The sequence below is a fragment of the Bufo bufo genome, chromosome 2 (genome assembly GCF_905171765.1).
Source record: "Bufo bufo chromosome 2, aBufBuf1.1, whole genome shotgun sequence".
Lineage (NCBI taxonomy): Eukaryota > Metazoa > Chordata > Amphibia > Anura > Bufonidae > Bufo > Bufo bufo.
In genome coordinates this window covers 138997034-139069122 of record NC_053390.1, presented here as the reverse complement: position 1 = coordinate 139069122, position 72089 = coordinate 138997034, and positions in this window count along the sequence as shown.

Genomic DNA, 72089 nt, shown 5'->3' with positions numbered 1-72089 from the left:
GCTGCCTGGAGTGCTGGCAGGCATGGCATGGCAGCACCCCCTGTGTAGCTGTAGCTGACAGCTGCCTTGGGCCCCCCAGGAGCAACTGGGCCCAGGGCAGCTGCCCCTTTTGCCCCTTGTTAAAGACGGCCCTGAGCATAGCAATAACACTGCTGTCTCTCTCAGATCTGCAAAATATGTACTGCATACATGGGCTGCTGGGGAGGTTATTATATAGTAAGGGGTAGGCAACTTTAGTATTGGTTGCTAGGGATGTTGCTAAAGTCAGACAAAGACATTGCAGCCTTCTCATTGGCCCACAAGCAAAAAGGGAGGTTACTGATGAAAAAAAAAAATCTAGAATATTCGAAATTACTTAATTCTAAATATTCGCGAATTCTCAAAGTGCAGATATTCACGATTAATATTCGCTATTCCAATATTCACGCCCAACACTATTAACCATTGCATTCATATCGATACCCGACTCTCTGAATGACAACAAGAGAGATGGGCTACCTTGAATTATGATACTAAGCAGTCCCCTTCTTTCCCTGTCTCCATTTCCAAGGAACACCAAGGAAAAATTTACAGAGAATCAGGAAGTGAGCCTATGCAAGTAGATCCCATACTAAGACGTGAAAGCGTTGATCGAAGGGAGCACAGGCTCCGGGAAAGTCTATGCTTTTACTGTGGAAAGTCTGACCACTTCCTTATCAACTGCCCTAGCCGTCCAAGGAGGTTGGTGGCAGCTATTACAGATCCTGACTTTTCAGATGGAGAATCAATTGCTTCTGAAACAGAATTATCTGAGAAAGCAGTTATCCATTCCATTTCATCGGTGGCCCCTCATATTAAGAAAGAGAATAAAGACTCCAATTGCTTTCCTCCCATTAAGTTCCTGATTAACTCTCAGTGGATATTACCTCTGCTATGGTGGACTTAGGGGCTAGTGGCAATTTCATGGACCTTTCTTTTGCTCAAAGGCAAAATTAAATTAATTCATTAAATTTCTGAAAAAACGCTCACCCGTGGTAATGGGCACCGTAGATGGATCTCCACTGAGCTCAGGGCCAGTGGATAAAGAGACGGAACCACTTGAAATCATTATAACACCCCATCACCGTGAAGTCCTATAGTTTCTATTATTCTCTTCTCCACATTTCCCTGTTATTCTAGGCCTTCCCTAGTTGAAAGCACAGAACCCTGTTATCAACTAGGAAACCAAAGAAATAAGCTTCCCTTTGGCAGGCCCTGAACTAAAAGCTCTCAAGGACTACATGGACGAAAATCGGGCTAAGGGGTTTATCCGCCCATCTTCCTCATCATCCGTGGCTCCCATATTGTTTGTTAAGAAGAAGCTATTATTATTATTATTTATTATTAAAGCACCATTCATTCCATAGCGCTGTACATATGAGAAGAGGTATACTTACATAATACAAACAATTGCACTAATCATAAACAAGACGAGTTACAAACTGGTACAGAAGGAAAGAGGGCCCTGCCCGTGAGGACTTACAATCCACATGGTATGGGAGAAGGAGACAGTAGGTGCGGGTGAAGTTGGTCATGGCGGTATAGAGGCAGCAGGGTCACTGGTTGTAGGCTTGTCTGAAGAGGTGGGTTTTAAGGTTTCTTTTGAAGGATTCCACTGTAGGTGAGAGTCTGATATGTTAGGGTAGCGAGTTCCAGAGTATGGGGGATGCACGGGAGAAATCTTGGAGTCGATTGTGGGAAGAGGCGATGAGAGGAGAGGAGAGAAGGAGGTCTTGTGAGGACAGTTCTCTAAGACCTTACATTGATTACCGAGAACTTAACAAAATTACAATCAAAAAACGTTTTCCTCTACCATTGATCCTTAAGCTTTTGGAAAGAGTGCGACATGCACATTTTTTTTTACCAAGTAATGCCTGCGAGGCGCCTATAACTCGGTTCGTATCAGATCTGGAGATGAATGGAAAACAGCTTTTAGGTCACGTTACGGACATTTCGAATATCTTGTTATACCTTTTGGTCTTTGTAATGCCCCGGCCACCTTTCAACATCTCGTCAATGATATCTTCAGAGACCTTCTGGACCAGTTTGTAGTCATCTATTTGGACAATATTTTGATCTTCTCCAACTCTATGGAAGAACATCAGAGACATGTGAAACTCATTCTGGAACATCTAAGAAAGAATCAACTATACATTAAGATTGAAAAAAGTGAATTTCACCCGACTGAGATCCAATTCCTTGGCTATATAATTTCACCTCGTGGTCTACACATGGACTCTAGCAAGATTAAAGCAATAGTAGACTGGCCTACCCCCAGGAGCATAAAAGAAGTTTAATGTTTCATAGGTTTTGCCAATTTTATACATGCTTCATTAAGAATTTCTCAGACATACTTACTCCTATTACACAGGTGACTAAGAAAAAAAATGTTTTTGCCTGGTCTCCCCAAGCACACTGGTCTCCTAAAGTCCAAGTTCACTACAGCCCCTGTATTAGTTCATCCTGACCCAGAACTCGCCTTCATTATGGAAGTAGATGCTTCAGACTATGCTACAGCGGTTTATTGCATCCTTGTGCTTTTTTCTCCCAAGAAGTATGATGTGGGGAATAAAGAACTGATAGCTATCATTGCAGATTTTAAGGAATGGAGACATCATCTTCAAGGAACCTCACAGAAAATAATAGTTCTGACTGATCACCGTAATTTGGAATTTGTTAGATCTGACAAATGTCTATCTCCTCGCTAAGCTCGTTGGAGTCTCTTCCTCAACCAATTAAACTTTGTAATCTCGTACAGGCCCGGTTCCCATAACGGCAAGGCAGATGCTCTATCTAGAATCTTTTCTAATGATTCCAATTCTACTATTCCGCTCAGGACTATTGTTCCTGAGTCTAATTTTGTGGGAGTAATCCATAATAAGGACTTGATTGAATAAATAAAAAAGGCCTATGACACCGACTCCTTGTTGTCTCGACCACCTGATGATGTGCATTTAATGCTTAAGAACAAGGTGTGGACTCATGGGCAGCAGCTATATATACACAAAACAATAAGACTGAAAATTCTAAAGTTAGTCCATGATTCTCAGATTGCGGGTCACAAAGGAGTGCAGAACACACAGGAATTTTTATTCCATTTCTTTTGGTGGCCCAATTATCAACAATATGTAAGGAAATATGTCATGTCATGTGACGCTTGTGCTAGATGCAAGACTGCACATTCTTTACCCATGGGTTTGTAACAGCCTTTGTCGGTCCCCTCTCGTCCCTGGGGTTCTATTTCCATGGACTTTATCGTAGATCTACCTACCTCTAAGGGAAAAAATACAATTCTGGTAGCAGTTGACTGGCTCACCAAGGCTGTACATTTCATTCCATGTACCTGCCTACCCAGGGCTGGCTCCAGGTTCATGTGGGCCCTTGGGCAATAAATCCCAGTGGGCCCCCTTGAGACATTTATTTACATTTACATGTCCCCCTGTGGCTCCCACACGGTATAGCAACCCCCAGTGGCCCCTATACAGTATAATGACCACTAGTGGCCCTTCACGCAGTATAATGACTCCCCAATGCCCCCCACTGTATAATGACCCCCAGTGGCCCCACACACAGTATAATGACCCCACAGCAGTCCTTTATTCAGAATATTAACCCCCAGTCGCCCCCATTCAGAATAATGACCCCCAGTAGCCCCCACACTGGGGAATACTGTATGGAGATGGGCACTGGGGGTCATTATACTGTATGGTGGTCACTGGGGGTCATTATATTGAATGGGGGCTGTGGGGGTCATTATACTGAATGGAGGGTCATTGGGGATCATTATACTGAATGGAGGGTCAATGGGGATCAATATACTAAATGGGGGGCACTGGGGGTCATTCTATTGTGTAAGGGGCCCTCACAGTGTACTGACCCCCCCAGTGGCCCCCTCACATACCTATCATTGCTGGAGCACAGGGGAGCCGGCGGTCCTGTCATTCACTGACCGCAGCTCCCTGCGCTCCTTCTCTCCTCAGGCCTGCTGCAGCAGTGAGACACACGTCATGACGTCACCCCTGGGCCGGGCCTGGAGGAGAGAAGGAGCTCTGCAGTGATGTAGCTAGAACTGACTGGGCCCCACAGCAAATTTTAGTACTGCCCCCCCCCCGCCCCCCCCCATGGGTTCACATCACGTTTTTCCTATTGGTTTGATGTATACAAATGTGCAGCACTCCACATTTTTTTTTGTATCCTGCAGAGTCCAGTAAAAAATGCATACGTTAACGTATATGTTTTTTTTACAATGGAACTGAATGGTGAACGGATGCCACTGTACGGCATCAGTCTAAAGAATCTGTTAACGCATACATTTTTGGTATACATTAAATGGATGATACAAATGGGATGTGAACCCAGCCCTAGTGTCAGAATAAGCACCAGTACACAGCGGAGAAGCGTGACGGAGAGGAGAGGCCACCATGTACTGACAGAGCGCTACCGGGTCCTGGTGGTCAGGGATGAGGACTGTGCTTCCCAAGGATCATTTATCTATTGGGAAATACAGGGCACAGTATAATACACTAGAATCTATATAATATAAAGATATTAGCCCTACCCCCAGTATAATAATACAATTAGGGGGTCATTTATTATATAGAAATACGTTTATATTAGGCGTATTTCTGACACAGATGTGGTGAAAAGGTCCTTATGCAGTACGCAGCCCTGCAGGGTGAGCGAGTGTGAGGTCACAGGGGTAGCTAAATAACCGAGGGTTGCTCTTGGTACTCACAGTTTTTGTATACCCTGAGCAAGCGTACAGCAGTGATGGAGAGGCTGGCACATGGATCCTCTGGGGCACTCTCTGTATATATGGACCAGTCTAGGTGGTAGGTGAGGTGCCCTGGGTGTTGCATTTTAATGTGCCGGTGACAAGATCCCTTTAAGTTCGTGACGCCAGTGCCGGTAACGGTGGCACACCAATTTTCTTGTAGTAATAATTGAGGAACACAAGTTGCAGTGAACCAAAACTTCCTTTTACTGAACAGTTTAACTATTTACAGACTTTGGTCAGTTCCACATGTAAAAGGTGGTGACAGGCAGGCTTCATACATCAAATGGCAGGAAATGTTCTTGCAAGATACTCAGAGGGTTAAACACTTACAGATCAGGCTGCACTTTTCTTCAGAATCCTGTCTGTATTTTTCCAAGGCCCGTATGCCCTATTGCTGGCTTTATCCTTGGTTAGGGAACTTCCTCAGGTATATGTCTCCTTGCTTTAAATATATCCTTCTACCCTTCAGCTCTCTGTTTGGCTGGAATAAACTTGGCTCTGCACTGCACTTTTGTAGGAACTTAGTTTCTCAGGAGGCAGACTCTTCTCCTGGTAGCAACTTCTGAGCTTCTTTTACTCAGGACCCTCAGGCAGGCTAGACTGTACTCACTAACCTCCTGGAATATACTGCACTGCCCCTTCCCTGTCTGGGCCTAACTATATATACTAGGGGGTGCCCTAGCTCCCTCTACAGCTTGGGAGGAGAAACTACACCCCTAACAGGCCTGGTACACAGGAATTAACATGGCATTAAAATGCAATACAAAACACCATTCTCCCACAGGAGGTGGGAGCAACATAACCCTTAGTAGTGCCCACCTTTATGTAGTGGGACACTACACTTAGCACCGCAATCTGTATCTTTTCCCGCTCATGCCAGGTCTAAAAAAAAGTGTTGTGGGAAGGGAAGGGGATACAGTTATGGCCATACAGTTATTGGATACCACCGCCATATAGTGATAACACCGCCATATAATGATAAAACCACCATACAGTGACTGGATAAAAGGGTATAAGAGGGCACAGTACAGGGAATGACTATGGGCACTGCACAGGGTGTAGTAAGAGGGCACAATGCAGGGTATAAAGGGGCACAGTATGGGGTGAGGGGGACAGTACTGGGTGGGGGGCACAGTACAGGGTGGGGGGCACAGTCACATGACCCTGTGATGCTAGAAGGTCCTTATGGTGAATGCGGTTCAGATGCCACCATAATGAGAGGCAGAGGAGTGAGACAGGGGCCCTGGATGGACAGGAGGGGTGAACACAGCTAGTAGGTGGAAGGGGCTCTGAGAGGGTTTCATACAACAAGTAGTGGCAGGAGGTGAGTGCAGGGCAGCAATAGGAGATAGGAGGGTGGAACAGGAGATCTGGATACACGAGGGAGGAAAGGAGACAGCAGGGGCTCAATGAGGATAAGATAGGACAGAATATGAGGGGGGGGGCAAACTGCTTAATGAAACAGTAAAACAACTAAATAGAATGTAGCAGTATCCAGCAGCAGATTGAAGACCCCCCCCCCCCCCGTTCCACAGAGAAGAGACAGTCAAAGTGCAGACTCACTGACAACCTGTGTTCACACTTCTGCTCCAGCCCTTCACAGTGCAGACTCACTAACAACCTGTGTTCACATTTCTGCTCCAGCCCTTCACAGTGCAGACTCACTGACAACCTGTGTTCACACTTCTGCTCCAGCCCTTCACAGTACAGACTCACTGACAATCTGTGGTCACACTTCTGCTCCAGCACTGCCGGTCTCTCTCCTCAGGCAGCATGTCCTGTGTAGAGGGGGTGTGTCTGAGTCTCTGCAGCAGCCGGCCTCATGTGACTCCCCAGGAGCATTGGGCCCCGGTACGTGCCCGGGTTTGCCGGGTTATGATGCCGGCCCTGTGCCTACCTTCTGCCAAAGACACCGCTGAACTTGTAGTTCAGAATGTGTTTAGTTTTCATGGAGTTCCTGATGAAGTTATCTCAGATCGCAGGGTGCAGTTTACATTAAAATTTGGGCGAAGTTTTTGCATAGCACTTGATATTGATATCACCCACAATCTAATGGACAAACTGAATGCGCAAATCAAAATCAGACTCTGGAACAGTATCTTTGCTGCTATATCTGTAATTTACAAGATGATTAGGTCGATCTGCTTCCTGTAGCTGAGTTCTCTTACAATAACTCCCAAAATGCCTCCACCAAGCAAACTCCTTTCTTTGCAAATTTGAGGTATCATCCAAATATTCTTCCCAAATTCCCCGCTGTTTCACTTATTCCAGCAGTCGCGGAAAAGATCTTTGCATTACAGCAAAATTTAGAACTACTAAAAGGAACATTAGAGAGGGCTCAAGAAAATTACAAGAATGCAGCAGATAAATTTCGTAGACCAGAACCAATCTTTAAAGTGGGGAATAAAGTATGGCTTTCAACCAGAAATTTGAGACTTAAGGTTCCTTCACCAAAACTAGGACAGAAGTTTCTTGGGCCTTATAAGATTATCGGGATAATTAGTTCAGTAGATTGTTCAGCTCAAACAGATTCATACTATTTTTCATGTGTCTCTATTAAAGCCTGCCGTGCCCAACCCTTTTCCGGAACTTGTCCCTCCTCCTCACGATGCAGTGGAGATAGATGGGCAAGAACAGTTTGTTGTAGAGAAAATCTTGGACTCTAGGATTTTCAGGAACCACCTACAATACCTCATTAAGTGGCAGGGTTATGGGTCTGAAGAGAATTATTGGGAACGGTGAATAACATTATTTCTCCCCAACTGATCAAGCAGTTTCATCAAAGACATCCTGGGAGACCGAGTGAGGTCTCGTCCAGAGGCCGCTATTGAGGTGGGAGTAATGTCAGGAACCTTCCTGATATATCTGTTTAGTTCAGACTGTCTTGCCCTTAAGTTTTCCCTCAGTTAAGATGGTGGATTGTGTCTTAGCTGGGTGCCATCTTATTTCCTGTTTCATATATAAATCTCTCAAGCCTGTTACTCATTGCTTGAGTATTGTGTTTTAGCTCCTGCTTGTGCAGTCCTCTTGCCTGGAACTTTCACTCTGGTTTGTTCTGTTAAGGAAATTATCCAGCTTTTCTGAAAGTGGATATAAAATTCATAAGATGTTTTCATTTTCTCTGTATACGTGATACAATGTGGTGACATTTGGAAAAGAACAAGCATAAGCTAAAAAACCTATAAGAGTGAGCTGTGTATGTTAAGATAAGATAAGATTTGTATGTACAACTAAGCAAAAATATGCATCTCTTGTTAAAACATCTAAACTCATTAGTTAACACATTTTTGCTAAAGTGAAACTGGTAAAATACTAACCAATCAATAGATTGATTCAAAAGCCATTATTGAAATGTCTGTAAACCAATCATGTTTTACTTTGAGGGGTTACACCCTTTTGAACTGTGTATAAATAAAGGCTGCAGGAAATCTTATGTTAGGATCCTGACAAGGTTTTGAACTATACTCAGACTTCTGTCAATTTCCTCCGTCGACGTCATTCACCTGAACATGAGGCAACGATCATCACGTGGCTGACCCTTGGCCTGCCACAACATTTTCTGGTGGAGAATTGCGGACACTACAACAACGCTCCTAGCTGCAGATCGCGATACGGAGACCAGGACCCAGGAAGACCGCGGTAAGTAACCCATTGTGTTACTACCTGTCTCCTGAGCTCTGCTCGCTGTTCTGCAGTGTGGTGTGTGAACGTGGTGCCTGTACCGTTTTCTGGTGAATGAATTATTTCCCCTATATGTGCAAAACTGTCTTTAGGCGTATGAATGCACGAATGTGTGAGTGGCTGAGATAAGCTGAATCTTGGAGGGGTCTGGCCCTGCTTTCCCTGAGCCAAGCTGAAAGTCTAGAGCTCGCTGACTGGCTTGTCCGGTCCCTGACTCTGGAGGCCTCTGGTTCTGGTGGAGAAAGGGTTGACAGACCTATCCTGGAGGAGGCTGTGAGAAGTGGCAGTGTATAAAGCTGTCCAGTAAGATTGGATAGGGGCCCTGCAGTTCCTTGTTGGTACCTGAAAAGGCGCCTGAGGTCAGGGGTGGTTTCAATGTTATGTCATACTGTGTGGTTTCACATGTACTGAGTGCCTGCTGATATTGTGTGAGGAAGAATTACTGCATTGTTGCCAATTCCTGTGCTGTACAGTGTATACATGCGTGGGTATTATGATACCAGTTTGGATTGGGTGGTTGCAGTTATAATCATTTGGATTGCAGTATTTGTTTGCTTCCTGTGCCATAGAAAGAACGTAGAGGGGTTTAAGGGGTTTCCAGCGAGTAACCCCAGAGAGGACGTGTGAATTACTCTGTGTGAGGGCAAGACTATATTGTAGTATTGCCAGACCAGTGGATCAGTGCTGCCTCGGAAGTGTGCCCACAGCACCACTGGTAGTAGAAAAAGTGGTGCCGCCTCGGAAGTGTGTCCACGGCACCACTAGTAGTGCCGCCTCGGAAGTGTGTCCACGGCACTACTGATAGTGCTGCCTCGGAAGTGTGTCCACAGCACTGTTGTAATTCACCAGGTGTACGCGTCCCTGGATAGTGAATTACAAGGAGCCACCCACGGGATGGGGGCTACACAGAGTAAGCATTCCTCTGAGAAGGGAGCAGAGAAATGGGTCTCTGCAATTGATATTATGCAATACGCAAAGGGCACTGAAGCAACCAAAGACTGTAGACAAATGCTAAAGAAATTGGGAGCAGGTGTGAATGAAACATTGGATGAACCAGTATGGCAGACATTTCTCACAAATTTTAAGGGGTGGTTAGAAGACCATAACAAATATGACCAGGCCACAATGTAGTATGATGTAGCCCAGGGAATGACTTTGACTGCCCATAAGGCAAAAGACACTGACAAAGGGACTATGTATGAAATATGGGATGAAATTAAATTGCTAACAAAAGAATTAAACATCCCTTCTGAAGTACGGTGTATTATCCCCCATAAACCACAAAAATCTCTCCTTCCAACAGCACCACCTCCATATAAAATCCCGGAGGGGTGGACTTGTCCTAATTGTGGACAACAGAACCCAGACTCAAGAGAGAGATGCTCAGCCTGTGGGAGGCCCAAGCCACACTCTCGTGTGGGCTTATACCCATTAGTCAATAAAACCCTCCCCACAGTAAAAGCTGGGCAACTGGAAACACATGATTATGAGGTTTATAGGCCATGGACTCCTAGTGAGTTGCTGGCTATGTGTAACACTTTGCCAGACCCCCGTACTGTCCCCAGTACTTTCCTTCGTAAATTGGAAAGTATCCAGACCGCATATAAAGCCACTTGGGCGGATCTGGAGAGTCTTCTAGAGACTAAAGGAGGGGAAGTACTTAAGAATCAAATTATGGCAAAGGCCCCTGGTACTGTCCCTGTGGATAAGGCCACAGACCAGTCAGGCCAGGAATTTATCATGGCCCTTAAACCCTGGGTAAAAGAGCAACAGGACAATCAGACTGACACTTTTATGATGCAAACACAAGACGCTAGGCAGACTGTAGCTGACTATGCCACAGCTCTAGAACAGCTCTGGCTTGACTATGGGTATGAGACAGGAGACAGTAAGGACATGAGACTACTAAGACATACATTCATGTCTGGATTAAAAGCACCCATACAGGATGTTGTAAAGAAGGCTCGCCCTGATTGGCGGACCTGCCAGTTCCCTGACCTATTGGCCATAGCAAAGGGAGCTGAGCTAGACTTGCAAAATAAAAAAAGAAGCCAATAATGGCTAACCAACCTTTTAAACCTAAGGGAAGGTTCCAGAAAAGGCAGGTGGGGGTTCAGTCTCCATGTAACTGGGACCAAGTAACATGCTGGAATTGTGGGAAAAAAGGGCATTACTCAGTCAAATGTCCCCGGAGAGGTCAGGCTACTGCCCGGACCTCTCAATGAAGTGACGGCAATCCTGTGAGTTCCCTCAACGTTAACTACCCCCTTGACGCAACCCCAGGTCCACAACTAATCATCACATCTACATGTGAGGACACGGGGAATTCAATAGAATTTTTGGTGGACACAGGAGCAGCCCATACCCTAATACAAGAAAAATATGTGCCTGAGGAACTTATCTCCTCTGATTACATCTACTGTCAAGGGGTTGAGGGAACAACTGTTAAACTCCCACTAACAAAGCCTGTTAAACTTAACATTCATGATGCCTTATCTATTGGTACACATGTGTTGGTAAGCTCAGATATATTTTCTCTACTGCTTTACACTCTGTGTTGCAGTCCTGGCAGCCGGCCTATCCGGACACTGTTCTTTTACAATATATTGATGATCTGTTACTTTGTTGCCACAGTTCTGAACAGTGTAATGAAGAAACTTTATCTTTGCTTATTTTCCTTGCTGAAAATAGTTGTAAAGCCTCCAAGGAGAAGCTGCAACTTTGTAAATCTACTGTGATTTTCCTAGGTCACTGTATTTCTCCAGGTACTAAACACCTCACAACTGAGAGGGTTACTGCTATACAGCAGCACCCCCTGCCAAGTACTCCAAGGGCTCTGCGTGCCTTTATTGGACTTGTCAGTTACTGTCGCCCCTGGATTAAGGATTGCTCTCAGATGATGCAGCTGCTATATGACTGCCTCAAAGGAGAGACCTTTGAACTAACATCAGGAGCTGTGAGTGCATTTCATGCATTAAAACTCACTCTCACCACAACACCAGCATTGGGCATCCCCAATTACAAACAAACTTTCACATTGTATTGTCATGAGCAAGGGGGATTTGCCTCAGGTGTACTGACGCAGAAACACGGGGACCGTATGCGGCCCATTGTATACTATTCTACCAGTTTGGATTGTATTGACACACCACCAAACTGAAACATTTGTCTCAAGCCAGAATCACAAAATATGAGATGACACTACTCAGTCCCCACATTACCTTGCAGCGATGTACTGTTCTAAATCCAGCTACTTTGATGCCAGTGGATTTAGAAGAGGAGGGGGGAGTGGGAGGAGTAGAAATGTCTGATCCAGTTGCAAATCATAACTGTCATGAATTGATGATTGAAGAAACAAAAGGGTTATCAAATGTTACTGAAACACCATTAACTATTCCTGATGCTGAGTATTTTAGTATTTTGTAGATGGCTCCAGATGGTGGAATGACGAACAAGGACACTTTGTCACCGGGTATGCGGTAATCCAGGATGGTAAGGTAATCATACAAAACCCACTCCCATCTTGTGCGTCTGCACAGGAGGCGGAGTTGAAGGCACTCACTGACGCATGTACAATGGGTAAGGGACTGAGAATAAATTGTTACACTGATTCCAGGTATGCTTTCAGGGTAGCACATGACTTTGGTGTTATCTGGAAAACTAGGGGATTTCTGACTTCATCGGGCAAACCAATCAAAAATTCAGAAGCAGTACAGAGCCTCATAGAGGCCCTAGAGCTGCCCACAGAGGTAGCCATTGTTAAAGTGCCAGACCATGTGAAGCAAGATGATCCGCTAGCTGTGGAAAATGCTCAAGCAGACCAAGCAGCCAAACAAGCAGCTGGTCTGCCGCTCCTGACATTATTTGTTCCAACTATGCCAGATTTGTCGCTCTTGCAGGAATTACAGGCCCAGATAACGCCTCAAGACAAAAAGGTATGGATGGAGGCGGGGGCTACGAAGACAGGACAGCTCTGGCAGGTAAATGGCAGAACATGTTTGCCTCTGAGTTTGTATCCGATGATGGCCAATTTAGCACATGGCCCTACTCATTTGTCGAAAGGAGCTATGAGCGCACTAGTGTTAGAACATTGGTTTGCACCTGGAATTCAGACCCTCTTTGAAAAGTTTGTTCAGGGTTGTCTTACATGTGCCAGACATAACCCTGGGAGGTTTATAAAGACCCCCAAGAAATACACTCCCAAACCCTTGTACCTGTTTCAAAGAGTGCAGGTGGATTACATACAGCTACCCAAGGTGAGCAAATATGAGTATGTCCTTGTAGCCATTGATGTATTCTCAGGCTGGTCAGAAGCCTGGCCAGTAACTACGGCTACAGCCAAAAATACTGCTAAGAAAATATTGTCAGAGGTAGTCTGCAGAAATGGGATTCCAGAAGTGATAGAATCAGACAGAGGTACCCACTTCACTGGGGAAATAAATGGGACACATACTGAAGACCCTAGGGATCACACAAGCTCTACATTCTCAACAGTATGGAGTCACTATAGTGGTGGTCCCAGATGGAATCACTCATGTTGTACGGTTACTGCGTTTATTACTTTCTGTTCTGTATTAAGTAGCATTAGGTCCTAAGTGGAAGTTCGGATGGAGACGCATATTTGGCAGGAAGGAAGTGTCCATCCCAGGTTTCCTATCAGTGTCAATAACGTTGACTAGAGGAGGATGGAGGTGGACTTTCAAGGCGGTTCCAGGCCTACTCACCATATTGGTCAAGGGATATGCTATGATTGACAGCACTGTCCAACCAAGGGACAGCAACGCCCAAGATGATGTTCATCTTCCTGATTCTACAACAGAGGACCACAGCTACACAGAAACTTTTAGGCTTACTGCTGATGCTCCTAGCAGGTATAGCTGATCAACCAGCTCCTAGAGATTCCAACACAGGAGCAGAAGAAGGTGTATCCAGAACTATGGACAAAGATGCATGGAACAACAATGCTGCACCTACATCCACTTAGTGTGTTTGTGTGTCGTATGTGGTTTTAATAAAATGTATGTATGCTTAATCAAATGACAACTACTAGACAGACTGGAATCGATGCTTGCATCGCATGGTCTATGCAGCTTATCTGTATACTCTGTGAAGTACGGGCTGTCTAAGGGGTCATTTGTTTGTCCAGGCAGGTTAGCAGTTAACACACACACACACATGATACAATGAAGCCTTCAGAGCAAAACATCTACCACGTGAACAGAAAAATTGAAAAAAAGGAGGGAAATGTTAAGGAAATTATCCAGCTTTTCTGAAAGTGGATATAAAATTCATAAGATGTTTTCATTTTCTCTGTATACGTGATACAATGTGGTGACATTTGGAAAAGAACAAGCATAAGCTAAAAAACCTATAAGAGTGAGCTGTGTATGTTAAGATAAGATAAGATTTGTATGTACTACTAAGCAAAAATATGCATCTCTTGTTAAAACATCTAAACTCATTAGTTAACACATTTTTGCTAAAGTGAAACTGGTAAAATACTAACCAATCAATAGATTGATTCAAAAGCCATTATTGAAATGTCTGTAAACCAATCATGTTTTACTTTGAGGGGTTACACCCTTTTGAACTGTGTATAAATAAAGGCTGCAGGAAATCTTATGTTAGGATCCTGACAAGGTTTTGAACTATACTCAGACTTCTGTCAATTTCCTCCGTCGACGTCATTCACCTGAACATGAGGCAACGATCATCACGTGGCTGACCCTTGGCCTGCCACAACAGTTCCTACTCCTTGCGGTTTACCCTGCAACTCCTGGACACCTGCTGACCACTCACTGGTTTTCCTCCTGACTTCTCGGCTGGATCCTTGATTTCATCTGCATTCCTGCTACCTCCTGTTCAAGAGTTCAAGACTTCAGTGCTTCCTGTGTTTAGGCCTTGTCCCTGCCTTTGGATTCCAGCAGTATTCCACTAGTATCGTGACACCAGTATTCACTCATCCCAAGTCAATATCACCTAAATAGCTTAAAAAATGGGGATTGAGAGGAGGATTGTGTTGGAAATAAAGATGAATGATGAAATTGTGTTTTTGCAGCGATCTTGGTGCTAGAGATGATAATGATAGATGATATGAATCCAAATCAAAGATCTATGGTGCATGCCACAATCATAATGAATCCAGGTTAGGATTCATAATGCATCCATGTGCTGCTGCTCACAGTAATGTCACATGCACGAGATTAAGATGGTCTCACGAGACCAGTTGCCATCTTAATCTGGCCTCATCTGAAAGAATGCTTCCCATGTGCCTATGATGTCACTGGTTCATTGTTTGTCTCATTATCTTTTCCAGTCATCTGCCCACCACAATTTGGCCCTTGTCTTAATTGCCCAAATCCTTACCCTTGCCCATTTTTTCTGGTTCCAATACATTAACTTCAAGAACAGACTCTTTACTTGCTGTCTAATACAATGCATATCTTACCTCTTCAAAGGGGTCTTTGTAACAAGATAGTCAGTGTTATTCACTTCTGTCAATGGGTTAATGTTATGGCTGATGAGTGTATGTTTCCATGTTTTCTTCTTTAGTTTTATCCTTTAATGCAGTTACTTACTTGGTGGACTTTGTCATGTTCATGCAGGAACTAGAATCCACAGTTCATTTGTGATACAAAGAATGTGTAGTGGATTAGAGAGGAGAGATGATCAGTTTACAATGATTAAACTGGAATGTATCTTGTCAAGTCCATATTTAGTGGATTGTTTTCAGCAGTGTAAAGGATCCAGTGTGTGGTGGCACCCAGAAATGAAGAGGACATGGGGTTGGGTTTGAATTCATTTTGGGGTCTGGCCTAAGGATTGACTTTATTTTGGATTCTGCTATGGGCCAGACTGGCTACCACAGTAAGGGCTCGTGCACATGACTGCAAAACACGGATCTGCAAAAAATACGGATGACATCCGTGTGCATTCCGTTAAATTTTTTTGCGAAACTGACAAACCGACATACGGAAACGGAATGCACATGGAGTACCTTCCATTTTTTTGCGGATCCATTGTAAAAAACACTTTTCAAGCAGTCACTTGCCATTAGGGCCTATTTCTTTGATTCTAAACCTATTAAACTTTATAGATCAAATAAGGTTTGAGAATAATTTCCTCTGGTGGGCCCCAGTCCGCCACTGATTATAGAATATAAATTTATTTTGGAATCTTGTCTCCACGGTCGAGTATTTCAGAAAATGTCGAGAAGCTAAAAAGTGACAAATTATGGTGCAAATATAACGTGTGCCATAATTTGCGACTTTTTTATACCACAATAGTGGCGTGAAATCTTTAATAAATGTTCTTAACCACTTCCAGACCGGACCATTTACCCCCTTCCTGACCAGGCCTAATTTAGCAAATCTGACATGTGTCATTTTATGTGGTAATAACTTTGGAATGCTTTTACTTATCCAAGCCATTCAGAGATTGTTTTCTCGTGATACATTGTACTTCATGTTAATGGTAAATTTCAGTCAATATGTTCTACCTTTATTTATTTTTTTATCCAAAAGTTAACAAACATAAAAAAAATTCACTGTTTTCTAAATTTGAATCTCTCTGCTTTTAAGGCCTCATGCACACGACCGTTTCGTTTTTTGCGGTCCGCAAACCGCGGATCCGCAAAAAACGGAAGCCACCCATGTGCCTTCCGCAATTTGCAGAACGGAACGGGCGGCCCATTGTAGAAATGTCTATTCTTGTCCGCAAGACGGACAAGAATAGGACATGTTCTATTTTTTTTGCGGGGCCACGGAACGGAGCAACGGATACGGACAGCACACGGAGTGCTGTCCGCATCTTTTGCAGCCCCATTGAAGTGAATGGGTCCGTATCCGAGCCGCAAAAATGGCGGTTCGGATGCAGACCCAAACAACGGCCGTGTGCAAGAGGCCTAAGACAGATAGTGATGCCTCATAAAATATTCATTAATTAACATTCCTCATATATCTACTTTATGTGGGCATAATTTTGGTAATGTAATTTTATTTTTTTAGGATGTTTTTTAAGAAAATTTCCAATGTCAACTTTTTTAAGGACCAGTTCAGTTCTGAAGTCACTTTGTGGGGCTTACATAGTGGAAACCCCCCATAAATGACTCCATTGTAGAAACTACACCCCTCAAATTACTCCAAACTGATTTTGCTAACTTTGCTAACCCTTTAGGTGTTCCAAAAGAATTAAAAGAAAATGGAGATAACATTTCTAAATTTCACTTTTTTGGCAGATTTTCCATTTGAATCCATTTTTTTCATTAACACATCGAGGGTTAACAGCCATATAAAACTTAATATTTATTACCCTGATTCTGTGGTTTACATAAACACCCCACATGTGGTCGTAAACTGATGTAAGGGCACAGGGCTGGGCGCAGAAGAAAAGGAGTGCCATATGGTTTTTGGGAGGCAGATTTTGCTGAACTGGCTTTTGGATGCCATATCCCATTTGAAGCCCGCTGATGCACCCTTAGGCCTCCTGCACACAGCCTTTTTTTTTTTCGTTTACTGGCCGTTTTTTGCGTTCCGTATACGGTCCGTATACGGAACCATTCATTTCAATGGTTCCACAAAAAAACTGAATGTACTCCCTATGCATTCCGTTTCCGTATTTCCGTTTGTCTGTTCCGTTGAAAGATAGAACATGTCCTATTATTGCCTGCAAATCACGTTCCGTGGCTCCATTCAAGTGAATGGGTCCGCAAAAAAACGGAACACATACGGAAATGCATCCGTATGTCCTCGATATCCGTTCAGTTTTTTGGGGAACCATCTATTGAAAATGTTACGCCCAGCCCAATTTTTTCTATGTAATTACTGTATACTGTATATGCCATACGGAAAAACGAAACGGAAACGGAAACACAACAAAAACAATAAACAGAACAACGGATCAGTAAAAAACGGACCGCAAAACACTGAAAAAGCCATACGGTCGTGTGCAGGAGGCCTTACAGTAGAAATTCCCAAAAAGTGACCCAATTTTGGAAACTAGAGGATAAGGTGTCAGTTCTATTGGTACTATTTTGGCGTACATATGATTTATAATTGCTCTATATTACGTTTTTTTTGAGGCAAGGTAATAAAAAAAATTGCTTTTTCGGCACTGTTTTTACTTTTATTTTTTTACAGCATTCATCTGATAGAGTAGATCATGTGCTATTTTTATAGAGCAGGTTGTTACGGATGCAATGATATCAAATATGTATACTTTGTTTGTTTCAGTTTTACATAATAAAGCATTTTTGAAAAAAAAAGTTTTGTGTCTCAATTTTTTGAATGCCATATTTTTTTATTTTTCTGCTTGTTTTTTGCAGGAAGAGTTGACCTTTTTATATGTACCATTTTTGGGTACATATGATTTTTTAATCAATCATTATTAGACTTTATGGGGTAAATTGTTTGATTTGGAACAGTTTTTATTTTTTTATTTTTACAGAGTTCACCTGAGGGGTTAGATCATGTGACATTTTTATAGAGCAGATCGTTACAGATGTGGAAATACCTAATAAGTATATTTTTTCTTATTTATTTAAGCTTTACACAATAATAGCATTTTTGAAACAAAAAAAATTATGTTTTAGTGTCTCCATAGGTTAAAAAAATTTCTATTTTGGCAATGTTTTTATTTTCATTTTTTTGCGGTGTTCACCTAAGGGATGAGGTCATGTGATATTTTTATAGAGCAGGTTGTTACGGATGACCTAAAATGTCATTTTTTTTATTTATATCACTTTAAAACAATGATAGCAGTTTTGAAGCAAAAAAAAAAATCATATTTTAGTGTCTCCATTGTCTGAGAGCCATAGTTTTTAAAAATGTTTGACCGATTGTCTTAGGTAGGGCCTTATTTTTTGCAGGATGAGATTACGGTCTGATTGGTACTACTTTGGGGGGCATATGACTTTATGATCGACTGGTGTTGCAATTTTTGTGATGTAAGGTGACAAAAAAATTGCTTTTTTTTGTAGTTGTTATTTTTTTATTTTTTTTATGGTGTTCACCTGATGTGGTTAGGTCATGTGATATTTTTATAGAGTTGGTTGTTACGGACACGGAGATACCTAATATGTATTTTTTTTTAATTTATTTCATTTTAACACAATAATAGCTGTTTTAATGTCTCCATGTTCTGAGAGCTATAGTTTTAGTTGTTTTTTTTGAGCGATTTTATTATGTAGGGGCTTATTTTTGGCAGGATGAGGTGACGGTTTTATTAGTATCATTTTGTGGGACATACGCCTTTCTGATCACTTGGTGTTGCACTTTTTGTGATGTAAGGTGACAAAAATTGCTTTTTTTAACACAGTTTTTTTTTATGGTGTTTATTGGATCGGGTGGCTCATGTGATATATTTATAGAGCCAGTGTCACGGACGTGGCAATATCAAATATGTCTATTTTATAATTTTTTTTCTATTTAAAAATTTTTTTTTAATTACTTAAATGGGGATTTTTTTTTTTACATGTCAAACCTTTTTTTTATTTTTTTATAAAACCCTTTATTTTTTTATTTTTTATTTTACATAAGGTCATACAAGAACTATGGGGGACATATAACTTCACCTTTTTTTTTCACTATTGATTTCGCCTGTAACTGGGGGTGACAGAGTAGCCCCAATTACAGGTAAAACCCACATGGAAGAAAAATATATTTTAAATATATGTCACATATATAAATTATGTTGCTAAATATATTTGAAATACAAACCGGATTCCAAAAAAGTTGGGACACTTAGGCTCAATTCACACCTGAGCGTTTTACAGCGCGTTCCTACGCGCTGTAAAACGCTCAACAAGGAGAAACCAATGCTTCCCTATGGGAATGGTTCTCACCTGGGCGTTTTACAGCGCGTACGATCGCGCTGTAAAACGCCCGACGCTCACACAAGTTCTGTAGCGTTTTTTTGGGCGCTTGTCGCGCGTTCCCGTACTATAGACTTTCGGGAACGCGCGACACTGTGTGCACGCTTGTCTCTGTATGCGCGCTTGTAAACGTCCGTACAATCGCGCATACAGAGCGCTCCTTTCAGAACGCTCAGGTGTGAATTGAGCCTAAACAAATTGTGAATAAAAACTGAATGCAATGATGTGGAGATGGCAAATGTCAATATTTTATTTGTAATAGAAAGTAGATGACAGATCAAACGTTTAATCTGAGTAAATGTATCATTTTAAAGGAAAAATACGTTGATTCCAATTTTCACAGTGTCAACAAATCCCAAAAAAGTTAGGACAAGTAGAAATAAGAGGCTGGAAAAAGTAAATTTGAGCATAACGAAGAGCTGGAAGACCAATTAACACTAATTAGGTCAATTGGCAACATGATTGGGTATAAAAAGAGCTTCTCAGAGTGGCAGTGTCTCTCAGAAGCCAAGATGGGTAGAGGATCACCAATTCCCACAATGTTGCGCAGAAAGATAGTGGAGCAATATCAGAAAGGTGTTACCCAGCGAAAAATTGCAAAGACTTTGCATCTATCATCATCAACTGTGCATAACATCATCCGAAGATTCAGAGAATCTGGAACAATCTCTGTGCGTAAGGGTCAAGGCCGTAAAACCATACTGGATGCCCGGGATCTCCGGGCCCTTAAATGACACTGCACCACAAACAGGAATGCTACTGTAAAGGAAATCACAGAATGGGCTCAGGAATACTTCCAGAAACCATTGTCAGTGAACACAATCCACCGTGCCATCCACTGTTGCCAACTGAAACTCTACAGTGCAAAAAAGAAGCCATTTCTAAGCAAGATCCACAAGCTCAGGCGTTTTCACTGGCCAGGGATCATTTAAAATGGAGTGTGGCAAAATGGAAGACTGTTCTGTGGTCAGACGAGTCACGATTCGAAGTTCTTTTTGGAAATCTGGGGCGCCATGTCATCCGGACCAAAGAGGACAAGGACAACCCAAGTTGTTATCAACGCTCAGTTCAGAAGCCTGCATCTCTGATGGTATGGGGTTGCATGAGTGCGTGTGGCATGGGCAGCTTGCATGTCTGGAAAGGCACCATCAATGCAAAAAAATATATTCAGGTTCTAGAACAACATATGCTCCCATCCAGACGTCATCTCTTTCAGGAAAGACCCTGCATTTTTCAACAAGATAATGCCAGACCACATTCTGCATCAATCACAACATCATGGCTGCGTAGGAGAAGGATCCGGGTACTGAAATGGCCAGTCTGCAGTCCAGATCTTTCACCTATAGAGAACATTTGGCGCATCATAAAGAGGAAGGTGCAACAAAGAAGGCCCAAGACGATTGAACGGTTAGATGCCTGTATTTAGACAAGAATGGGAGAGCATTCCTATTTCTAAACTTGAGAAACTGGTCTCCTCGGTCCCCAGACGTCTGTTGAGTGTTGTAAGAAGAAGGGGAGATGCCACACAGTGGTGAAAATGGCCTTGTCCCAACTTTTTGGGGATTTGTTGACACCATGAAATTCTGATTCAACATATTTTTCCCTTAAAATGGTACATTTTCTCAGTTTAAACTTTTGTTCCGTGATTTATGTTCTATTCTGAATAAAATATTAGAAGTTGGCACCTCCACATCATTGCATTCAGTTTTTATTCACGATTTGTATAGTGTCCCAACTTTTTTGGAATCCGGTTTGTATATTTATCTTCCATATGGGAATACACCCCCCAGAGAGGCTGTACAGCAGTATACAGTGCTATACAGCCTCAGTGCAGGGCTGATCAAGGTCTGTGGAAGGCCTGACAGCTCCTACACTCCCCCGGCGGTCACATGACCACTGGGCCAGGACAGGAAGCACATAGCGCTTTCTGTTTTGTATACACAGCGTTTGTTGAGAGCTGTGCATACAGCGATCTAGAAGGCAGGGACACCGAGGAAGGGTCCCTGCGTTCAATCTGACTTGCCCTGCTGTTGCAACAGGCCTACTAACAACCTGGGGGTATCCCTTGCCCCTCAAGAGGCTTTTACGATATATGTCCCTCTGTTTGAGCAAGTTATCGTGACGCTAGTTGCATTTAAGCAATGAGGACATGGAGTCCCCTTTGTAGATGGTAGTGTTGTACCCAGGTGTAGGATTGCCAGAGTGGTGTAGAGTGACCTACAATCTTCTCTGAAGGTGTTATATGCACGTGTCACGGTGTTCCTACATGGATATCCTTGGATCCCCAAGCGTTGTAGTCCGAAGCAGTGCAAAAAGGGGTGAATAACTTGGATGATGAAGGAGTAATTGAATCCAGACTTTGTATTAACATTGAAAACAGCTTTACTTGAATAAACGGTAATCCAAACAGGCTCCAGACTTTATATTGGTCATCAGCAGGCTTTGGCATGAAAATGGCAGGCAAACACTCTCAGCTATACTACATCTGTACTCTCTCAGCTTGGCTATGTTGGCTGGGCTAACAAGGAAGCTTTTCCTCTTCTGCTGAAACTTAGCTTTCTGTAGTATGTCTCTTACTTTATCTTTAATCCTAGGAACTTCTTAATGCAATGCAAGCCCAGGAGGGGACATGCAACCATGTAGAACTCACAGCCAGAGCCTGCGGGGCAAGCAGAGCAGGCAGCACTCTGCTGGCAGACACACATCCTTCCCCATACAGGGATAAGCTCGACTCAACCTCTACCCAAGATGAGGTAGGTTAGATTGACTAACACTAACTAACTCCTCCCTTTCTAGAGAGGGGAATATAATGGAAGGACGGCTCCATTCTAGATAACTCAGCTCTGCCAGAAATGCTGCCACCTGCTGGTGAACTAGGCACATAACATGTCAACATAAGTAACATCAGGAATGTATTTACACACTGTGCAGGACATGGTATTAGTTGCATGAGGTGACTAAAGGAACAGCCTTTACAGATAGTGGGGGTCCAAAAAGAGGTGGTAATGCCACTCTGGGTCATTAAACTGTCACAGCGGGGCCCCCCCACTCGGCAGCTGCACGATTAGTGTGCAGCTGCCATCTCTAAATGGACGTTTGAGACCAGCAGCACAAATTGGATAATGTCAGACTGTGCAGGGACATATCACCAGTTGGTAACACCTAGCTGGACCTTCTTTGCAAACTGCAAGCGATTCATTGATAACTTCTAGCAGTGATAATAAAGGAATGGCACATCATAGAATAGATGCCCAGAATTGTTATTAGAGGGGGGGCACAAGTACTAAAAGTCCTAAAACAAGTGCTAAAACAGTTCCAGCACTGTAAGTGCTAAAACAGTTCCAGGTGCCCTTTTACTGTGGTCTCAATCAAACATTTGGCCTTTCCCTCTAAAATATGTGCGTTGTAAAATACTACCGCTCAGAAAGTGAACTGGCCCTTACCCAGTTCAGGGTCTTACATAACTAAATGTCCAATCATCAAGCAAATGTCATTATGAAAGACTATTGAATGCAGTTGATAAATCCATCAGCTTTTGGCTGGTTTCACATGAGAGAGGGTCACGCTCCGGACTCGCAGCACAGCACCATAGTAACATAGTAAATAGTTCATACACTGCGTGCAGAATTATTAGGCAAATGAGTATTTTGACCACATCATCCTCTTTATGCATGTTGTCTTACTCCAAGCTGTATAGGCTCGAAAGCCTACTACCAATTAAGCATATTAGGTGATGTGCATCTCTGTAATGAGAAGGGGTGTGGTCTAATGACATCAACACCCTATATTAGGTGTGCATAATTTCCTTTGGCAAAATGGGTCAAAAGAAGGACTTGACAGGCTCAGAAAAGTCAAAAATAGTGAGATATCTTGCAGAGGGATGCAGCACTCTTAAAATTGCAAAGCTTCTGAAGCGTGATCATCGAACAATCAAGCGTTTCATTCAAAATAGTCAACAGGGTCGCAAGAAGCGTGTGGAAAAACCAAGGCGCAAAATAACTGCCCATGAACTGAGAAAAGTCAAGCGTGCAGCTGCCAAGATGCCACTTGCCACCAGTTTGGCCATATTTCAGAGCTGCAACATCACTGGAGTGCCCAAAAGCACAAGGTGTGCAATACTCAGAGACATGGCCAAGGTAAGAAAGGATGAAAGACGACCACCACTGAACAAGACACACAAGCTGAAACGTCAAGACTGGGCCAAGAAATATCTCAAGACTGATTTTTCTAAGGTTTTATGGACTGATGAAATGAGAGTGAGTCTTGATGGGCCAGATGGATGGGCCCGTGGCTGGATTGGTAAAGGGCAGAGAGCTCCAGTCCGACTCAGACGCCAGCAAGGTGGAGGTGGAGTACTGGTTTGGGCTGGTATCATCAAAGATGAACTTGTGGGGCCTTTTCGGGTTGAGGATGGAGTCAAGCTCAACTCCCAGTCCTACTGCCAGTTTCTGGAAGACACCTTCTTCAAGCAGTGGTACAGGAAGAAGTCTGCATCCTTCAAGAAAAACATGATTTTCATGCAGGGCAATGCTCCATCACACGCGTCCAAGTACTCCACAGCGTGGCTGGCAAGAAAGGGTATAAAAGAAGAAAATCTAATGACATGGCCTCCTTGTTCACCTGATCTGAACCCCATTGAGAACCTGTGGTCCATCATCAAATGTGAGATTTACAAGGAGGGAAAACAGTACACCTCTCTGAATAGTGTCTGGGAGGCTGTGGTTGCTGCTGCACGCAATGTTGATGGTGAACAGATCAAAACACTGACAGAATCCATGGATGAGTGTCCTTGCAAAGAAAGGTGGCTATATTGGTCACTGATTTGTTTTTGTTTTGTTTTTGAATGTCAGAAATGTATATTTGTGAATGTTGAGATGTTATATTGGTTTCACTGGTAAAAATAAATAATTGAAATGGGTATATATTTGTTTTTAAGTTGCCTAATAATTATGCACAGTAATAGTCACCTGCACACACAGATATCCCCCTAAAATAGCTAAAACTAAAAACAAACTAAAAACTATTTCCAAAAATATTCAGCTTTGATATTAATGAGTTTTTTGGGTTCATTGAGAACATGGTTGTTGTTCAATAATAAAATTAATCCTCAAAAATACAACTTGCCTAATAATTCTGCACTCCCTGTAGTAACATAGTAACTTCCAGCACTGCCGGGGTCGCTTAGCATTATATTGATTTATGATGCTATGTAACCCTTAGATGTCTGGAATATATTGGATAACACTGACATAATGCTGTCAGCGTATTTCAATACATTCCAGAACTGTAAGGACCCTTTCACATGGGCGAGAATTCCATGCGGGTGCAATGCGTGAGGTGAACGCATTGCACCCGCACTGAATCCGGACCCATTCACTGCAATGGGGCTTTTCAGATGAGCGGTGATTTTCACGCATCACTTGTGCGTTGCGTGAAAATTGCAGCATGTTCTATATTCTGCGTTTTTCATGCAACGCAGACCCCATAGAAATGAATGGTTCTGGTGAAAATCGCAAGCATCCGCAAGCAAGTGCGGATGCGGTGCGATTTTCACGCATGGTTGCTAGGAGATGATGTAAGTAAATTGATAAAAGTCAATTTACTGTATTATTTTACCTTATAACATGGTTATAATGGAAAATAATAGCATTCTTAATACAGAATGTTTACTAAAATGTGGCTTTAGGGGTTAAAAAAATAAATAAAATTAACTCACCTCATCCTGTTGTTCGCGCAGCTGACATAATCTTCTTTCTTCTTCTTTCAGGACCTGCAAAAGGACCTTTGATGACGTAATCGCGCTCACCACGTGGTGAGCGCGGTGACATCAGTGCAGGTCCTACTGAATGAAGATAGAAATCTTCTATCTTCATTCAGCAGGACCTGCGCTGACATCACCGCGCTCACCACATGGTGAGCGCGATTACGTCATTAAAGGTCCTTTTGCAGTTCCTGAAAGAAGAAGAAAGATTATGTCAGCTGCGCAAACAACAGGATGAGGTGAGTTAATTAGATATTTTTTTCAAGCCCTAAAGCCACATTTTAGTAAGCATTCTGTATTAAGGCCTCATGCACACGACCGTTGTGTGCACCCGTGGCCGTTGTGCCGTTTTCCGTTTTTTTTCGCGGACCCATTGACTTTCAATGGGTCCGTGGAAAAATCGGAAAATGCACCGTTTTGCAGCCGCATCCGTGATCCGTGTTTCCTGGCCGTGAAAAAAATATGACCTGTCCTATTTTTTTCACGGCCAACGGTTCACGGACCCATTCAAGTCAATGGGTCCGTGAAAGAACACGGATGCACACAAGATTGGCATCCGTGTCCGTGATCCGTGGCCGTAGTTTAGTTTTTATACAGACGGATCCGAAGATCCGTCTGCATAAAGCTTTTTCAAAGCTGAGTTTTCACTTCGTGAAAACTCAGAACCGACAGTATATTCTAACACAGAAGCGTTCCCATGGTGATGGGGACGCTTCTAGTTAGAATACACTACAAACTGTGTACAAGACTGCCCCCTGCTGCCTGGCAGCACCCGATCTCTTACAGGGGGCCGTGATCAGCACAATTAACCCCTTCAGGTGCGGCACCTGAAAGGGTTAATTGTACTATCATATCCCCCTGTAAGAGATCAGGGCTGCCAGGCAGCAGGGGGCAGACCCTCCCCCCCCCTCCCCAGTTTGAATATCATTGGTGGCCAGTGCGGCCCCCCCCCCCTCCCTCTATTGTAATAATTCGTTGGTGGCACAGTGTGCGCCCCCCCCCCTCCCTCCCTCCATTGTAATAATTCGTTGGTGGCACAGTGTGCGCCCCCCCCCCCCCTTCCTCCCTCTATTGTAATAAATCGTTGGTGGCACAGTGTGCGCCCCCCATTGCCCCCCCCCCTCCCTCTATAGCATTAACAACGTTGGTGGCCAGTGTGCGGCCTCCCATCTCCCCCCCCCCCATCATTGGTGGCAGCGGAGTTCCGATCGGAGTCCCAGTTTAATCGCTGGGGCTCCGATCGGTAACCATGGCAACCAGGACGCTACTACAGTCCTCGTTGCCATGGTTACTTAGCAATAGTACAATAGTTGAAGAGTCATACTTACCTGCTGCTGCGATGTTCGTGTCCGGCCGGGAGCTCCACCTACTGGTAAGTGACAGTGACAGGTCTGTGCGGCGCATTGCTAAATGAACCGTCACTTACCAGTAGGAGGAGCTCCCGGCCGGACACGAACATCACAGCTCCCAGGTAAGTATGAATCTTGTACTATTGCTAGTAACCCGCTGCCACCAATGATCGGGGGGGGGGGGAGGGGGGCGCAAGATGGGAGGCCGCACACTGGCCACCAATGTTGTTAATGCTATAGAGGGAGGGGGGCCAATAATTGCCACCAACGATTTATTACAATAGAGGGAGGAAGGGGGGGGGGCGCACACTGTGCCACCAACGAATTATTACAATAGAGGGAGGAAGGGGGGGGGGGGGCGCACACTGTGCCACCAACGATTTATTACAATGGAGGGAGGAAGGGGGGGGGCCGCACTGGCCACCAATGATATTCAAACTGGGGAGGGGGGGGGTCTGCCCCCTGCTGCCTGGCAGCCCTGATCTCTTACAGGGGGATATGATAGTACAATTAACCCCTTCAGGTGCGGCACCTGAGGGGTTAATTGTGCTGATCACGGCCCCCTGTAAGAGATCGGATGCTGCTAGGCAGCAGGGGGCAGTCATGTACACAGTTTGTAGTATATTCTAACTAGAAGCGTCCCCATCACCATGGGAATGCCTCTGTGTTAGAATATACTGTCAGAAATGAGGTTTCACGATCTAACTCATATCCGACAGTATATTCTAACATAGAGGCGTTCCCATGGTGATGGGGACGCTTCAAGTTAAAATATACCATCGGATTGGAGAAAACTCCGATCTGATGGTATAAAAGGGACTCCGGACTTTACATTGAAAGTCAATGGGGACGGATCCGTTTGAAATGGCACCATATTGTGTCAACGTCAAACGGATCCGTCCCCATTGACTTGCATTGTAATTCAGGACGGATCCGTTTGGCTCCGCACGGCCAGGCGGACACCAAAATGACTTTTTTTTTCATGTCCGTGGATCCGCCAAAAATCAAGGAAGACCCACGGACGAAAAAACGGTCACGGATCACGGACCTACGGACCCTGTTTTTGCGGACCGTGAAAAAAAACGTTCGTGTGCATGAGGCCTTAGATTGCTATTAATTTCCATTATAACCATGTTACAAGGGAAAATAATAAAATATACAGAACACCAAACCGAAACCCGAACTTCAGTGAAGAAGGCTGGGTTCAGGGTACCACAGTAAATTTTTTAGTACGCGCGTGCAAAACGCATTGCACCGACGCGATAAAAACTGAACATTGGAACGCAATCGCAGTCAAAACTGACTGGAATTGCATACCTACTCGCACGATTTTCCCTGATCGCAGACACAACGCATCCGGACCTAATCCGGACATGCTCATCTGCAAGGGGCCTAAGGGTTACATAGCATCATAAATCGATATAATGCTATGCAACCCCAGCAGTGCTGGAAGTTCAGAACGGGAGTTGCGCTGCAAGTCCGGAGGGTGACACTCACTCATCTGAAACCAGCCTTTGCATGCAGGAATATAAGCTGTAAAACTAAAAGCTGTGAAAGGCAAAAAAAAAAAAATAGTTATAACTTTTTAAATGAAACAGAACAATTTAAATATCCTCAAAAGGTTTGTCTTAGTAGAACATGCAGTATTGCATGCATAAAGCTGACTGTTGAGATATGTAAAAGACTGCACTAGACAGATGACTCCCTGTGTGAACTGGGCCTTTCCCATTTCAGGGCCCAGAACAATAATGTCTACAGATGGTCATTTCCTTTTGTAGATTTTTTTCTTTTCTCTTTGAAGTTAAGAAATATTTATTATGTGTGTATCTGCTCCAAGAGTAGCCAGAGCGATGCATGCTTTGTGTAACCTTATTAGCGATAATATGCCATTGGAACATTTGTGGGAAAAACGCAACGCTATGAGCATTAACTGAGCATGAGAACATTTGTAATATCACCCTCAGAGAATAATGAACAGATACTAGAGATTGAAATTCTGACATAGTTTACAGAATGATAATCCAAACATCTGTTTTAATGACAAGGGATTTGAGCAGAATAGAGAATACATGGGAAAGCAATGCAACTTTTAGTATCGTCCTAACATTGAATCAATGCTGTTCAGCTAAATACAGCTTGCTGCTAATATAAGCAATTTCTCTCATATTTCCGGGCCACATGCCAGATGTCAGGATTCAGTTACAGACACAAGGTCAAGAGGGAATCAAGTAGATGAAATTATATGAATCTGAGAAATAGATGGATAATTACAGATAAAAACAGAAAAACAAACTGCTATTTTAACAACTCGCAGCGATATTCATTTTTTTGCCTGCATGTTGCATTTATGGGTGCCAGTTATATTCATCTCTATGTGGAATATAAAAATCACATAAATGCTCATCAGCTTTTTTGCTATTCAGTATTGCTGACTGAAAAAATTGGCCATAGTATGTAATAACTAGTCCGAAAACCATGCCCATTACTAACGAAATTAAAATAATGTTAAGTTATAGCTTCTGGGTCTTAAAGGGGTTTTCCCTTATTTTGATACTTTAGACTAGTGTTGAGCGTGAATATTCGAATATCGAAATTTTTAAGCGAATATTTCAAATATAGTGCTATATATTCCTTATTTCTTTTTTTTTATTGTTACCCTAGCTTTGTCCAAAAGCAGTACTTTTAAGGCTACTTTCACACTTGCGTTCAGAGCGGGTCCGTCTGGTATCTGCACAGACGGATCCGCTCCTATAATGCAAACGCTTAGATCCGTTCAGAACGGATCCGTTTGCATTACCATGAACAAAAAAAAAAATATATATATATATATTTTTTTTTTTGTTCATGATAATGCAAACGGATCCGTTTTGACTTTACATTGAAAGTCAATGGGGGACGGATCCGTTTGAAAATTGAGCCATATTGTGTCAACTTCAAACGGATCCGTCCCCATTGACTTACATTGTAAGTCTGGACGGATCCGTTTGCCTCCGCACGGCCAGGCGGACACCCGAACGCTGCAAGCTGCGTTCAGGTGTCCGCCTGCTGAGCGGAGCGGAGGACAAACGCTGCCAGTCTGATGCATTCTGTGCGGATCCGCCTCCACTCAGAATGCATTAGGACTTGACGGATCCGTTCGGGGCCGCTTGTGAGAGCCTTCAAACGGAGCTCACAAGCGGAGCCCCGAACGCTAGTGTGAAAGTAGCCTAAGAGAGGATTCCTTGCTCCCTGCCCGCTCAAGTCAGTGCCCGTTGCCGCCTCTATCTACTTCCCGTGCACATGGAGCGTCCCCATCACCATGGGAACGCCTCCATGCTAGAATGTAGTGTCGTATGTGAGAATGAAGTTGCAATCGCAATGCGAATAATATAACTTGAATAAATCGCATAACGATTTTAACTTGTACCTGGTTTACAATGGTTGGCTTTCTTGAATTAGCGAAGATGGAGAATATTTTGTTTTGACTAATAAATATATTCGTCATCCTCGCTAATTTAAAGTACTTTAGAAAACCAGGTCTAAGTTGAAATCACAATGCGATTAATTCAAGTTATATTAATCACATTGCGATTTAAACTTGTAGCTGCTGCTGGGTCTCTAATGGAATGGGTCAGCTTGCTAGAATTAACGAAGTTAACGAATATGGAATCTAGCAGTGCTAATTTGTAATCGCAATGCGATATTTGCTATTATTATTAACCGCATTGCGAATCCAACTTTTATAATCCACTATTCTTAGATATAGTACTATATTCGTTATATCCGACCGTTAATTCTCCCAATACCACCATTATCAAAATCGCCTAAGTTGTAATCGCAATGCGATAATAACTTAAATTGAGGAAGATGTAGAATACTTTGCTATCTTCGTTGATGTAGAATACTTCGCTATCTTCGTTGATGTAGAATACTTCGCTATCTTCGTTGATGTAGAATACTTCGGTATCTTCGTTGATGTAGAATACTTCGCTATCTTCGTTGATGTAGAATACTTCGCTATCTTCGTTGATGTAGAATTCTTCACTATCTTCGTTGATGTAGAATAAAGAATACTACTCTATCTTGATTCTTTTATTAACAAAGACATAGAATATAGCGCTATATTCGTGTTAAATCTAGATCTCCAAGATTAAAGAATAGGAAAGTTGCCTTATTATTAAGTTATAAGGCAATTAGAAGTTATAATTTATATCGCTAAATCGAATATGGCACCTCCCGCTCAACACTACTTTTGACCTATCCTCAGGAAAAGCCATCAATATCTGATTAGTTTTCGTCCAATCTGGCATCAATCAGCTGTTTGGGTGTAGATCTAGATTTACACAGCTCCATTCCCAAAATACTGGACAGGGCTGATTATTGCTCTTTCACGGTTGCTTTTGGTGGATTTTATCTTGTCATTAAAGGGGTTGTGTCACTTCAGCAAATAGCACTTATTATGTAGAGAAAGTTAATACAAGCCACTTACTAATGTATTGTTATTATCCATATTGCTTTGTTTTCTGGCTGGATTCATTTTTCCATCACATTATAAACTGCTCATTTCCATGCTTACAGACCACCCTGCAATCCAGCTGTGGTCGTGATTGCACACTATAGGAAAAAACACCAGCCTATGTGAGCTCCCATGGTCCTGGCCACCAGAGAGGCCGGCAATTTTTCCTATAGTGTGCAAGCACGACCACTGCTGGATTGCAGGGTGGTCGTAACCATGGAAACAAGCAGTGTATAATGTGATAGAAAAATGAATTCAGCCAGCAAAGGAAGCAAAAAGGACAATCACAATACATTAGTAAGTGCCTTGTATCAACTTTCTCTATATGATAAATGCCACTTGCTGAAGTGATACAACCCCTTTAATGAAGGCTCTATGGGTTTACCTGATGAACTAACTTCCTTACTCTGGGCCAAGTAGAGTCCAAGCAGTAAGACTGCTAGAATCCAGTGATGGCGAGCTGGCACCTTTTGTATTTAATTATATGCTTTGTTTGATCTTAACAGATAATTGTCACCACTGTGAAATGTGATCCATGAACTGCAGAAAAGACACTGGGGGAGATTTATCAAAACTGGTTCAAAGGAACACTGGCTTATTTGCCCATAGCAACCAATCAGATTCCACCTTTCATTTTCCAGAGCAGCTCTGAATAATGAAAGATGGAATCTGATTGGTTGCTATGAGCAACTTAGCCAGTTTCCCTTTACACCAGTTTTGATAAATCTCCCCGACTGTCCCTACCTATGTGCACTATCTGCCCTAAACAGTGACCTGCAACTGGTCGAAAGTCCCTTCCTATATAAGTGCATGGTTCGAATTAACAAGGGTAATGACGAACAAAATAATAAATGTCAGCTGCACTTTCTGGTTACATGATGCCTTGACCAGTGACGTCAGATCACGTAGCGTGCTAGCACCACCAGTAATTTATCGGTGCTACTTCACAGGGAGACCCAGGAGAACTGTAGAGAAATAATACAGTAATATGCACTAGTGTTGATCGAGCACCAAAGTGCTCAGGTTCTCGGGTGCTCAAGTAGAACACTTTGGGATGCTCGGGTGCTCTACAGCAGTGATGGCCAGTTTTCCGTGTTCGCCCGCGAACACATGCGGGCTGCCATTTTTTCTCACAAGTCCGACGATGTGAGCTGGTCTGAAACAAATGCGGTCACTGGGAGCAGGCAGTTCCGAGAACAGCCACCGGGGGGCCTTCATAGGGCTGTTCTCGGAACTGCCTGCTCCCGGTGACCGCATTTGTTTTTAGACCGGCTCGTGGTGCAGGCACAGGTAAGGATTTACCTGTGCTCGCCGGGCTTGTGATTTAAGATGGCAGTCCGCATGTGTTCACGGGCGAAAACGGCGAACTGGCCATCACTGCTCTACAGAGCACCCGAGCACAATGGAAATCAATGGGAGAACCCGAGCATTAAACCAGGCACCCATGCTCTGAAGAGGGGAGGGTGTCTGGTTCTTAGGAAAAGGTCAGAAATTGATGGAAACACCACTGAAATTGTTCGGGAACAGCATGGGGAGGATGTATGGATGCATTTTGGACTCCCAGGTCGCTGCTGGTAACATTGTTGTCCGAGTAGCACGCCACTTTTACAGACTGACAATAATGCACACCAAACCAAAGATAATATCGATTTTAGAGGAAAAATTGTTAGGAAACATTATTTTCTGTATATTTACTTGTAATTTTTACTGCCAAAAATTACAAGAAAGAGGCACTCCGATACAACCTGTATATCACATAAAGGAGGGCCTCATTCACATTGTGGTACAATTGTTCAGGTAGTGGGACTCCTACACTAATAAAGCCTATGCACTAAGTGAAAGGGCTGCCAAAAATTACAAGGAAGTAGCACTCCAATACACCCTTTATTACACATAAAGGAGGGCATCATACACACCCTTGAAAAATTAGGATTGATGACCTGCTGGTGACCATCAAAAACATTAGGAGCGAGGGCCTGCTGCTGATCTGACCATCTAAAATATTAGGGGTGAGGGTAACATAGTAACATATAATTTAATTCAAATAGTCTAGTTGCCTAGACTAATAAACTCCCGTTTCTGGTCTATTAAAACATAACATTTATTTCATTTATTTTATAAAAATATATAATAGCGGGAGAACAAAGAATAGTTTAAAACTATATAGTTTTAAACTATTCTTTGTTCTCCCGCTATTATATATTTTTATAAAATAAATGAAATAAATGTTATGTTTTAATAGACCAGAAACGGGAGTTTATTAGTCTAGGCAACTAGACTATTTGAATTAAATTATAAGTTGATTATCCCGGGTCCATTGGGTCCTTTGAAAATTATAACATAGTAACATAGTACATAAGGCCGAAAAAAGACATTTGTCCATCCAGTTAGGCCTGTCATCCTGCAAGTTGATCCAGAGGAAGGCAAAAAAAAAAACCTGTGAGGTAGAAGCCAATTTTCCCCACTTTAGGGAAATAAAAAATTCCTTCCCGACTCTAATCAGGCAATCATAATAACTCCCTGGATCAAGTAGCTATAGCCTGTAATATTATTACGCTCCAGAAAGACATTCAGGCCCCTCTTGAATTCCTTTATTGTACTCACCATCACCACCTCCTCAGGCAGAGAGTTCTATAGTCTCACTGCTCTTACCTTCTTTCCTCCAGATGCAGAGGATGTCCCCTCGTCACAGTCACAGTCCTGCGGACAAATAGATGATGGGATAGAGCTCTGTACTGACCCTTGATATATTTATACATAGTAATTAGATTTCACCTCAGTCGTCTTTTTTTTCTAAAGTGAATAACCCTAATTTTGATAATCTTTCAGGGTACTGTAGTTGCCCCATTCCAATTATTACTTTAGTTGCCCTCTTCTGGACCCTCTCCAGCTCTGCTATGTCTGCCTTGTTTACAGGAGCCCACAACTGTACACAGTACTCCATGTGTGGTCTGACTAGCGATTTGTAAAGTGCTAGGACTATGTTCTTATCACGGGCATCTATGCCCCTTTTGATGCAACCCATTATCTTATTGGCCTTGGCAGAAGCTGCCTGACACTGTTTTTTGCAGCTTAGTTTGCTGTTTATTAAAATTCCTAGATCCTTTTCCATGTCAGTGTTACTGAGTGTTTTACCATTTAGTATGTACGGGTGACTTGCATTATTCCTTCCCATGTGCATAACCTTACATTTGTCAGTGTTAAACCTCATCTGTCATTTATCTGCCCAAGCCTCCAATCTATCCAGATCCCTCTGTAGTAGTATACTGTCCTCTTCAGTGTTAATCACTTTACACAGTTTATTGTCATCTGCGAAAATTGATACTTTACTATGCATGCCTTCTACAAGATCATTAATAAATATATTGAAGAGAATAGGGCCCAATACTGACCCCTGAGGTACCCCACTAGTGACAGTGAGCCAATCTGAGTGTGTACCTGTAACAGATCTCCTGGCACCCCGACCTGGTACCTCTGTTGATGAATGCTCCTAGTGCTTCCCGAGGACTCCAAGCACTCCACTCGACACCGTAACCACCACAGACCCTCAGAACCGCCGCAGCTTAGTTGGGGTCTCACCGTCCTCCACCCACGCTGGACCCAATACCAAGCTTCAGCTTCCAGTTGGTGAGCCTCTCCTAAATCCAGAGAGCAGGAACAGTGAACAAGCTCTTACAAGAGCTAGTAGTTATAGCCAGGGAAGTATGGAAAATCTTCAGCATATAGCAATCCCCAGTGTCGATCAGTTACCCAAACACCAGACTCAACATGATGAAGGGTAAAACAGGATCTCCTTATTGAACACACAAGCATTGACTTATATACACATTTTCCAACAAGGGTACCACCCCCGTGGACCTGGTTGGGAACTGAGGACATAACATAGCAGCCAATCCTTACAGTTTAAACACAAAAACTATACATTCAACAAACACAAGGGCATTGTCTGTGACGCAATTAACAAACAAAATGGCATTGCCTGTGATGCAATAACAGAATAGGCATTGTCTTTGACGCAATCAATAAAATACAATTACCAAAACACAATGGGCTCTGCCTGTGATACAATTACCAAACATAATGGGCTAACTTAATCACTCACAGGCAGAAAACACACATTTTTCCCCAAAACACTCAGAAACCACCTCAAAACCCCACATATCCCCATAATTTATACATCCATGGATAGCTCTGATCTGGGTGAACAACATATCCAAACATCACCCAGATCCGAGCAGGAGTTCCCGAATTCCATGGAAGTCACATTTGGCCGACCGCAAGCATGGCTTTCCTGCCCAAAACAGTTCCACAGATTTAGGCTGTGCGGCCGGTCTGTCTTCTCCTTCAAAGTTAGTATATTGGCTATAATCCTGAGGCAAGAGGCTGGCAAACAGGCCCCTCTAAAACCCAGTGGCGAGGTTAGTTTCGCCACAGTACCGTTAATAACCACCCTCTGTTTTCTATCATTGAGCCAGTTACTTACCCACATACAGATGATTTCTCCCAGTCCGAGCATTCTCATTTTATATACTAAGCTGCTATGTGGTACAGTGTTAAATGCTCTGGAGAAGTCCAGATATACGACATTCATTGATTCGCCGCTGTCAAGTCTAGAACTTACCTCCTCATAGAAACTGAATAAATTAGTTTGGCATGACCAATCCCTCATGAAGCCATGCTGATATGGTGTTATTTGCTTATTTACATTGAGATGCTCTAAGATAGCATCTCTTAGAAGACCCTTAAACAGTTTACCCACAACAGATGTTAAACTTACCGGCCTACAGTTTCCAGGCTCTGTTTTTGGACACTTTTTGAATATTGGCACCACATTTGCCATGCGCCAATCCTTTGGGACATTCCCTATCAGAATAGAGTCCGCAAATATCAAAAATAAGGTTCTGGCTATGACATTACTTAATTCCCTTAGGCTACGGGGGTGTATGCCATCTGGTCCTGGCTATTTGTCTATTTAAATCTTTTTAAGCTGCTGTTGTACTTCTTCCTGGGTCAGACAGGACACTTTCAATGGGGAATTTATTTTTACATTCTGCATGTCATCTGACAGTTTATTTTCCTCAGTGAATACATTGGAGAAATTTTTTTTTTAACAGCTTTGCTTTCTAATCGTCGCTCTCTGCGACTCCCCCCTCATTACTCTTTAAAGGGCCGACACCTTCAGATTTATACTTTTTAACATTTATATAATTGAAGAACATTTTAGGGTGTGCTGCTGAGCTGACCATCTAAATAATTAGGGGTGAGGGTCTGCTGCTGAGCTGACCCTCTAAAACATTAGGGGCGAGGGCCTGCTGCTGATCTGACCATCTAAAAAATTTGTGATGAGGGTCTGCTGATGATCTGATCATCTAAAACATTAGTGCTGAGCGTCTGCTGCTGATCTGACTTTCTAAAACATTAGGGGTGAGGGTATGCTGCTGATCTGACCATCTAAAATATTAGGGGTGAGGGTCTGCTGCTGATCTGACCATCTAAAACATTAGGGGTGAGGGTCTGATGCTGATCAGACCATCTAAAACATTAGAGGTTAGGGTCTGCTGCTGAGCTGACCCTTTAAAACATTAGGGGTGAGGGTCTGCTGCTGAGCTGACCCTCTAAAACATTAGGGGTGAAGGCCTTCTGCTGAGCTGACCATCTAAAACATTATGGGCAAGGGCATGCTGGTGACCCATTAAAACATTAGGGGTGAGGGTCTGCTGCTGAGCTAACCCTCTAAAACATTAGTAGTGAGGGCAGCCTAATAAGCATGTTGATATGATGCAGGAGGAGGAGGAAAACAAGAAAAGGAAGATTGAACCATATACCCATTTTTGTGGTGGAAAGGGTGCATGGGAAAACAGTGTATTCAATACACCATAAAAGCCACATTTAAAGTGCCTTTATGTTCAGCCGCTTTAATCTGGTGGAGTAGAGAAGTCAGGGGCAATCCAGGCCTTGCTCATTTTGATAAGAGTCAACCTGTCAGCATTTTCAGTTGACAGTCGGATGTGCTTATCAGTTATTGTGCCCCCAGCAGCACTAAATACCCGCTCGGACAAAACGTGGTCGGCAGGGCAGGCCAGCACCTCCAAGTTCTCTTTCTAGCAAGGGTCGAGAAGGGTGAACAACCAAAAATCGGTGTTGGCCAAAATGCATATAACGCGAGTGTCACGGGAAAGGCATCAGAACATAAAGTCAGCCATGTGTGCCAAAGTCATAACAGACAAGACTTTGCTGTCCTCATCAGAAGGATGACTCTCAATCTCCTCATCCTCTTCCTTCTCTTGGTCCCACCCATCCTGAACAGATGGAATAAACCAGCTATGGGTACTACCCTCTGTAGCGGAGGCAACCGTCTCATGCTCCTCCTCCTTCTCCGGATCATCATCCAATTTGTGCTGAGAAGACGAACTGAGGGTGGTCTGGCTATCACCCTGTGTACTGTCTTCCCACATTTCCACCTCTTCCACATGCAAAGCGTCTGCCTTCATTTTGAGCAGCGAGCATTTCAGTAGATACAGAAATGGGATGGCTACGCTTATAATAGCGGCATCGCAGCTCACCAGCTGTGTTGATTCCTCAAAGTATCGTAAAACCTCACAGAGGTCAGACATCCATGCCCACTCGTCGCTTGTGAAGAGCGGAAGCTGACTGGAAAGGCGACAACCATGTTGCAGCTGGTATTCCACTACTGCCCTCTGCTGCTCACAAAGCCTGGCCAACATGTGGAACGAGGAGTTTCAGCATGTGCTCACGTCGCACAACAGTCGGTGATCTGGCAATTGCAAGTGCTGCTGCAGCTGTAGTTGACTTTCAGAAATGGGCACACACGCGGCGCACCTTCACCAGTAGCTCAGGCAAATTGGGGTAAGTTTTGAGAAACCGCTGAACCACTAAGTTGAACACGTGGGCTAGGCATGGTATGTGTGTGAGCTTGCCAAGCTCCAAAGCCGCCACCAAGTTACGGCCATTATCAGATGCAACCATGCCTGGTTCTAGGTTGAGTGGCGAGAGCCACAGCTCAGTCTGGTCCCTTATACCCTGCCACAGCTCTGCGACGGTGTGATGTTTGTCACCTAAGCAAATTAGTTTCAGCCCGGCCTGTTGCCGCTTCCACACTGCAGTGCTACACTGCTTCAAGCTACTGACTGATGGCTGACTGGTGCTGCAAGATGAGAATTCAGAGGTGGAAGTGGAGGAGGAGGTGGAGGAGGAGAAGGGGGGTTGCAGCCACTAATGTAGGTGGTGGCGGAAATCCTGATGGAAGTAGGGCCCGCAATCCTTGGCATCGGTAGCACTTGTGTCATCCCAGGGTACAACTCACTCCCGGCCTCCACAACGTTCACCCAGTGTGCCGTCAGGGAAATGTAGCATCCCTGGCCAAAAGCACTTGCCCATGTGTCAGTCGTTAAGTGGACCTTCCCAATAACTGCGTTGGTCAGGGCACAGATGATGTTATGGGACACATGCTGCTATAAGGCGGGGACGGCACATCGGGAAAATTAGTGGCGGATGGGGACTGAGTAAAGCCTCAGTGTCCACAACCATAAATGTCAACATTTCCAGGGCCAGCAATTTGGAAAGGTGTGCATTTAGTGCTATGGCCTGTGGGTGCCTGGGTATTTGCGCTTTCGTTCAAAGGCCTGGGGTATGGACATCTGGACGTTGCGCTGGGACACATAAGTGGATGTGCTAGCTGGTGGTGCTTGCGAAGGTCCAGGTGCAGGAGATTGGCCAGCATGTAACACAGGGAAAGAGGAGGCAGTGCTGTGACCCGTAGACATTGATTGTGGACCCAGGCGTTCGGCCCACCTATTAGGGTGCTTTGATGCCATGCGGCAGATCATGGTGGTGGTGGTGAGATTACTAGTGTTCACGCCCCTGCTCATTTTGGTACGATACAGGTTGCAAATGACAATTCTTTTATCGTCCGCACTTTCCTCAAAAATGCGCCAGACTGCGGAACACTTATCCCTTGGCAAGGGAGTTTGCCGCAAGGGGGTGCTCCGGGGAACAGTTGCAAGCCTTTTTGGTGTGGCCCACCTTCTCCCTTTTGCCACCCTACTGCCTCTTCTAGCCTGTTGCTGTGCTGCGGATCCCTCCCCCTCTGTACTGCTGTCTTTGCTCAGCTTGCCACCTTCCCAGGTTGGGTCAGTGATGTCATCGTCCACCACCTCCTCTTTCACTTCCTCACTCTGCTCATCCTCCTGACTTGTTGACCTAACAAGAACCTCACTTATTGACAACTGTGTCTCATTCTCATCATTAACCTCTAGAGACACTAATTGCCGTTGACTTATTGGCAACTGTGTCTCATTGTCATCATCCACCTCGTGAAACACTAATTGCCGTTCCCCAATGTCATCTTCTTCTGACTGTGGATGTTCAAGAGTTTGGGAATCAGTGCACAAGATCTCCTCAAGCGGGCTTTGAGAGAGGCCCAAAGCAACTAATGGCAATGAAAAGAGCTCCTCGGAATATCCGAGTATGAGATCACTTGTTTGCCTTTACTCTCCATGGTAGGAGGAAGGAGGATCAGGGTGAGGATTCTGTTGACCAGACTCTTGGCTACTGAGACTGGACTTTGTGGAAGACAGGGTGGTGCTTAACCGACTAAAGCATTATCTGCTGCAATCCACCTGGCCACCTGGTCACACTGTTGTGAGGTCGAGAGTGGTGTCCTGCGCCGCCCTGCAAACTGGGACATGAAGCTAGGTATCGTGCATGAGTGTGTTTCTTGTACTCTGGCAGTAGGCACAGTTTCACCACGCACAGGGCCACGGCCTCTGCGAGCACCATCAGCATCACGGCCACTTCCCCGTCCCTTACTGCTCGCCTTGAGCATATTAAATGGTATACAGTCAGGTCCATAGATATTGGGACATCAACACAATTCTAATATTTTGGTCTCTATACACCACCACAATGGATTTGAAATGAAACGAACAAGATGTGCTTTAACTGCAGACTGTCAGCTTTAATTTGAGGGTATTTACATCCAAATCAGGTGAATGGTGTATGAATTACAACAGTTTGCATATGTGCCTCCCACTTGTTAAGGGACCAAAAGTAATGGGACAATTGGCTTCTCAGCTGTTTCATGGCCAGGTGTGTGTTGTTCCCTCATTATACCAATTACAATTAGCAGATAAAAGGTCCAGAGATCATTTTAAGTGTGCTATTTGCATTTTGAATCTGTTGCTGTCAACTCTCAAGATGAGATCGAAAGAGCTGTCACTATCAGTGAAGCAAGCCATCATTAGTTTGAAAAAACAAAACAAGCCCATCAGAGAGATAGCAAAAACATTAGGCGTGGCCAAAACAACTGTTTGGAACATTCTTAAAAAGAAGGAACGCATCGGTGAGCTCAGCAACACCAAAAGACCACTGAAAACAACTGTGGTGGATGACCGAAGAATTCTTTCCCTGGTGAAGAAAACACCCTTCATAACAGTTGGCCAGATCAAGAACACTCTCCAGGAGGTAGGTGTATGTGTGCCAAAGTCAACAATCAAGAGAAGACGTCACCATAGTGAATACAGAGGCTTCACCACAAGATGTAAACCATTGGTGAGCATCAAAAACAGGAAGGCCAGATTAGAGTTTGCCAAACGACATCTAAAAAAGCCTTCACAGTTCTGGAACAACATCCTATGGACAGATGAGACCAAGATCAACTTGTACCAGAGTGATGGGAAGAGAAGAGTATGGAGAAGGAAAGGAACTGCTCATGATCCTAAGCATACCACCTCATCAGTGAAGCATGGTGGTGATAGTGTCATGACGTGGGCATGTATGGCTGCCAATGGAACTGGTTCTCTTGTATTTATTGATGATGTGACTGCTGACAAAAGCAGCAGGATGAATTCTGAAGTGTTTCGGGCAATATTATCTGCTCATATTCAGCCAACTGCTTCAGAACTCATTGGACGGTGCTTCACAGTGCAGATGGACAATGATCCAAAGCATGCTGCAAAAGCAACCAAATAGTTGTTTTTTTTAAGGGAAAAAAGTGGAATGTTATGCAATCACTTGACCTGAATCTGATTGAGCATGCATTTCACTTGCTGAAGACAAAACTGAAGGGAAAATTCCCCAAGAACAAGCAGGAACTGAAGACAGTTGCAGTAGAGGCCTGGCAGAGCATCACCAGGGATGAAACCCACCGTTTGGTGATGTCTATGTGTTCCAGACTTCAGGCTGTAATTCACTGCAAAGGATTTTCAACCAAGTATTAAAAACAGAAAGTTTGATTTATGATTATTATTCTGTCCCATTACTTTTGGTCCTTTAACAAGTGGGAGGCACATATGCAAACTGTTGTAATTCCTACACCGTTCACCTGATTTGGATGTAAATACCCTCAAAGTAAGGCTGACAGTCTGCAGTTAAAGCACATCTTGTTTGTTTCATTTCAAATCCATTGTTGTGATGTATGGAGCCAAAAATGTTAGAATTGTGTCGATGTCCCAATATTTATCGACCTGACTGTATATGCTTGCAAGTATGTCACACGTACAGTAGTGCAGGTTTTGTAAGTGTATGCACAAATAATTTAGATTGAATGTCACTGATATTTAGGATGGGCAAACGTTATACAAGAGATGTAGCACAGGTAATGTTGCTGCCACCAGCAGCGAAAAAATTTCACTGAATGTCACTGATATTTTGGATGTACTAATGTTATACTGGTGATGTAGCGCAGGTAATGTCGCTGCCACCAGGAGTGAAAAAACTAGAGTGAATATCACTGATGTTTAGGATGGGTAAAACGTTATACAGGAGATGTAGCGCAGGTAGTTAGAGATGTCCCGAACTATTCGCCGGCGAACAGTTCCCGGCGAACATCGCTTGTTCGCGTTCGCCACTGCGGGCGAATATATATGCGATGTTCTGTCCGCCCCCTATTCGTCATCATTAAGTAAACTTTGACCTTGTACCTCACAGTCAGCAGACACATTCCAGCCAATCAGCATCATACCCTCCCACCTCCTGGACAGAATCCATTTTAGATTCATTCGGAAGCTGCATTCTTAGTGAGAGAAGGGACAGTGTAGCTGCTGCTGATTTAATAGGGAAATCGATAGCTAGGCTAGTGTATTCAGTGTCCACTACAGCCCTGAAAGACTCATCTGATCTCTGCTATAAGGACAGCACCCCAAAAAGCTCTCAGTTGCCTGCACGCGCGTGTGTGTTTTTCATGCCCTGCAAGTGCATAGTGTCACCAGCGCAAATCATATCTGGTGTTAAAGTAGATTACATTTAAAAAAAAAAAAAAAATTTTGACTGTGAATAAATAGCAGTCAGTTGCCTGCACGGGTGTGTGTGTTTCAGGCCCTGCAAGTGCATAGTGTCACCAGCGCAACTCATATCTGGTGTCACATTACATTACATTTAAAGAAAAACAACAATTTTGACTGTGAATAAATAGCAGTCAGTTGCCTGCACGCGTGTGTGTGTTTCAGGCCCTGCAAGTGCATAGTGTCACCAGCGCAACTCATATCTGGTGTCACAGTAGATTACATAAAAAAAAAAAAAAAAAAATTTTGACTGTAATAGATTGAATAGCAGTTAGTTGTCTGCAAGCATGTGTGTCAGGCCTACAGCGTCTACTCTGCCAACTTCTGCCAGTGCACAGTGCCACTCATATCTGGTGTCACAGTAGCTTGCACGCATAGTACAACTATGTGCTGTGATTCCCTTTGGACCTAGAACAATGCCCAGTGTTCAGAGGCCACGTACCCTGAACTCGAAAAGTTTTGAGGACATAGTTAACTGGCTAACACAGGACACCCAATCTTCAACAGCTTCCGCTCGGAACCTTGATGCACCATCCTCCTCCAGCTCAGCTTCGGGCACCTCTCAAGTTACCACTCGCCCGCCTGCCGTCACCACCAACACTAGCACCACAGCTGCTTCACTTGATCTGTCAGAGGAGTTATTTACACATCAGTTGGAAGAAATGAGTGATGCGCAACCATTATTGCCAGAGGATGTAGATAACAGGGATATGTCTCAGTCAGGCAGCATTACACACATGGACGTACGGTGTGATGATGATGATGTTGTACCCGCTGCTGCTTCCTTTGCTGAGTTGTCGGATACAAGTGAAGCGGTTGATGATGACGATGTGTCCGTGGATGTCAGTTGATGATGACGATGTGTCCGTGGATGTCACGTGGGTGCCCGCTCGAAGAGAAGAAGAACAGGGGGAAAGTTCAGATGGGGAGACAGAGAGGAGGAGGAGACGAGTTGGAAGCAGGGGGAGGTCGTCGCAAGGAGCTAGTGGCACAGTCAGACAACATGCATCGGCACCCGGGGTCAGCCAGACAGCACGCCAATCAACGCATGCTGTTGCCACCACCAGAATGACATCATTGCAGAGATCAGCAGTGTGGCATTTTTTTTGTGTGTCTGACACCAGCGATGCCATTTGCAACCTGTGCCAAAAGAAACTGAGTCGTGGGAAGTCCAACACCCACCTAGGTACAACTGCTTTGCGAAGGCACATGATCTCAAATCACAAACGCATATGGGATCAACACATGAGTACAAGCAGCACACAAACTCAAAGCCGCCATCCTCCTCCTGGTCCAGCATCTTCAGCCACGTCAACCACTGCTGTCCTCCTTGCCCCCTCTCAACCACCCTCCACTCCGTCTCTCGCCTTGAGCAGTTCCTGCTCATCTGCCCACAGTCAGGTGTCTGTCAAGGACATGTTTGAGCGTAAGAAGCCAATGTCACAAAGTCACCCCCTTGCCCGGCGTCTGACAGCTGGCTTGTCTGAACTCCTAGCCCGCCAGCTTTTACCATACAAGCTGGTGGAGTCTGAGGCCTTAAAAAAATTTGTAGCTATTGGGACACCGCAGTGGAAGGTACCCGGCCGAAATTTCTTTGCACAAAAGGCAATCCCCAACCTGTACTCGATTGTGCAAAAGGAAGTAATGGCATGTCTGGCACACAGTGTTGGGGCAAGGGTCCATCTGACCACTGATACCTGGTCTGCAAAGCACGGTCAGGGCAGGTATATCACCTACACTGCGCATTGGGTAAACCTGCTGATGGCTGCCAAGCATGGAATGCGTGGCTCTGCAGAGGAGTTGGTGACACCGCCACGAATTGCAGGCAGGCCTGCTGCCACCTCCTCTACTCCTCCTACTCCATCTTCTTCCATAACCTCCTCGGCTGAGTCCTCTTCTGCTGCTGCGTCTTTCTCCACATCAATGGCACCCCCCCAGCTCCCCAGGGGCTATTTTACATCCCGGATACGACAGTGTCACGCCGTCTTGGGGCTGACTTGCCTGAAAGCAGAGAGTCACACCAGACCAGCACTCCTGTCCGCCCTGAACGCACAGGTGGATCAGTGGCTGACTCCGCACCAACTGGAGATCGGCAAAGTGGTGTGTGACAACGGAAGCAATTTGTTGGCGGCATTGAATTTGGGCAAGTTGACACATGTGCTGTGCATGGCACATGTGTTGAATCTGATTGTACAACGCTTTGTGCATAAGTACCTAGGCTTAGAGGACGTCCTCAAGCAGGCCAGGAAGGTGTGTGGCCATTACAGGCATTCCTACACGGCCATGGCGCACTTTTCAGATATCCAGCGGCGAAACAACATGCCAGTGAGGTGTTTGATTTGCGACAGCCCGACACGTTGGAATTCAACACTCCTAATGTTCGACCGCCTGCTTCAACAAGAAAAAGCCATCAACGAGTATTTGTATGACCGGGGTGCTAGGACAGCCTCTGCGGAGCTGGGAATTTTTTTGCCACGTTACTGGACGCTCATGCGCAATGCCTGTAGGCTCATGCGTCCTTTTGGGTAGGTGACAAACCTAGTCAGTCGCACCGAAGGCACCATCAGCGACATCATCCCATTTGTTGCCCTGCGAAGAGTGCTGGATCAGGCCGTAGATGAGCGTGAAGAGGAAGAGGAAGAGTTGTGGTCACCATCACCACCAGAAACAGCCTTATCAGCATCGCTTGCTGGACCTGCGGCAACGCTGGAAGAGGAGTGTGAGGAAGAGGAGTCAGAGGAGGAATGTGGCTTTGAGGAGGAGGAGGAAGACCAACCACAACAGGCATCCCAGGGTGCTCGTTGTCCCCTATCTGGTACCCGTGGTGTTGTACGTGGCTGGGGAGAAGAACATACCTTCAGTGAGATCACGGAGTACGAGGAACGGGACATGAGTAGCTCGGCATCCAACCTTGTTCAAATGGGGTCTTTCATGCTATCGTGTCTGTTGAGGGACCCTCGTATAAAAACGCTGAAAGAGAACGACCTGTTCTGGGTGGCCACGCTACTAGACCCCCGGTATAAGCAGAAAGTGCCTGAAATGTTACCGAATTACCGCAAGTCGGAAAGGATGCAGCAGTTCCAAAATAAATTAAAAAGTATGCTTTACACAGCGTATAAGGGTGATGTCACAGCACAACAGGAATCTAACAGGGGAAGAGGTGAAAGTAATCCTCCTCCTACCATGACCACGCCGGCAAGGACAGGACGCTTTACAGACGTGTTGAACATGGAGGACATGCAGAGCTTTTTAAGTCCTACGCATCGCCACAGCCCTTCGGGGTCCACCCTCAGAGAACGACTCGACCGACAGGTAGCATACTACCTCGCCTTAACTGCAGATATTGACACTCTGAGGAGTGATGAACCCATTGACTACAGGGTGTGCAGGCTTGACCTGTGGCCTGAGCTATCCCAATTTGCGATAGAACTTCTGGCCTGCCCCGCTTCAAGTGTCCTATCAGAAAGGACCTTCAGTGCAGCAGGAGGTATTGTTACTGAGAAGAGAAGTCGCCTAGGTTAAAAAAGTCTAGATTACCTCACCTTTATTAAGATGAATGAGGGATGGATCCCGAAGGGACTGACAGTGGGCGATACATTCGACTAAAAAAGGCCTGATGAGATGAGCTGCCTTGGGCTAAAAATGGTCCACACGCTGCTGTATTTTATCTCTGAATGCCGGATGAGTTGCGTGACTTATCTGCCACCAACTAGGGTTCAAGCCGCAATGTTTTATGGCCCTTTCTTCCTGGAAACATACATTTTTCTGGCCGCTGCTACAGCAGCGGCTGCAACGATACCTAATTTTTCAGGCATGTGTACATGCCTAATTTTTCTGGCCCCTGGTGCTGCACTGTGGCTTTAAAGACCAAACAAAAAAAAAGGCACATACATGTGTCAATTCCTCTTCGTGATCGTTACCTTGTTGTGGTGAAGGGGCTTGCGTATAACAATGAAGCGACAACCTCTATGAGTGTGTTGGCAATGGCAATGTTGGCACACCCCAGATGATAAGGTCGTTGCTTCATGTTGAACAGACCAAAAGCGATCGGCTGGATAATTTTGCATAGAAAAAAACATTAATTTTCTTTTTGATCATCTAAGGTGATCATTAAAGCCTACTAGGCCAACAATGGGCCCACACTGCAGAATCATTCTTTTCTGGGTCACTTAACTGCCACTGAACTACCTCAGCACGACCATAGGCTTTGAAAAACCGCCATCGCCTGCAATCTCCCAAACGTGCGCACGAGCACAGTCATCACTACACCAAGATTGACGCGTAGAGGTATAAAATTTATGTCATGAGTGTGTCAACTATTGACAACTCTTTGCGGTTGTCTAAAATCTATTCCATACACGTCCCCCTGATAGGGGACGTAACAGGGATTAAACTGATAGGAATAGTGCTACTTAACACACCACTTCTATCTGGTGGCACAGTAGATTGCACGCGCAGTGTCCCAAATTGGACGTAGGAGGACCGACCAAGCATCTTTCTCCATCTCTCGGTTCCTAAAATCGATAGGGGACGTAACAGGGATTAAACTGATAAGAATAGTACTACTTAACACACCGCTCCTATCTGGTGGCACAGTAGATTGCACGCGCAGTGCCCCAAATTGGAAGTAGGAGGACCGACCAAGCATCTTTTTCCATCTCCCGGTTCCTAAAATCGATTCCATATACACGTCCCCTGATAGGGGAAGTAACAGGGATTAAACTGATAAGAATAGTACTACTTAACACACCGCTCCTATCTGGTGGCACAGTAGATTGCACGTGCAGTGCCCCAAATTGGATGTAGGAGGACCGACCAAGCATCTTTTTCCATCTCCCGGTTCCTAATATTGATTCCATATACACGTCCCCTGATAGGGGACGTAACAGGGATTAAACTGATAAGAATAATACTACTTAACACACCGGTCCTATCTGGTGGCACAGTAGATTGCACGCGCAGTGCCCCAAATTGGAAGTAGGAGGACCGACCAAGCATCTTTTTCTATCTCCCGGTTCCTAAAATCGATTCCATATACACGTCCCCTGATAGGGGACGTAACAGGGATTAAACTGATAAGAATAGTACTACTTAACACACCGCTCCTATCTGGTGGCACAGTAGATTGCACGCGCAGTGCCCCAAATTGGAAGTAGGAGGACCGACCAAGCATCTTAAGTGCTACTTAACACACCTTATAATAATAATAATACTAGTGGACGTAACAGGGATTAAACTGATAGGAATAGTACTACTTAACACACCACTCCTATCTGGTGGCACAGTAGATTGCACGCGCAGTGCCCCAAATTGGATGTAGGAGGGCCGACCAAGCATCTTTTTCCATCTCCCGGTTCCTAAAATCGATTCCATATACACGTCCCCTGATAGGGGACGTAACAGGGATTAAACTGATAAGAATAGTACTACTTAACACAACGGTCCTATCTGGTGGCACAGTAGATTGCATGTGCAGTGCCCCAAATTGGAAGTAGGAGGATCGACCAAGCATCTTTTTCCATCTCCCGGTTCCTAAAATCGATTCCATATACACGTCCCCTGATAGGGGACGTAACAGGGATTAAACTGATAGGAATAGTACTACTTAACACACTTTATAATAACTCAGAGAGAGGCAACGCAGAGAGAGGAGTCTGAAGAAGAGGAGTCAGAGGAGGAAGGTGGCTTTGAGGAGGTGGAAGACCAACCACAGCAGGCGTCCCAGGAGGCTTGTTGTCACTTTTCGGGGACCCTTGGTGTTGTACGTGGCTGGGTGGAGGAAGAGAGCTTCAATGACATCAGTGAGGACAAGGAACGGGACATGGCTAGCTTGGTATCCAACCTTGTGCAAATGGAGAGTTTGCGGTTGTGCAAATGGACTGTTTGTGGTTGTTTGCGGTGCGCTAAACGGGGAGTTTGGTCTGTCACTGTGAAGCGGGCGTAAGACTTACACTACCTGATCGATACAACATCATACCTGATGTTTTAAAGCACGTATGTTAGGTGATTTATGCCCTTTATGGATTAAAACCAGACTCTGCGTCAACTATGTAATTTTCAATGAGAGTTTTGCCATGGATCCCCCTCCGGCATGCCACAGTCCAGGTGTTAGTTCCCTTGAAACAACTTTTCCATCACTATTGTGGCCAGAAAGAGTCCCTGTGGGTTTTTAAAATTCGCCTGCCTATTGAAGTCTATGGCGGTTCGCCCGGTTCGCCCGTTCGCAAACATTTGCGGAAATTTGCGTTCACCGTTCGCGAACGGAAAATTTTATGTTCGCGACATCTTTACCTCCTACTCCATATGGACCTCCACCTCATACATCAAGATTATTTTTTGTTCATTTTTACGTATTTTATTTTAAGTCATTTTACTCATTTGTCTGATACATTGTTGGGTTACATATACCAAATTTTTGGCTTTGATATACCCTTGCTCTACCTAGTGGACAGGTTAATAAATTTCACAAACTTTTCTGTTACATTGTCGGGTAACATTCACCAATTTTTTGCTGTGATATACCCCTGTTCTACATAGTAGACAGGTTAAAAAATGTCACTAATTTGTCTGTTACATAGTTGGGTGACATTCACCAATTTTTGGCTGTGATATACCCCTGCTCTACCTAGTGGACAGGTTAATAAATTTCACAATTTTTTCTGTTACATAGTTGGGTGACATTTACCAATTTTTGGCTGTGATATACCCCTGCTCTACCTAGTGGACGGGTTAATACATTTCACTAATTTGTCTGTTACATTGTCGGGTGAAATTCACCAATTTTTGGCTGTGATATACCCCTGCTCTACCTAGTGGACAAGGAAATACATTTCACTAATTCGTCTGTTACATTCTTAGGTGACATTTTACCATTTTTGCCGTGAATAAACCCCTGCTCTGCATAAGTGACAGGTACATAAATTTCAAAAAATTGTCAGTTACATTGTCAGGTGACATTTTACCAATTTCGCCGTATACAAACCCTTGCTCTGCATAGGTGACAGGGACCTAATATTTATAAAATCGTCTGTTCAATTGGTGGGTGACATTAACCTATTTTTGGCAATGAAAAACCCCTGCTCTGCATTGGTGACAGGGAATTAAATTTTAAAAATTTGTCTTTAATTGACGCGTGCCCCCTCCTTTCATTCAATGCTTCAACTTTAAAAACTTGTCCCACATTTCCGCTCAATCACATTGGAGCCATTGACCTCCCTTGGATGTAGTATCTCTTTCTCACGCTCCCTCTCAGGCGTGGAACCCTGATTCGCCGTTAACCGTGATCAACATGGTAGTTGCAGAAAAGAACATCGAAAGTTGTTAGAGAAGATATCCGAATGGATCGTGGACTTCATAGTGATGTGCGATCAGGCAGATATTATCTAGAGTCAACAAAGCGGCAGCAAGTCCTCTCCTGTCTAACCTTTCAAAATCCAAAATACCCCAGTGACATTCCCTATAATTTTGTATTAATCATTCCAAAAACAGGGCATCTTAAGAGTCCTGTATTGTTATTTATCGTCACTACTTCCCCGAGTCGGGAGTGGGTAATTGCCGCACGCCCCCTCTTTTACTTGGAAGCTTCGGCTTTAATAATTTGTCACACATTTCCGCTCGATCACATTTAATTTCATACATTGACCTCCCTTGGATGTGGTATCCCTTACTCACGCTCCCTCTCCGGCGTGGAACCCTGATTCACCGCTAACCATGATCAACATGGTAGGCACAGAAAAGAACATCGAAAGTTGCTAGAGCAGATATCCAATTGGATCACGGACATCACGGGGACGTGCGACATGGTGAATCAGTATGTTTGCACACGCCTACACGAACTGACTGATGGGTCTGCTCCCTTAAACTTCTGGGTCACCAAATTGGGCGCATGGCCTGAGCTTGCCCTTTATGCCTTGGAGGTGCTGGCCTGCTCTGCAGCCAGTGTATTGTCTGAACGTGTGTTTAGCATGGTTGGAGGGGATTATCACAGGTTATATTTCCCAATGTTTTGGGGTGTACCTTAATTTAAAGAAAAAAATTAAAAAAATTAAAATAAAACAAAAAAGGAGTGTAGGCTACCTCCTTCTCCACCGCCGCTTCCACCTACACCGCCACATCCACCGCCTCCTCAATCTCCTACCTCATATGGACCTCGTCCTCCAAGATCAAGATTATTTTTTTTATGTATTTTATGTTATTTAAAGTCATTTCCCTATCCACATTTGTTTGCAGAGCACTTGCCATGCTTTTAACCACATGTTGCTGCCATTTGCAGCCCTCTAGCCCTTTCCATTACTTTTTAAGAGCCATTTTAGTGCTCCAAAGTTAAATGGGGTTCGGGTACGGGGTCAAGTTCAGGTCAAGTTTGGGTCCCGAACTCTAACTTTTTTGTGAAGTTCGGCCGAACCCATCGAACCCGAACATCCAGATGTCCGCTCAACTCTAGTCCTCACTATTGATGTCTGCAGTCTTTGCGGTATCCTCATGCTCGATCCATCCTTAGCTGAAAGCTGTCTGGCATGTTCAGTCCATTCAGAAGGCATCCTCATAGAGCCCTGCTTGCCTGCTGTAGACAAGGAATTCCAGTCACAGTGAAAGCTAACAGGGTCTGTGTAATGTAAGTGTGTGAGTGTGTGTGTGTGTGTGTGTGTGTGTGTGTGTGTGTGTGTGTGTGTGGTGGGGGGGGGGGTAGGATGGTTTACTGGACTGGAACAGGTGAAATACTCTGCCTGTATAAATGGAAGAAGCAGTAAGATATAAATGGCAGGAGAGGAAACAGAAGAAGGTCTGTGTGAGGTCAGTAACTACAGGGAAGAGCTGTAGCAGAGAGAACCAAGATAGGGCAGGGGAAGGGGAAGGTAGTCTTAGCTGACACCCCCAAATATTCAAGAGAAGAACGTCACAGAATGTTGTTACACACCCCCACAGCTCTTCAACTGCATGTAAACAAAGGGGCCCGAGCAGTACTAGGTATGTATGTAAGTAGCATTTTTCTTCTGCTAGACCTCACTTATGTAATGTATATATTTCTGACCATTAGGTTTGTAGAGTGTCATTTTTTCCTGTAATCGGATAACCCCTTTAAGTTTTTTTCTGCTTAGGATGGACTCCTCCTTTTAGTACACTCTAAACCTGCACTTTGTGAACCATGCCTAATAGACATTATTGGTCCCACAGTCCACAGCAAATCTGCTAAGTACAAGAATCTAAACATTGCTTAGCAGTTGTTTTTGCATCTTTTTACAATATGTTGAGGGTTATGTGGAGTGAAGGGTTAAATCTTATCTCAAGTATTGCAGTACTTCCCAGTAATTGGGTCTCTAAGGATTTGAAATCTAGTATGTTGAAAGTAAAACCTTTGGTTTCATTCCCAATTTGTGGGTCAAGAAAATGCTATCATTATTTGTAGCTAGCCACACTTATCTTAAGCTGTTTCATTTTAGATTCAGTGGAAGAAAGCTTTTATCTCAGGTTATGCTGACCATACTGGGTGATAAAGGATCAGCTAAATTAATCTCTGGAGTTCTGTACAGTAAAGTGTATCTATGAAAAGTTAACTAAAATGTAAATTCTACAGTTATTTGAATTCTGAACTATGAGAACATTTGCAGCCACTCCACTTTGCAATAACATTAATTTTAATATGATTTTTTGTGTTCTATAACTAGACCCACACAAGGGTACATATAAAGAGGCACGGTACAGATCTGTTAAAGATTGGGGGTAGCATAGCACATTTCTATAGTATTTCATGGAAAGCAGAACATAAAACAACTGAAAATGATACAGTAGATGTATGAATTAATTTATCCTTTCAGTTACATGTGGATTCCTACTATTATGACTCCTTCTCATAGGCCTCTTTCACAGGAACTTATGGAATTCCATCCGTATTCCAGCTCCGGAAAATGCATGGATTCAGGATGATCTACCATCCAGATTGTCATCAGTATAGCTTCAATAATTCACCTGGATTTATATGTATATTATTTTCTCCCTGAATTTTTTATGCACTTCCATAGACTATAATGTGCATATTTGGACAAAAGTAGGAAATGCTGCGTATTTCAAATTCTGATGGAAATTAAACGCTTGTGTGAATAGCTCTATTCAATAACATTACACAAAATGCGAGCCATATACGGATTGCACATTGTTCCTTACATAATACTGAAAGAAATGTGAAGGTTGTTTTGATTAAAATAAACTTTATACACTGTAATCCTCCTGAATTGTATCCAAAGTTTTATTAATTTTTTCCAGGGGGGGGCCTTTCTTTTTTTATTGAAAATGAAAGCATGCATACATAAGGTGTATACATTATACTGATGTTGGCATTGCAGGTACAATACAAGAACGTGGGAGAAGGAAAGACTGAAGTATATCATTACAGAGTTGGAGGGTGAGAGTCCCAGCAAGGCCAATTGAGGCGAAGATGGTATTTCTAGTTTGCAAATTTTGTTAGCCATGCTGAAGATCTCAGACCACCAAGTCTGAATGAGAGGACATAACCACCAAATATGAAAAAAATTGCCCTTTTGCTTTTTACACCTCCAACAGGTTATATCAGGGGTCCAATACCATCGGGTTAAGATCTTGTATCCATTCTCCTGTGTTCGGACACATCTGGAAGATTTGTGTGGAAGTATTAGGTGTTTCGAAACTTCAGTTTGAGAGAAGGAAGATCCTACATCTCTCTCCCAGAGGCCCACAAATACAGGTTTGATCAAAGATGCTGGGGTACTTAGTTTCTTGTATAGTTGGGATATAAGTCTGGTATGGTTTGAATTGTTGGTAATTAGCCCTTCGAACCAAGTCAAAGGGTGCATTAATGCTCTCATAGGAACGTTTTTGGAAATAAATGAATGTAAAAATGATAATAGGGGGGGAAGGGCTTGCATTCTGGGAAAATTTGCATTATGTGTTCATTATCCAGGACTACTCCTCCCTCACCAAATAAAGAGTATATTGGAAGTGTAGAATTCCGAATAGTGTGTGGTAGACATTCCCATAAGGTAGAAGGAGCGTGACCCAGGACATCACGTATTTGACTCAGTGGTGATGGAAGTGGTATGGCATGCTGAGATGCCTGTAGCCAATGCCATGCTGAAAGTGTTGCTTTCACAATTGGGTTAAGGGGTCTGCCCTGTATTGGAAAGTCTCCCTGACCCACTAGAAGGCCCGAAGGATAAGAGCCTACATCACTCTGTTCCATGCAAACCCAGGTTTTCTTCGGTGTTCTAGCTAGACAATCAACTACCCTTGACAGTAGAACAGCTTTCCCATATAATTGAGGGTCAGGAAGACCCATTCCTCCACACTGCTTGGGTCTACAGAGAACAGAGCGAGCCAATCGGACCCTCTTCCCAGCCCATATAAAAGAGCTAATTTGTCTTTTTAATCTTGTGTAATATGTCTTTGGTACTGGAATCGGTAAGACCTTTTGGAGATATGTCAGTTGGGGCAATACTAGGGAGGTAACTATATTCTTTTTTCCGAACCATGACAGCATTGGAGTTTTTAGCAGGGTGAGTTAATCTTTTATTGCCTGGAGGAGAGGAGTGTAGTTCAAACGAAAAAAGTGATGCAGGGTCAGATCCTATTTTAACACCCAAGTTGGTGATATGAGGGGTATCCCAATTAAAGGGAGAATTGGCTTTCATTATGTTTCTAATTGGGGTCTATACTAAGGATATGGGATTTATTCATGTTGATTTTGAAATTGGAAAGCTAAACTGTTCTAATATCTTATATATGAGTGGGAGAGCCGTCACTGGGTTGGTGTTTAGTATGAGTAAATCATCTGCAAAAGCAGCCACTTTGTGTTCCCTCTGACCCACCTTAACGCCTTCAATCTTTTTTTCTTTCATGATTGCTTGCAGAAGGGATTCCATGACCATAATAAATAATAATGGTGATAATGGACAACCCTGTCTGGTGCCATTCCGGATTGTGAAAGATAGAGTCAGGGTGTTATTTATGATTATAGAGGCTGAAGCATATGTATATAGGGAGAAGATAGCCTTGATATATTGGTCAGGTAGTCTAAAAGCCACAAGTATTTCTCTCATATACTCCCAACTCACCCTATCAAAGGCTTTTTCTGCTTCTATGCTAAGAAGGACTAGTGGACGTTTAGTCTTTTTGGTAAAATAAATGGCATTTAATACTCTAGCAGTATTATCTCTACCTTCTCTACCACGGACAAAGCCAACTTGGTCTCGCACCTAGCCTTTCTGCTGCCTGAGACAAAAACTGAAAGGGAGCCCAACCCCCAAATGCCAATTTCTTAACCTAACCCCTTCACTCCAGTCCTACTGTTAAAGACATACTTAGAAAACATTACATACAAAGCTACAAAACATACAGGGTAATACAGCACCACATACTGTGCCCACTCTGCTTCCCAATACTATACTGAAGAAACAGATAATCCCCCTTCTGCTGCCCCCTCTTGCCCCTACCTCATGCTGCCTGAGGCAATTGCCTCACCTCGCCTCATTGGTGGTGCACCCCTGGGTTTTACACATAGCAGTTTTTTTTTATGTTGCAGCACTATGCAACGTTCGTTGAGGGCAGCATAGTGTAATGACAGACCTGCTAATTTCAGTGGTCCGTCACTTCTGTAATGGTAGTCAGTACTTTTAGAGTTCTGACATGCCAAAACCCGCAAGTTGAGTCTCATGAAGTTCGTTGTTCCTGCTATCCTCTGGATGTTGACTGACAGGTTGCATTCCTATTCCCAACTGGAGAAAATCCTGTCTTTCATCCTTGGAGATGGAGGAGTGTGGGGGTAGTGAGCCTCATTGACTCCCTCAGTGCTGGCGTCAGGATGTCAGTACCCTAAAAGTACTGACTGCCATCATTACACTATACTGTCATCAATGTGGGCAGCAAAGTGCAGATGACAGATTCCCTTTAAAGTGACACTAAACCCTGACAAAGAAGAATAATGAGTCATAACCTGCTCAGGAACATTCATCTGTAGTCCTTTCTTCATGGACATCTGCAAACTACTGCAGAAAGCGATTAAACAGATATTCTGCAGTCAGAGATGTGCCTCATTTCTCCCTGCTTCTCCATCTTTAGCTAGAGACTGGTTCTGTGCACTAGCATGAGTTTACATGCAGACAGAAAGTTTAGGAAGGGTTAACACTGCATTCACTTCAATCAACTAGCAGACACTGAGAAATAGCTGGAAGCTGAAAAACTTACAATACCTACTCCTATGTGTGCAGCTATACTATACAGCAGGGCTGGCCAACCTGCGGCTCTCCAGCTGTTGTAAAACTACAATTTCCACCATGCCCTGCTGTAGGCTGATAGCTGTAGGCTGTCTGGGCATGCTGGGAGTTGTAGTTTTGCAACAGCTGGAGAGCCGCAGATTGGCTAGCCCTGCTATACAGTACCAGACCACTGACACTACAGAAAGTGCTACCCAGCTTTCCCAGGTGCCTGAATGTCAAGTTGGTGTATATTGCCAGGAGGGATTCCTCACTGTCTGCCTGGGCAAATTTGACATTCATCAGTGGATTACAACACGTGTGGCGCTGTACACTCTGACCATTTAATGTTACCCTTACAATGTGCAAGTAACCAAACTTTCCTAGGACCCTGAATGGCAAATCTGCCTCGTTATGCACTATGTAGGAGTGAGAAGGGGCATTTATCTTGGTAGATTTAGTAATCTGCAGTTTACTACAGGTGGTAATCCAGTATTCTCATGACGTTGAAAGGCATATGTGCCTTGCTATCACACTATTTTGGAGTAAGGAGGGGACTTGGTAGATTTAGTATTCTGCAGTCTTTATTAGAGTAGCTGCACATGTTGCAGATTATGCAGATTTTTTATACCGGGATTGTTGTGCAGAAAAAACTTCAGCCTAATACAGTACCAGAGAAGTGAATTCGTTTTTTTTCGTTTTTTTCTTCCATGCATTCCATTCTTTTTTTTATCCAGCTTTCCTGGGGCCCTGAATGACATATCTGTCTAGTTGTCTAGTTATGCTACAGCATGGAGGATTTGTCACAGCGATTCTAACTCAGCTTTTCCTGGCTCCTGACTAGCAAATACAACTAGATATTCTACAATATTGGGGATTTGCCAATTCATCAATAGGCTGATCTGGTATTCTGCAGTCTGCGAAAGCTGGGTAACTATCTCTCTGGAGAAGTAATTAGGGCATATTGGTTATATAAAAAAATGTTACCTGATTTATTGTGTGAATCTATCATACGGTACCAGGGCAATATAATATGTCACCAATGCAGCTGCATAGTATTGTCTTGTCACCCAACTTTTCCAAAATTCTTAATAGCAAGTTGGTCTAGCAGCTACATGAAGGGATTTACCACTACATAACTAGGCAAATTATGAATTTAGCAGTGTGGAAAAGTTGGGTAACAACCTCTGTTTCAGAAGCCGCACATTGCATGTACAATCTGTATATTCTACATCCATAAATATATCAGGACAACCATGAGAATATACCATATATGCAGTTTGATCTCCAGCATGCCTTCACATGCGCCCCCCCAGCTTTATAAAGCTGTTAACATGCAAATCTGCAAAATTATGCAGTAAAGGGAGGCATTATCACTGTATAACTAGGCAGATTAGTAATTCAGCTGTATGTGCTGTGGCTGGTGCTATATATATATACTATAGTTGGTAATGATGGCCTTGCGGTTCGCCCGGCGGTTGGTTCGCGGCAAACTTTGTTCGTTCGCGATTCGCCGAACATGCGAACATATGGCAATATTCGCACCCGCCATATTCTTTAACATTGTGAAGGACTTTGACCCATGACACATCCATCAGGTGGTACAGGACAGCCAATTGAAAAGTTTCAGCACATGGACATACCCCCTACCTTATAAATAGACCCGATCTGGATACCATTTTACATTCAGTCTTTTGTCAGTGTAGGGAAAGGTTGCTGTGTGGAGCAGGGACAGACTGTTAGGGACAAAAACGCTATCAAATAGGTCCATAAAAGTCCTTTTAAGGACTGGTATAGGTGTACTATTGATAGGTGTATGACCACGCTTAATTGAATTTCCTCATGCCAGCCCACAAATATCCGCCACCACACAGAACAAATATTGGTCCGTGTCTTAGGTAAATAAAGCGGCATAAAAGACCTTTTCTGTCCGTTGAATGCCTAATGTTTTGGGCCTCGGAGGAATTCAACACCTTTGACAAAAACTTGTTTCAACTATTATCAGTAGTTTTTTTTTCAAGAGGGGGGATTTCATAAAAGGCCTTTTCTGTCAGTTGAATGCCTAATGTTTTGGGCCTCGGAGGAATTCAACACCTTTGACAAAAACTTGTTTCAACTATTATCAGTAGGGTTTTTTTCAAGAGGGGGGATTTCATTAGCCATGTTTTTAATCCAATTTTATATTTTTAGTTCTTTCAAACATGTGTATTTGACCTGTATTTGTAATGGCCTTCAGTAAAATTGATATCCAATGACAGTGTAATCTATCTCAAGCCACAAACTTACTTGTTTTTTTATGTACGCTGAATGCATAATTTTTGGAGCCTGTAGTAAACTTTCCTGCTGGAAAATTGATATCCAATGACTGTGTAGTATACCTCCAGCCACATACTTATTGTTCTTTTATGTACGCTGAATGTATAATTTGGGGGGCCTATAGTACGCTGGCCTGCTGGAAAATTGATATCCAATGACCGTGTAATCTACCTCAAGCCACATACTTACTTGTTCTTTTATGTACGCTGAATGCATAATTTTTGGGGCCTGTAGTACACTGGCCTGCTGTAAAATTGATATCCAATGACCGTGTAATCTATCTCAAGCCACATACTTAGTTGTTCTTTTATGTACGCTGAATGCATAATTTTTGGGGCCTGTAGTACACTAGCCTGCCGGAAAATTTATATCCAATGAAGGTGTAATCTACCTCCAGCCACATACCTACTTGTTCTTTTCTGTACGGTGAATGAATAATTGTTGGGGCCTCGGAGGAATTCAACACCAGTGATGAGTCCGACCACGTGTTATCGAATTTCAAATATTATCATTAAGGTTTTTTTTCAAGAGGTGGGATTTCGTTAGCTATGTTTTTAATCCAATTTTATATTTTTAGTTATTTTAAACATATGTATTTTACCTGTATTTGTACTGTCCTGCAGTAAATTTGATATCCATTGACCGTGTAATATACCTTCGGCCACATAATCACTTGATCTTTTCTGTCCGGTGAATGACTAATATTTGGGGCCTGTAGTCCATTGGCCAACAGTAAATTTTTTATTCATTGACCGCATAATGTACCTCGAGCCACATAATCAAAAAAATGTTTATGTCTGGTGAATGCCTAATTTTTAAGGCCTAAAATAAAAAATTTCTAGGCTCCAACAGGGCACATTTCTGAGAATTTCCCTTTAAGATGCACGCAAATGTCCTATGATGACGATACTTATTTTTTGTTGGAATCTTTGTCATTGATCCCCCTCTAGTATGTCACTGTCCATGTTGTGGGACTATTTGCTATTTGTACACTGCTGCTAAGTATTTGGTGGCTGCAAATATGAGCTGAGGGTTTTTCAGGTTCGCCTGCCATTAAAGTGAATGAGGCCCGCCGAGAACTTGCGGTTCGCGAACATTTGATCGCGTTCGCGCACCAACCAGGCCGATGTTCGTCTATCACTACTTTTCATAGCTCCTTTGGAAAATGAAAGGTGGAATCTGACTGGTGGCTACGAGCAACTAAACCAGTTCTACTTTACACCAGTTTTATAAATTTCCACCAGTGTGTTTTTTTTGTGTGGCTTTTTTCCTCAATATTAGAGAAATGTTGGGGTCTGAGACATTTATTCAATACACAGCAGATATGATATTTTTCAGGTACCTTTCCTAAATTAAAATGAGCCTTAAATGGGGTTGTTCTGGAAACTCCACAAGTTAGTTATGCCCTGTATTGTGTATGATGTAATGAAAGAGTCATATTTACCAGTTCCCCACAGCTCCACTTGGGGACATTTCACTGAAGTCGCAAGTGACCATGTTAATACCCTGGCTAGAAGTAAATAAACTGGGGACCAGAAGATGGGTAAACAGGAACCAGGACACAGGACATGAGCAGTGGGGCGCTGGCAAGTACTGTATGAGACTTTTATTATTTCATACACATTACAGGGCATAATTAATTGGTGAAGATTCCAGGAAAGCCCCTTTAACATCATAAATATACTTGGTAAAGTGGTTACACATATGGGTTTTTTGTGGCATTTTTCTTGGCATATTAAAGAGGACCTGTCACCACAAAATGCAATGTATTCTACAGGCAGCATGTTATAGAGCAGGAGGAGCTAAACAGATTGATATATATTTTGTAGGAAAAGTTTCAGTAAAAATTTAAATTTATATCTCTGCTTTTTCTAACTTAAAGAGGTTTTCCAATCCCAAAATTTAAATTATTTTTATGTATTCTTTTTTTTTTTTTATTAATAATTTTTTATTTTCAAAGAAAAGAAAAGAAAAGAAAAACAATATACGGTACATAGTAGATAAGCAAGGCGTCTGACATGACGCAACATCGATTACAGAGATCATACATTCTGAGAAAGCAGAAGTTTGACAATGAGGAACCAATACGTATCGTAAGATCAGCAAACTAGTATGGTATGACATTTTACACCCCAAGAATGAATAACTATTCAGGAGATGACTATGCATTCAAAGTAACCGTCCCTATATACCAGGAGGTGCGTATAATTTAGCTGACAATTAACATTTAACAGTTAACAGTTAACAACCCCTTCTCCTGAGTCGAAAAATTGTGAAAATGCTGGTCAGTGCGGAAACCTGTATTCCCGCCAGAGTTTCCATTGTTTCACAAACTTTTGATGGTTCCTAGCCTCCCAGGCAGAAAGTTCCTCAAAACAATATAGTTGATCAACTTTCTGCCTCCATTGTTCCATTAAAGGAAGGGTAGTAGAAAGCCAATATTTCGGGACCAATAGTCGAGCTGCAGTAATCAGTTGTTTAAACAAAAAGGGGGGGTGAGTGTCAATGGACTCATTTATGTCATAAATATTAAGTAAAGCCTTGAGAGGAGAAATAGTCACTGATGTTTGGCATATCTGATTGCTGAGGCGAAAGATTTCCTTCCACCAATCTTTTATAATGGGACATTCCCACCAAATATGGAAGAAAGATCCTCTTTTATCTAAGCACCTCCAACATCTATCTGACGCTGATTCAGAAAAAAGACATATCACGTCCGGAGTTTTATACCATCTGGTTAACAGTTTATATCCGTTTTCCTGAATACGTACACAACGAGATAAGCTATGCGGAATTGAAAGTATATCTGGTAGTTTGGAAATAGGAAATTCATGAACTAAATCTCGCTCCCAATGCTTTATGTAAGCAGGCTTAGTGATAAGTGGCTGGGAATTCAGCCTATGGAAAAGTTGAGAAATCAACTTTTTTGGTGAGATGGGACTGTGAATAAGGGCTTCAATCCATACAAGTGGTCTGAAAAAATCGCTACTGGATATGTGCTGCGAGAGATAGGAATGCAGGTAGGATAGAGGGGATATACAGTGTTGGTATGGAGAAAACTTCTTTTGGAGTTCTGAAAAGGATAAAGCTTTGCCATCTATATCAAAGAGAGAAGAGATGGGAATAACAGATTCTTTCAAGGCTTGAGGGGTACATTCAGTCACCAGGTTAAGAGCTGTACCTAATATGTTTTTCAGTAAAAGAAGGGGGGATGGAAAAGGTATTGAACAGTGTGTGGTTTGAAACCATTTCCATGCTTTCAATGTGGCTTGGATGATAGGGTATGGTGAAGAGGGGGTATTAATGAGAGTGGCATTACCCAATAGTAAGGAGCGAAATGGTTTCCCTAGGAGCTCTTGTTCCATCATCACCCATGGTTTAGGATTGGAGTTCCTAAGCCATTCTACTACCCTGGATATCAGAACTGCTTTCCCGTATAGCTCGGGGTCCGGTAGCGACATCCCTCCAAATCTTTTAGGGCGAGACAATGTGTCATATGACAATCTGGGTCTTTTGCCATTCCACACAAATTTACGGAAGATCCTCCTAAGTGATTCATAATAAGCTTTAGGTATAGGAATGGGTAAGACCTGTTGCAGATATGTAAGGCGAGGTATTATTAGGGACATAAGAAGGTTTCCTTCCTATCCATGAGATTATGTGGGTATTCAGTTTATCTATACTGGAGGATATGGATTGTAGTAATGGAGCATAATTGAGGGAGAAAAGGTCAGACACATTAGGGCTTATCTTAATTCCCAGGTAAGTGAGGTGTGGAGATGACCAGTCAAATGTTGAGTTACGTTTTAAACGTTGTTGTTTAACTAGTGGGATACCAAAACAGATGACTAGTGATTTCTGTTGATTAATTTTAAAGTTAGAAAGAATACTGTATTTATCTAGATGGTTTTGGATAGCTGTAAGGGATGTTTCTGGGTTTGAGGTCATAATCATAATGTCGTCTGCAAAAGTAGCTAACTTATGCTCTCGACCCCCCAAAAAGATACCTTTTATATCTGGATCCATCCTTAATTGGGTTAGTAGAGGTTCAAGAGCTAGTACAAACAGTAAGGGTGAGAGAGGACAACCTTGGCGGGTACCATTTCGGATACGAAAAGGCTCTGATACATCACTATTCACTAGGACCGAAGCTGAGGCCTGAGAGTACATAGCGAAGGTAGCTTGAACAAAGGGACCAGGCAGGCCGAATCCCAAAAGAACTTGGTTCAGATAGGACCAATTTATCCTATCAAACGATTTCTCCGCATCTGTACTTAGGAGAAGGAGAGGTCTTGATCGGATAGTAGAATGATAGACAACGTTGAGTACTCTTGCAGTATTGTCTCTACCTTCCCTGCCCCGGACGAAGCCCACCTGGTCCCCATGTATCAGGGATGATAAGACCGCAGATAGACGGTTTGCTAACATCTTCGCCAATAACTTAAGGTCTATGTTAAGAAGAGAAATAGGCCTGTAATTTGTACACTGGTTAGGGTTTTTCCCCTCTTTGGGTATCAATGTTATGTGGGCCATTGTCATGTCTCTCGATAATTGTTTCCCTTGAAGAGTCGAATTGCACACAGAAAGCAAGTGAGGGAGAATATATTGTTGGAAAGTTCTATAATAAGAAACAGTCAGACCATCTGGGCCTGGGCTTTTACTAGAGGGAGCTTGCTTTAATGCCAATTCAAGATCTTCAAGTGTAAACGGTGATGATAATTTCTGTTTGGATTCTGCAGATAGAGTTGGAAGGTTGAGTGAACTCAAAAGGGCGGTTGTTAAGGAGGAATGGGATTCTGAAGTGGTTACAGAGGGTAAGTTATACAGGGATTCATAGAATTCCCTAAAGCGGGTTGCTATAGATGTAGATGAGAATAGGGGGGTACCCTGGGGAGAATCGATTTGGTGAATATAATTAGCTGTTTTCCTATTTTTTATTCTACGCATCATGAACTTTGGGCGAAAAACTTGTGTTGCGAGTTAAGGAAGTACTTAGCTGACGAAGATTGTAAAAGGGATTTCATTTCTGCTCTAAGATTAGAAAGCTCCTGTAAATGGGATTCCAATAGGGAGCGTTTATGCAAAGATTCAAGGGATTTTATTTTTTGGCAAAGGTCATCTATTTTTTTCCCCCTCTCTTTTTTAAGGAACGAACCCAGCATAATGAAGTGTCCTTTAATATAAGGTTTATGGGCGTCCCATAGGGATTGATTGGATGTATCTGTGCGATTATTCAAGGTAAAGTATTCTTTCAAGAAATCTGCTATCTTTTCTTTGGCCATAGGATTGCCTAAAAGTGACTCATTCAGCCGCCATCTAAATTTATTCGGATTTGGGGTAGGAGCCACGACCGAAAGATAAATGGGGGCATGATCTGATAGATGGATGGAGCCCACTTTTGCTTCTTGGCATAACTCCAAGTGAGTTTTAGAAATAAATAGGTAATCTAGCCTTTGATATGACCCATGTACATTAGAATAAAAACTATAGTCCTTTGTATTAGGATGCAGTGTGCGCCATACATCTACAAGATGTAGGTTCCAAAAACCTTCCCTTATCCAGCATAGTGTACTAGCGGATAAGGCGGATATCTGGGAAGAAGAATCAATTTGTGGAGTTAGGGTGGCGTTAAGATCCCCTCCTAGAATCACTAGACCCTCTGCAAAATTTTCAATAATGGGGAATACTTTAGAAAACCATTTAGCTTGGCCTGTGTTGGGGGCGTAAAGGTTAATAATGGTGTAGAGTTGTGGGCCTATATTACCCTTGACCAAAATGTACCTCCCTTCTGGATCCTGTAAGTGAGATGCATATTTGAACGGTTGTCATGCCCCACTCTGACGATGTGCGGAGGTAAGCCAGGATTGCAGCACGAGTCTAGTATTGTTTTGATGCTGTGCTGGATCCGCCTCGCATCAGGTGCACTGGGTGGAGTCATTAGTTTAAATAGTCTCCAGCTAAAGTGCTCTGAGCGGATTATACTCATCATTGTGGTCTTGGAAGCTAGGAAGGAAGGTTGGCTGTTTGTTCCTGATCTCAGCAGATAAGTGTCTTTTCTTGTTTGGTTGTTTATGTCATCTTACCCATCCAGGTTCTGTGCGAGCTGGCAGCTCCTTTCTCCCCACTTCACCATCTCAGGGAGTTCAGGGTTCTGTTAGTATAGGCTGGTGGACACAGCAAATCTACCATCAAGATTTGTCTGTGGGCTGAGCATTGCAGGGAAAGAGGTCAGGGATAAATTAGGAGGTGACCCTTCCCCTGTCTCTCGTCCAGAGCCTGATTGGTGTGTTATCTGTTTAACTGTGCACGTCCGCCGTGACAACGGTACTTTCCTTTGAAATCCAACACTTACCCCACCAGAAGCGGATGAGTTCCCACCACAGTGGTACCACTGGGAGTAGTGAGCATAAGATAGGTTAGGATAGTGGTTAAATTTGAAGTGCGTCTCCTGAAGAAGCAAGACACTAGCCCCAGATTTCCGCAGTAGTGTGAAAATCTGACTCCTCTTGGAAGGGGAATTAAAGCCCCTGACGTTGTAAGATGCAACCGCTAAGTCAGCCATTATGTCTTTGTCGATGGGGGTCACCTTGCTGGGGAGCGTCTGCACCTCCAGGAGACGCTCCACCCTCACATGATAACTGAGCTATTAGGTTGGATCGGCTGGATGTCAGATGCTTTCTATGAATACTCTGAAATTTCTGAAAAAAAGAAAAAATATGTACCTTAAACAAAATAAAAAAGATAAGAAAAACAGCAAAAAAATATTGAGAACAAACAAAAGGAAAATGGGAGTAACATATAGGTCCTGAGGGACTCTAATGAAGGGGGGGAATGGCATTTGCCAGTTTTGGACCCGGCATACAGGTCAAATATAATCAGTCATTCAAGCAATGAGTTGTCTAGTAAATATGATAAGAGGGCAATTGTTTTTGAGGTAAAGTCCCCATGGGTCCAAGTCCCGACTTACGTGGAAGAAGGGGACCAAGGGTCACTGAATACATATTTTAGATCTTAGATGCTGAGAGCAGTTCAAGCTCTTATATTATCGACAGAGATTTGAATCACCCAGGGGGATGTGTAGGCGAGAACTAGTCCCAAGACAACAAGAGCAACATCTCAAAACATGGTGTCGGCTACACACTAAATTTTCGCATAGATATGAGCGCTCTACCTCAGTGTGTATACGGGACCATTATTCCGGGACATCGGGTCTCAAGGTAGCCCTGGATCTCCGAAGCCCAGATGTAGACTCGTTGTGTCGACTATACACTAGGCCATGGCCTGTCAAGCGAATTTTGGAGTAATGTATAGTCAAGAACACCGCCAGGGGTTGCTGAGTATAGAATCTAGCCCAGAGGCGCTGAGTACATATTACGGTTTTCTATGAACAGTTGCGCATTAAATCATTGCTAAAAACAGAAGCACTGTGTCAGTGCGCATATCAGGACAATGGAGTATAAAACTGAACCCACATGTTAAGCATAATTTGCAAACAACGGTCTCTGAGATATTCCATGGTCTATAATTAAACAAAAACTGATACTGATACTGAGTATCGCCAGAATATACCACAAGTGAAATCGCATGCTAAGCATATCCCGGCAAAACGAAACATACTCTGAGGTCGAAGATGACCGTTAGTACCATGCGGATGTAGAGAATAATCGGATGATACTAATGAGCGCAGCGACATATAAATCGTAACGCATCTAACAGGAGACATCAAGTGATCTTGTAACCAAACAATATGCAATATTCAGCTGATTGCATCGATTACAAGGTGGATATATATTCAAATAAGCCGTAAGACATTAGGAACATCTCATTATGCGGTTGTCACTACCAGAGCTTTGGGACGTTCTCACAGCTCTGTTTCTCCACCCCTGTGATGATGTCACTACTAGAGCTGGGAGGAGTTCTCACTGCTCTGTTTACTTTTGGTTTCCTTCCTCCCAGCTGTTCCTCATGCGTTTGATTTCCCTCTCTTTATATCACCCCTCCTCCTATTGTAGGGCGTGGATTATAGTTCTCATTTCAGTTGTAGCTCTTGCTTTAGTATCTTCACTTGTAGCTATCAGTTCACTGGACCTGTGTTCTGCTGCAGCAAGCACTCCGGATATTGCCAGCTGTCCTTGGATCCGTCTTCTCTGCGGCTGCAACACCTTCAGCTAAGTGTACAGACATAGTTGTGTACCTGATTATTTTCTGACTGGATCTGAGGTGGCCACGGTTCCCTCCATATACTGAGTAGGGCACCGGTGGCCGTGCCCCTTCCACTATTGTAGGGGTTACAGTGGTCATCAGTCTTAGGCACGTGGGCATGCCTCGTTCCACCATTTGGATCCGGGCATGTGCTTTAGCAGCATAGGGAGAGCTTTGAGGGTCTGACAGGGGTCACCCTTTATCCTCCCTAGTTTGGGTCCGGTCAGTAGCTCTTTTACTGTGTATACTATTGTTGCTCACATACAGTCGTGACAGCGGTGGTGTTAAAGGATCTAAATATTCGCAATATGCGAAGTGTAATTTAGGATAAACTTGGGGATCGCGATTAAGTGCCCCGGGTATTAGGCTCAGAAAATCAGAGGACGTTACAGAAAGGCAATACAATGGGGATGACTAGATGTACACCGGAGACACACTACATGAGGTAGGGGTAGAGGTAGAGAGAGAGAAGACAGAATGACTAATACTCATCCTAAATGAGTACGGTTAGTAAAAGGCATAAAGTCTCATTCTCAGAAGACTTCGGTAGCAATGCGCCTCGGGGTAAGAGGGTGAGTTTTCTTCTTTTCCTTTTGCCTCTGTGCTTTAGGGGTACCCTTCATTTCAAACGGTGCCACCTTGGGTAGTTTCGGAAGTGTAGTGATGTCCTGGATAGCGTCCCAATCTTCAATATCCAGGGGATTTATGTCCAGCAGGTCGAATGTAGGGCCTAAGTCCTGGTGCGATTTGATGGTAATCCTCCTGCCTTGATATGAAAAGGACAGACCGAACGGGAACTGCCATCTGTAGAGAATCTTGTTGTTTCTGAGCCAATCGGTGAGGGGTTTAAGGGCCCTTCGTTTCTGTAGGGTAACTGGAGCAAGGTCTTGGAAGATATTGATCGGCACCCCATTATATTTGGCTCCACCAGGTAGACAAGCTTTATTTATTATTGCCTCTTTGTCCTGGAAATGGAGGAACCGACATATTATATCTCTGGGGAATTCGTTGCCCTGTGGTTTTGGGCGTAATGCCCGATGAGCTCTCTCGATCGTTATGGAAGCAGAGCGTTCTGGGCCCAGTAATTCTTCGCATATCTCTTTGACTATGGCAGAGGAGTCTTGCGTGGATTCTGTTTCTGGTACTCCTCGGAATCGAAGATTATTTCTTCTCCCTCGATTCTCCTGGTCCTCCAGGGCACTGAACGCCACGTTGAGGTGCGTTTGGCATTTTTGTAAGCTGAGGGCTGTTGCCGCTTGGAAGTCTTGCGGCCTGGTTGTTCTCTAGGGCCTCCACTCTGCCGCCTATATGTCTAACATCTTGCCTCATAGAGGAGAGTTCGCTGATAAGCGATTCCATAGCCCTTTGGAGAGCAGAGTCCAGGTATTTTCTGGACATCGGGAGATGTTTGCGATGCCTCGGATCTTCAGCGTCACTACCGTCAGCTTGTATCTCGGCCTCGCTCTCCTCTGTCTCTCTGCTTGGCTCCGGCGCCATTTTAGCTTCCCTCGCGGCACATATATCGCTGCAGCCTTTTTAATGAACTTATCCATGTCGCCGCAATTCGACGAGTGCTTGGGAGGTAGGGACGAGTCCCCTGTTCTTTGCTGGCCAATCTTGCCCATTTTTCGGATCGAAAAACTGACTTTAGCTAATAAGAAGCCGGGTCTGAGCAGCAGAGCTCAAGCGCACACTTCCATTCAGGTCAGGCGCTAGCTTCCCCCCATTTTTATGTATTCTTAACACCCCTCAGCATTCATACATATGCCTCCTATACCTGTTTTTCATGTTTGTGCTTTGTTTCCCCTGTCTAGGCATCAGACTATCAAGGTAGGTCTGTTTACATTCACAGCTTCCTGTTTACCTGGCTGCTCTGCAGAATGATGAGTCATAAGCTGAACCCATCCCCACACTGTTCAGTCTGGAGGAGCTCCACCCACTACACCTCCTGTGACATCCTGCTAGTCTATTTCTAACTCAGTTTCTAAATCACATCACTGACAGTCCACAGGCTCTTCCTTCGCCATCTAGGAGCGCAATAAACAGCAAGCACATCAAAATATCTGTATATCTGTATCTAATCCTATCATGTATGATACAGCCTGCTGAGGCTGATACACAGTCTGTTGTGTGTGATACTGCCTGCTGAGCTGTGCATCTAATCCCATCTTGTATGATACTGTCTGGTGTGGTGTGTATCTAAGCTTATCATGTCAGAAGTTCAAAGTCCACATTTAGAGGACCAGAATAGGACATGTTCTATCGTTTATGGAACTGACACACTGATGATGTTCATGTGTTTTCCAAATCCGTATGTCAGTTTATTTATTTTATGCATTTATATAGCGCTACAATATTCCACAGCGCTTTGCAGACATTAGCATTGAGCTGTTCCCAATGGGGCTCACAATCTAAGTTCCCTATCAATATGTCTTTGGAGTGTGGGAGGAAACTGGAGTTCAAAACATAGAACATGTCAGATTCTGGTCCTCAAAAGGCAGACCTTGAACCCATAGAAGTCAATGGCTCTGCAAACAAAATGCGGCACACACACAGACAGTACACTTATTTAGTAGATCTGCGACTTGAAGACCGCAAAACAGATACAGTCGTGTCCCCATAATAGTGACATCCACAGTGCCTCCATAACAGTGATATCCACAGCGTCCACCATTACAGTGACATCCACAGTGCCCCCCACAACAGTGCCCCTCCAATGACATCTACAGTGCCCGCCAAGTGCATCCTCAGTGCCCCCAGTGACATCCACAGTGCACCCCAGTGACATTCCCTGGAACCCCCCAGTGGCTACCACAGTGGACACAGAAGCCTGTACACTGAATAGACAGCAGGCGTTACCTGTGTATGCACACTGGTGTGCAGGTGTCGGGACCAAGAAAAGCCGGCAGGAGGCGGTGACGTCAGTGACAATCCGTAGTCTCCTGGTTAAAAGAGGAAAAGAAGAAGACAACGAGGGACCAGAAGAAATGGAATTGCTGCAGGAGCGGTCAAGTGACCGTGAAGAGGATGGTTGAAATCGGTGATTGATTTCATCCTGTGGACCCTATTGTAATTGACTTATGGAGCATTTACACTGCCCAATTGTCTGATAGATTGTTTAGAATAAATGTTCCTATGAATGCTCATTCCCGATATTCCGCCCATGTAAAGGTGCCACAGATGACCTAATGAAAGAGCAAAATGCATCAGGTGAAACAGTCAGTCATGCATACACATAATTCAAACAATAGTGCTGATTTAGCATTCCTTTATAATCAGGACGTCAACCCCTATATCAGCTCCTCTGGCCAGCGATGTAGCCATCCATACATGCATCAGCCTTCCTATAATCCATAACAGTCTGTTCTGCCTCAGCTCAGGGGGCGTGTCCATTCGGCTGTAGCTCTCTTCCTATCACAACTCAGAAGGCAGGTGAAGGATGAAACTGAACATGTGTGGCCATTTCAGTGAGCAGGACAAAGAAATAAGGAAAAAAAAGTAACTAGGAGGAGATCTTTTGAAGATTGGATCCTTTGGGTGTTGGGAAAAAGGGGCTCATCCTCTGCCATCCACGTTTATCGGGAGACTCGGTTCAGAGCAGCGCGGTTCCAAAACCCTTCATATTGTATTCACCAGTGTGTACGACCTACCACACTATTCCGGGACCAGCAGCAGCGCAAGTAATCTGTCCGTGTGGGACACAGGACTGACTTTTCATTTTTCTATTTTATTCCTATAATCCATATCACCTATGCCAGCATGGGATATGTAAGAGGTCTTTTGACCGCAATTGAATTTTTTATATGATATTGGGTGTATGCTATGCACTGAATCAGAACCTTTTCTTTGATTCTAGTCTATTAGCAATATTTAGTGATATTACCATCTGGATAATAACTATGATGTTATCAACTATATCGTATAGGTATATATTCTGTGCAGTTTTTTCATTTGATATAAGTATTCCCATGCATATGAATTGGATGAAATTAATGTGTAATTGAGCACTTTACACTATCTAGGTGTCTGACTTTACATCATAAATAGATAATATGTGGTCATACTGCACAAACTTAGCATTATTAAGTGAATGAGAGGGCCATTGATGAATAATCTAGACATTATGGTTGAGGTCAATAAGTGCCTTACTATATATTAGTGATTGATCTTATAATCTGTATATAATTTGCAGAACAAACTAAGTCTTGGGCTTATGAGTAGGCTATAGAACCTAGACTACTTATAAATTATGCGGTTGGCGGTGCAATTGGTCATTGCAGATATCTGTACCCAGTTGGGGGTTTATATAGATTTTTCATCTTATACATCTTTGACTTATAGGTAATTTATGTTGTGTTTTGTTTTCTTACCCATTATCTCTCCCCTGATAAACCTTTACTAGGGGAAACATGTTGGAAGGTTTTAGGGTCATATGAGGGAAAGTTAGGGCAGGCACGAGACCACAGGCCATCCACCATCAGGGTATTCCTATGGGTTGAGGCATTAGTGAGGGTCCCTGTAGGGTCAGTGAGAACCCCTACGTGTCTTCCCTATTAGCCTTTATTCTCAGATTTAATCAAGTTGATAAAAAAGATTTAATATGAATATTCGTGTATATTTACTATACTCTAGTTTTGTAATATGGATGGAAAAGTGGGTGTGTTTAGTTATGTTAATGAGTTTCACACCCGATTTATCATTGAGACTTCTTTAAAAAGTCACAATCTTAATCCAGTAGGAAGATCGAGTAGATTTTCTAGACAAAAGAGTTGGGTTCTATCACCATGTACAATGTTTTACCCTGCTTTGCTAATACTTTTTCATTCTGTTGTGGTTGGGTGAAGGAAGAGCTTAGGGCAATTATTTTTGCATCTATGGAGCTGCGATACTGTCAAGCAGTCATAATCCTTTCATAGAGATGAAAGAATCATTCCCTGTTCACTCTCACTGCATTTCTCTCCTTGACCCTTCCTGTTAGGTTTTGTACTGAATTCAATGCCGAATCTGTTCTATGACAGTAAAAAACTCAAAAAGTTCTGGAAAGATTTTTGTTATGAAAGTGGTCTATAACTAGCAGAAACATGGATACATTTGAAAGGAGAATAAACTCTTTAAACTAGACAGGAACTTTTATTGCAGGTTTGGGTGTATTGAGTCATGATGACCATGATGTGGGGTGTCAATGGTGTATCACCTTTAATCTTTAGAGGACCTTGCAATTTTTTCATTTTTTCATTTTTGTTTTTTCACTTAATGCCTTCCCAGAGCCATAACGTTTTTATCTTGCCATTTTCATTGCCTTATAAGAGCTTTTTTTTTTTCTTGCGGTACAAGTTGTAATTTTTAATGGTACTATTCAATATTGCATATGATGTAGTGGGGAGCTGTAAAAAAAAATCCAAATCGGGTGGAATTGGAAAAAAAAAGTTTAAGTCTGCCACACTTTAATGTTTTTTTTTTAACAACATTCCCTATGGGGTAAAATTGACCTGTTACTTTTATTCTCCAGGTAACTACCAAGACCACACTTGTATAGTTTTTCTTGTGTTTTAATACAGAAAAATACATAAATCCCTGCGAAAGGTGCACCACAATGATATGCAACTGACAATACTGGCTAATCCCTCAAGCTGATGTTAAGAACTGAGACTTTAGCCAATGTATTCCAGTCAGGAACACATCGGAGCCCTTTTGCACCACTGTGAAGGTATCTCAGAGTGGCATGGGTTCCTGCCACCAAACTACCTACAGAGTGTGAACAAGGCCTGAGAGGTGCTAAGATACAATTTACAGCCAAGCTCCCACATACCTCCATAGTGAGATCACCCAGGCAGTGGGAGAGATGATAAGGCTGCAAGCCCCCCCTATAACAGGCCATGTGACACAGGCTATTAGGTGCAACAAAATGCTACCAGCAGTACTCAATGACACATTCTAAATATATCAAGAAAAATAACTGAAATAAAGTGGCCTACATGGGAGGAAATGCTCAAAACCCCCAAACACTGTTGCATGTTTATAACCGGGGGAGCAATTCCTCCGCATGTGATCTGTTGCTAACGGCAATCCCCAGAAAAAATGCATACAATGGAGGATGTCG